Source organism: Pinus tabuliformis, chromosome 3_1, assembly GCF_031772625.1.
Source record: "Pinus tabuliformis cultivar Carrire ecotype Pingquan chromosome 3_1, CPIR1, whole genome shotgun sequence".
Lineage (NCBI taxonomy): Eukaryota > Viridiplantae > Streptophyta > Pinopsida > Pinales > Pinaceae > Pinus > Pinus tabuliformis.
In genome coordinates, this window is record NC_142301.1 from 92,918,511 (window position 1) to 92,990,599 (window position 72,089).

At 38.3% G+C, this 72,089-nt stretch overlaps 2 pseudogenes; both read right to left on the bottom strand.

Annotated features, from left to right (window-relative positions):
• Positions 1 to 22,716: 22,716 nt before the first annotated feature.
• LOC149185939 (germin-like protein subfamily 1 member 1 pseudogene) lies at positions 22,717 to 23,397 on the bottom strand (annotated as a pseudogene).
• Positions 23,398 to 59,474: 36,077 nt separating this feature from the next.
• On the bottom strand, positions 59,475 to 60,135 carry LOC149185940 (germin-like protein subfamily 1 member 1 pseudogene; annotated as a pseudogene).
• Positions 60,136 to 72,089: the final 11,954 nt, after the last annotated feature.

Here is a 72,089-nt window from a genome sequence, read left to right on the forward strand (position 1 = left end):
GGGCTTTGATTTTGGGCATGATATAAGTGGCATATGGTTAGAATTCTCTTACAGGCAATCCAGATCTGGGGATTATCTCTTCTCAAGTATAGATTGCAAGCCTCCTTGTAAGCCTTGTTTGCTCTACTGCGATTTGTACATGGTCATTTGCTCTACCAAATTGCTCAGCTGCCTGAAAGGAGGGAAATACACTGCAAGGGATGTCACGGTGATATTATTTTAAGTCACGTGAAAGGAGACTCATTTTTTTAATTGATTTTTTTTAAATTAAAGAGTTTAATTCAATTCTTTAATTATAAAAAAAAATATGGAGGTTATTTAATTAAAAGGAGGGGCTCTGTATTACTTTGAGGGGCGATTATTTAGGAAAAAAAGGGAATTGAAGTAACTTTTTTTTTTGAAGAAAAAAGAGGGGGGCGATTGAAAAAGGGGATCTGGGCTCATTTTTTTGGATCATCCATTTGAGACAGTTTATTTTCAAGAAGATTGGGGTTGTTTTCTTTAATTGTTTGGGTTGAAAGTTTTTTTATTCATTCAACATGAATAATCAATTAGAAGAAGATTACCTCAATGAAAACAATAGGTTGGATGGATCCAATTACTTTGGTTGGAAATTCAAGCTGCAGACCTTGCTTGAGAGACATAATGCATGGACGATTGTGAACAATGATGAGGTGAAGCCCAACCTCGTTATAGGAGGAACAACTACAACGATCCAAGACTAGGACAAGCAAGAGACTAAGGTGAGAATGCTCCTGAAATTGTCAGTTAAAGATTGCATTATTCCCCATATCCGTGATTGCAAAACTGCACAAGAGATCTAGAAGACGCTTAAGATCTCTATGAGGTCAAGAACACCAATCGATTTTTGCTCTTGAAGAGCAATATTCTCTCCATCAAGATGGAGGAGAATGAGACAGTTTTAGCATTCATTTCGCGAATCAAGGAGCTCAAGAACAAGTTGGGTGATATCAGTGAAGTTATATTAGATACAGATTTGGTCATGATTACCATGAATGGTATGAATGATGAGTATCAGATGTTCATCACTGACTTGAATGCGAGAGAAAATCCCTTGTGTTTGAAGAATTGATAGGGATCCTCATGTAGGAGGAGGAAAGGCGACTGACTCATAAACCCCAGAGTTCAGATCTAACCTTAATGGTGAAGAAGAAGCCCTTGAGAGGAAATCCAAATGTAGTGTCGAAGAGTAGTGCAGCCCCACAGAGAAAAATTCCCTCACCTCAAGGTATGTCTTTCAATAGAAATGACTTTGAGACCAAATGTTTTTAATGTGGTAGAACCGACCATATAGCCAGATATTGCCTGAAAAATAAGTTTGATGAAGGTCGTAAGAGACATAAGAAGCATGCAGGTCATTTTGTTGATGAGTAACAAAGTCAGAACATCAGTCTGTTCATGTTTGACTTTGCACTTTCAGCTAAGGAGGATGAAGCTGATACCTGATTTGTCGACTTAGGTGCATCCATCCACATGACATGGAACAAATAGTGGTCTGAAGATTTCAAAGAAACCAGTAGTGGAGCAAACATCTATCTTGGCGATGATAGAGGGTACCAAATCAAAGGTTATGGTAATGTTCCCATTGGTTTGCCTGATGGAAATATTAGACACATCCATAATGTGATGTATGTATTAGGGATAAAAAATAATCTGATCTCTGTTTCTACAGTAACTAATGAGAATCTCAAGGTAGAGTTTTAGAAATCATATTGTGTCATTAAAGACCTATTGGATTGTATGAAGCCTATTACATTAGGTATTCATGTGGGAGGATTGTACAAGATAAATTTCAAAAGCACACCACATCAGGCATTAGCATCATCTGCCATGACTACAGTGGACTTATGGCACTAGAGGTTCGACCATATTAACTTCAATGATTTGCTTCTTTTACAGAAAAGAGGTATGGTCGAAGGTCTTCCTATTTTAAAATATGCTGATATTGATTGTGATGCATGTGCACTGGGAAAGTTTCATAGAGATGAATTTCCTATGAATATTGATAGAAAGAAGAGAGATACACTTGAGCTGGTACACATAGATCTATGCGGGCCTATGCAAACAAGATCATTAGGTGGTGCATACTAATTTTTACTATTTATTGATGACTGTACTAGATTTACTTGGGTTTATTTCCTCAGGAAGAAGAGCAACACTTTTGAATATTTCAAGGAGTTTAGAAGTATGGTTGAAAAGCAGACAGGTAAAAGCATAGGATTCTCCGCTCGGATCAAGGGGGAGAGTATAAGAAAGCTTGTGTACTCAAATACTACAAAGAAATGGGATATAACAACAGTTTACAATATCCCACACTCCTCAACAAAATCAGGTTGTAGAGAGGAAGAACAAAACCCTTGTGGAGTGTGCTCATAGTATGTTAAAAGGTAAGAATATTCCTAACATCTTTTGGGCTGAAGCGATTAATACTGCAGTATATCTAAAGAATAAGAGTCCAACAAGAAGTTTAGATTTCAAAACTCCTTTTGAATTTTTATGGTTATAAGCTTGTAGTTAAGCATTTGAGAGTTTTTGGGAGTAAAGCCTTTGCCCATATCCCAAAGGAAGATAGAAAGAAACTTGATTCAAAGGCCATCATATGTATCTTTGTTGGGTATTATACATAATTTAAGGCTTGCAAACTATTTAATCCCTCTACTCATAAAGTTTTTGTGAGTAGAGATGTAGTGTTTCATGAGCAAGTTAATGATGGAAGCCATGAGAGTGGTAATGAAGATTGGAACATGCCCTTGTTGGTGGAAGAAGGAAGTGATGAATCAGGTGAAAACAATGAGTAGATGCAACAGCAACAACCAGAAGGGAAAGAAGATGATGTAGCTGTCAAGCCAAGTCTAGAGAATGATGATTAGACAAGGTTTTAAGCTACCCCACCACTCAGGAGATCAGGTAGGAAATCTCAGCTACTAGAAAGATATAGGGAAAATGCTTTTATAACTAGTATGATGAATGTTCTTGAACCCTCTAGTTATAAAGAATCCAGTCAATATAGTGAATGGAGGGCTGCTATGTAAGAGGAATATGAGTCAATTCTCAAAAATAAAACTTGGGATATAGCTAAATTACCTAAAGGAAAACAACCCATAGGATCCACATGGTTGCATAAGCCTAAATTTAAAGCAGATGGGAGAATAGATAAGTATAAAGCTAGGCTGTTGCAAAGGGGCATTTGCAGCAAGAAGGCATAGATTATGATGAAACATTTTCCCCTGTAGCTAAACTAAACACAATCAGAATGATAATTGCTTTAGCTACCAAACACCACTGGATGATTCACTAGCTAGATGCTAAATCTGAATTTTTAAATGGGGACTTAAAAGAAGAAGTCTACCTAGTGCAACCTGAGGGGTTTGTCAAATAGGGTGAATAACATTTAGTTTGCAGGTTGAAGAAAGCGATGTATGGAATAAAACAGGCGCCCAGGTCATGATATGACAAAATTGATTCATTTTTCCTACAACATGGTTATAAAAGGAGCAAAAATGACCCTAATATTTATACTATGTTTGATAAAGAGGGGAGGATTGTTAGGGAATGCTAATGATTTCATTAAAGAAATCAAAGAGCAGATGTCACAAGTTTTTTAGATGAAAGACCTTGGAGAGCTACACTACTGGTTGGGTTTGGAAGTCTGGAGGGCTTCTGGACAAACCTTTCTTTCACAAAGTAAGTATGTAAAGAGCTTACTAGAAAAGTTCAGAATGGACCAGTACAAAGCTGTAGCAGTAGCTTTACAAAATAACTTAAAACTTCAGAATGTTGATGGATCTAAGGAGGCGGATGCAACATTGTATAGACAGCTTGTTGGGAGTCTAATCCACTTGACTACAACTAGACCTGATTTGGCTTAAGTAGTTAGTGCATTGAGCCAATTTATGTCAAAGACCCTTGAGAGCCAATGGGTTGCAACTAAAGGTGTTTTAAGGTATCTCCAGGGAACCTTAGATTTTGGTATTGTTTATATTGATTCGTGTGATGTTAGATTGATAGGTTTTTCAGACTCCGATTGGGCTGGAAATGTAGATGACAAACGATCCATAACAGGCTATGCATTCAGCATTGGATCCAGGGTCATTACATGGAGTAGCAAAAAGCAGAACACAGTATCCTTGTCTTTTGCAGAAGCTGAATATCAAGCTATGTGTGCAGCAACATGTGAAGCAGTTTGGTTGAGGAGACTTCTCCTTGATGCTGGAGAAGAACAGAAGGTTGCAACAGTGATTAAATGTGACAACCAGAGCTCCATCAAACTTGCAAATAATCCAGTATTTCATAACACAAAGCATATCGATACACAATTTCATTTTGTCAGGGAGAAAGTTCAATAAAAAGAAATCCATATTGAGTATTGTAATAGTTGTGACAATGCTGCTGATATTTTTACCAAACCTCTTGGTAGAATCAAATTTGAGTTGTTTAGGGAAGTGTTAGGCATATCTGTGAATCCATTTCTCCATTAAGGGGGAGTGTTGAGATTAATGTAGAAACAGTTCAAACCGAACCCTAGATTAGGATTATGTTCCTGTTTTATAGGATTCTGTTCAACTTCCCTAAATGTGTGTTTGTTACATATATATTCCTCATGTAATGAATGAGGTAGAGCGTGTATTGCAGAGGCAGTCTTACAGGTGGTGTTTCACACCTGTAAGATACTCAATTGTTTAATAAAGTTGATTTGTTGTATTCATTGTATTTTTGACATAAATTAAAGATAAAATCAATCATTGGAAAACTATAGGAAATTTGGAATTGTTGGAAAATCTTTAGCCTTCAAATCCAATTTTGGTTTTGAAATGTTGATCCTCTATATTGGAATCTAGAGAGGTTGAAGTTGTCTTCACAAAAGCTGCTAGATTCCCTCTAAAATCTGATTAAGTCTGCAACCTATATCAACTAGCTATCCCTTTGACTGTTATTTCTGAGCCAAAAAATCTGATAGTTGCCCTCTCAAATCTAATTAACTCTGCAACCTATATCAACTAGCTGTCCCTTTGACTGTTATTTTTGAGCCAAAAAATCTGAAAATAATTGCATGTTTGTGATGTTTTCCACCTAGTTGATCAATAAATTATTTGTAGTTTGGAGTTTAATCAAATTTATATGTCCAACCATTTTCCCATAGTCTTTGCCTTCATCATTGTCACAAAATATTTGGAAGAAACTATTTTGAATAATATTTCTAAATGTTTTACTTAAATCTGTAAATGCATTTCATAAAATAAAATTAAAAAAACTTGAATGATTTAATAAACCATCTTCTTGTTTTGAAATCCATGTCTTGTTTTTCCTTCCCATGGATTTAAAAATCATGTCTTGTTTCTCCTTCCCATGGATTTTAAAAACCATGTCCTGTTTTGCCATGGTTGGTAAATTATTTTTACTTTACCCTTTTACTCCTGTAAATTGTTTTGGATAAGTATTTATCCAAATTCTGTTTCCCATGCATTTATCCTCTTTATACCATAGCAAAAAATTTCTTTCTTCTCTGTCAAAATTTCATTTTTACTCACCCTCATTTCACTTTCACATGTAGCCTCATTTACTTTCACCTGTAAGTCTCCTTTCGCCTCCCTCAGTCGCATTTTACTTAGCCTCCTTCATTCGTAACTTATTTCATAACATATAAAATTTTCCTTATTTACTTTCACACTACATTTTTATTTCCACTGTAAAACACGGTGAAGGTGAAACAACTTTTTAGGAGGGGGTAAGGTAGGTTAAATGTCGAATAGGCAACCCCCTCAAAAAATTCATCTATAACCCTTGATTAATAAATCACACATCTCGAGGAATTTTACATTTGGAAAGTTTAATGCATGAAGTGCAGGGTGGGATAATAGATTGTGATTTGACTTTTCAATTTTGACTTGGGACTGATGCATTTAGCATAAAAGAAAATGTGGTTCCTATAGTTTAGAAATTGGATGGCTAAGTTTTTTTTAAATCAATTTTAATAATTCAAATAAATAATTTCACACTCGGCATTTTTCTTTGTTTTGTGGCTTTGAGGAGCAAACTTCAACTTGCTCTATATTTTGATTTGGAAGTTGGTTTGAAGCACCAGATATACCATTGGAAATATGCTTCTTAGCACTTTACTATGAAATCACCTACAACATGATCTGATCTAGATTTTATATGAAAAAAATATCACAAACATTCAGACATGTCTTGACCACAGGACTTTAAGAACTAAATGGCTCCTTGGACAAAGAAACCTTTACGTTATCACACCTGGTGATTTATAGGATAAAATAACCAAAATGAATAACAAGAGGCCAACACCACTGATTCCTATTATAGGACAGTAACATACTACACCAAAAAAACTCCTAACTTTAGACAAATTTCTAGGAACTATCCACTTCATGAGAGGCTCCATCTTTCTAGGGTCCATCTTAAGCTTCCCTCCATTAATCACATACCAAAAATTCACCAAATATTGATGGGAAAACTCACATTTCTTGATGTTTACTAGAAGTTGGTGCTTCTTCAAAGTGTATAGCACCTACATGAAGTGTGAGATGTGCTCCTCCCGTGTAGCATTGTAAACCCATATATCATCCAAATAAACTATAACAAATGAATCTAGATAGAGGCATAATACATCATTTATCAGTCTCGTAAATGTATTTGGTGCATAGCACAAACAAAATTCATACAAACCTTGTCTAGTTTTGAAGAAAGTCTCCTAGGTGTCTTCTTCTTTGACTCAAACTTGATGGTATCTATATTTTAAATCCATCTCAGTGAAGAATTTTATGTACTAAAACTAATATAATAGCTCATTCATCTTGGCTAGAGGGTATCATTTCATGAGCATAATAGTGTTTGATGCCCTATAATTGATGCACATTTACCAAATCCCATACCTTTTCGGTACAATTACGATGGGTGACCTATAAAGTGAGGTGATTGGTCAAATGACACTCTTCTCTAATAGTTGTTGTAATTTCTTCATTACCTCATTTTATTCCATAATCATGAATATTTATATAGCTCAATATTCAATAATGGAGGGTCTAGAAATAATTAGGTTTTTTGTTACACTTCTCGCTTAGGTGGTATCCTTTTTGGATCTTAGAACACTCCCAAGTATTCCTATAGAAACCCTTCCAATTTATGTTTCTATTCTTTAATACACCCTTCTAGGGATACTTTTATTCTTATTGACTCATCATCAATTTTATTTTCTCTTATGAAAAGTAAAATATTTTTCATGGTGGAAGTAATTAACCTCTTGGCTTGGTTGACACTTACCACGAGGGATTCACTCAATGAGCCTTTGACATACCACGTGCATTTGTGGAATACAAAACAATACCCTTAATTTGACTAAATATTGGAAAATACCTCCAAAAATAACATTATTAACCCCCTAAAAATACATGCCCAATACACGTCCCCAATTTAAAAAACCCCTTTCAAAATATATAGTAGGTATCCATTTTTTCATTAACATTTTTTATACCCCTTTCTATTTCTTCATTAACTTTGAGCTCCATTTTTTATACCTGCCAATATAAAAACCCTTACCCCCTATTATATGCTCAATATATTATGTCATTTTTTCCTCAATTTATATCCCCCAATATGAACAAATGTGGTATGGTATTGACCACCTAGTGAATCCCTTTTGGCACTTACTAGTGAAATCTTGGACTTGCCTTTGTGCATGTTGATGATGAATGATCCAGGTGGATCTTGGTGGCCGCCTACCAAGTCCACCTGGACCCTCACCATTGTTCTCTCAACATTTTCAGTTTCCTTAATTGTAGCACAACTTACTATTTTTAGTAGTTTTTCGGGTCCTAAACTTCCGGAGCCATTTTGAGGCCCTAAACGACGTTTTTTTGGAAATCTGAGGGCAACATCGGTCCATGGACCATGTTTCCCTTCCCAAAGTGGTAGTGCTTAGATAGATCTTTTTAATGAGCTATTGTACGCGTCAAACGAAGATCGTATGCCAAAGTTACGACCCCAGGAAGTTGATGTACCAATTTACCCAAACGGGGCCCACAGTTTGGCGTTTCATCTTCTAGGGTTAGGTTTTGGAATGTTAAGGGTTTTCCAGTGTTTCTCAACAATAAATAGGCCCTCGAGCCTCATTGTAACATAGTTCATAGGCATGTAGCCACCACATCTCTTCTCAAAGATATGCTACCATCGCCCTAGCTGGTTTATTTCCATTACTGTTTGTAAGCATATTTCAATATTTTACATTAATAAAATGAAGTATTATTTCCACTGCATATCTGTGTTTATGGTTATCTCTGTAATTTGTTGCATTCCTATTTAAGGCTGGATCAGTGGTATTAGAGCGGTCTGCTTTTTCTCTGTTTTTCTTTGCATGTCCCCAACGAGGTCGGGATATAAGGAGTTAGGGCTTGAACTGGTCGAAGCTTTGCAAGACCAGCCTCGCAAATCCCAATGGCCTCCCATGGCAGACGAGAAGAAAGATGAGGAGGCAGGAGATCCTATCAAAATCTTGCTCGAAGAAGCCCTCGAGCGACAACGAAATGCGATGATGGACAACTTTGCCCAGATCCTTTAGCGGCTACCCAGAAGCGATGCATCAGCAGCAGCTACTCTGGAAACACCACGCCCTTTAAGGTACAAGTTAATTTTGAAATCCCCATATTCAAGGGTCAGATAGACACAGATGCTATAGATAAATGGTTAAATCTACTAGAGGGTTATTTTTCTGTTCATGAATTTTCGAGTCGGGAAAAGATTGTTTTCGCTCTTCTCAAAGCAGCCCCCCATGTCAAGGACTGGTGGGAAACGTACTACGAGCAAAAGGATGAAAGTACTGGCTCACTATTTTCAGCTGCACCCACCTAGAATTCATTCCGGGATGCCATCAAGGAGTAGTACTACCCTGTTAGAAGCTATGAGGATGAATACATAAAGTGGACCACGCTGCGGCACGGAAGGGACCAAGACGTGCCAGAGTTCACCAATCTTTTCCATACCCTTCACACAAAGTTGGGTATCAAGGATTCAGAGCAGCATTTGATACTCAAATACCGCGGCTGCTTGCATAAGTACATCCAGGAAGAAATAGAATTTCTGAACATCTCCTCGCTCAACACAACATACTAATATGCCGTCAAGGTTGAGCAAAACTTTAAACAAAAGAAGCGAGACTTTGGGTCTGTGAATCCAAAGTAAGGGAAAGGTGCCCCTAAACTACAGAACAAAGGACAAAAAAGACAACCCGCCAAAGCTGCAAGCAAAGAACAACGTTGCGAAGTTGAAAAAGGACATGGGAAAATGGTGTGAGTTCCATAAGAGCTCCACTCACAACACAAGTGAGTGTCGGGCCAAGCAGTCACTGGTGGCTGAGCTAAAGGTTTCAGAATCAGATGCATGTTCTAACTCTGAGTCAGAACCCGACAAGGGGAATGAGAAAGGGAAGCAGATCATGATGCGGATCCCAACGCCACTGTTGCTACCGCCAAGATCCAAAAAAATGAACCCGAAGATCCAGAGGAGGAGGAGCATCTCTTCCACTCCTAGATGTGGGTAAAGGGCTCCCCGCTACAGTTCATTGTTGACAGTAGGAGCCAAAAGAACCTCATTTCAGCAGAGGTCGTGAAGCAGTTGGGCTTATTGACCACAACACATCCACAACCGTACACCATCAGGTGGCTTCACCAAGGATGAGATCTTCGCGTGAGCCAGCAGTGTCGCCTTCCATACAACATCAAGCCCTTCACGGATGAGGTATTGTGTGACATTGCTCCCCTTGAAGTTTGTGATGTATTATTAGGAAAACCATACTTGTGGAAGCGACATGCTATGTATGAATCAAGGCCCCGTGCTATTATTATTACATTGGGAAATAAGTTGTACAGAATACCAGAGGTAGCATCGTCGACTGCCATCTCTTTGATTACTGCAAAACAATGCAGTAAGCTCATTTCCAAAACCAGGAAATTTGTTTTCCTGATGATACGTCCTCAAGGAAAGAAGAAGACGGTGGCCATGGCCTTTAGACAGGGCCCCTTTGTGTGACAACTACAGATGGACAAGGTCGTGGAGGAGTACGAGGACATCTTCACCTCCCCCGCAGGGGTTCCTCTGGACTGTCAGGTCAAGCACTCCATCGATCTAACCCTAGGTGCGTCGCTACCCAATGGACCAATTTATCAGCACTCCGTTCTGGAGAACGATGAAATCAAGAGGCAGATTCAGGAGCTCCTGTAGAAAGGTCACATCCTTCCAAGTTCATCGCCTTGTGGGAGCCCGATCGTGTTGGTACAGAAGAAGGATGGGACTTGGAGACTCTATATTGACTATCGGGCACTAAACCAGATCACTGTCCATAATAGGTACCCGATCCCGTGGATTGATGACCTACTAGACCAACTAAAGGGGGCGAAATATTTCAGAAAGATCGATCTGAAGTCAGGATATCACTAGGTACCAATCGAACCCTCTGATGTGTGGAAGACTGCCTTCAATGCCAAGGAGGGCCTTTTCGAATGGTTGGTTATGCCTTTCAGATTGACGAATGCTCTTGCAACATTCATGAGGCTAATGGAAGACATCTTGCGGCCATTCACCAACTCATTTGTAGTGGTATACTTGGATGACATTCTGATTTTTAGCCAGAGTTGGGAAGAGCACCTCCACCACATCCGACAGGTTCTCCAAACACTGTGGCAACACAAGATATGTGCCAATTTGGAGAAATGCACTTTTGGCATGACCCAGGTTCAGTATCTAGGATACATTATTGATGAATAGGGGGTGCATGTGGATCCAGCCAAGATCCAAGTCATTCAGGATTGGCCATCTCCAACCACTCTGACAGAGCTCTGCAGCTTTCTAGGTCTTGCCAACTTCTACCGCAGGTTCGTGTTGGGGTTTTCTCATATCACTTGGCCCTTGAGTCAAGTCACCAAGGGAGAAGCGAAAGAAAAATTATTTTGGTCTGAATCTCAACAGAAGGCATTCATAGAGTTGAAAGATCGCCTCTACATGACACTAGTGCTCGCGTTACCGGATTTACAACAACAATTTGAGGTTAAGAAAGATGCCTCTAACTATGCTATTAGGGTAGTCCTTACTCAACATGGGCATCCAGTGGCATATCACAGTGAAACACTTTCAGACATAGTCTGGAAGTATCCCACTTATGATAAAGAGATGTATTCCATTGTGCAAGCCTGTCGACAATAGAAGCATTACATTTTGGGGAAGGAAACGGTCATCCACACAGATCACTGACCCCTGCAGTTCATACAGACCCAAGGGAAATTGCAGAATGATCGTCGTCAAAATTGGTCTACATACCTGCAACAGTTCCACTTGAATATCAAGTATAAGAAGGGCAACACCAATAATGTTGCAGATTGCCTCAGTCGACCACCAATCATGGCATTAACCACCATGCTCAACTCTTGTGGGCACGAGACTTCTGATTGGACACTTCTCTACAAAAGCGACCTAGAATTCAGCCACACATACCAAACACTCTTGGAGGGTTGGCATGTTCAATATTTTCACCTCCAGGATGCCCTATTATGCCACCTGGGTCACCTTTGTGTTCCTTCAAGCGAGCGTGCCAAGATGATTTTGGAAGCACACTATAGTCGGGCTGCTGGGCATTTCGGGGTCGAGAAAATAGTGGCAGTACTGCAAAAGTATTTCTATTGGCCGAATCTTCGGTAGGATGTTGGGAAGTACATTAGATCATGTACTGCTTGTGCCATTGCCAAACCAACCATCAAGAAGCAAGGCCTCTATGCCCTGCAACCTACCCCTAGTCGATCTTGGGAATCCATCTCCATGGATTACATGTCGGGACTTCCTTCCACTAAGCATGGAAATGACTGTGTTTTTGTGGTCGTTGACAGGTTCTCGAAGATGGCCATTATGGCAGCCTGTAAGAAGAATATCATAGAAGAAGCCACTGCTAAACTCTTCTTTGAATGAGTGTGGGTGCACTTTGGGATCCCACAATCTATCATCTCAGATCAGGACAATCAGTTCCTCAGTACATTTTTGTCCAGTCTCTGGTCAATGATGGACACCAAACTCACTAAGTCCACAGCCTTCCATCCTCAAACTGATGGCCAGACAGAGGTTGTCAATAGGATGATTGTGCACATTCTGCGCATGTACAATTCAAAGCATCCACGCACATGGGACGAGAACCTCCCCTATGTTTAGCACAGTTACAACCGAGCTCTTCACAGCTCGACAGGCCACAACCCTTTTCAGGTGGGCTTGAGATTCTAGCCATTATGCCCCATTGATGTGGCCATGCCACTTGCAGCTACTCACATAGATTCAGCTCATGTCCAGTCCAAAACAGACAAGTCAACCAGCTTCATTGAGCACATCCAACATATTCACCAGTAGGTCCATGAAATTATGGAGAAATCAAATGCCAAGTACAAGTAGCAACATGATCAACATCGGGTGCCACACAAGTTTCAGGTGGGCGACAAAGTCTGGTTGCATTTACAAAAGGAATGCCTTACTAGAGCCTATCGGAAACTGAGACCACTTCGATATGGTCCTTACACCATTACTAAGGCTATGGGAGACAATGCATTTGAGGTCAACATTCCCCCATTCCTTGGCCTGCACCCAGTGTTCAATGTGGATCGCCTTCGGCCATACTTTCCACCATTGCTAGACACATTCGATATTACAGAACAACTTACACCCACATAATTAAATCTAGATTGCATGGAACAAGTGGCAACTGATTGGATCGTGGACACACAGATCAAGAACACTCGCCAACAAAATATCCAACTATATCGAGTTGTCAAAGCAGGCCGACTCCTTCACCAGGGCAAGTGGCTTACCAGGGACCAAGCAAAAGTTTCCTCATCTCATGGAGGAACTCAATGCAATGGGGATCATTACTTCCTAAGGGGGGAGGAATGATCCAGGTGGATCTTGGTGGCCACCTGCCAAGTCCACTTGGACCCCCACCATTGTTCTCTCAACATTTTTAGTTTCCTTAATTGTAGCACAACTTACTATTTTTAGCCGTTTTGAGGCCCTAAACGACGTTTTTTGGGAAATCTGGGGGCAACATCGGTCCATGGACCGATGTTGCCCTTCTCAAAGTGGTAGTTCTCGGATAGATCTTTCTAACGAGCTATTGTACATGTCAAATGGAGATCGTATGCCAAAGTTACAACCCCAGGAAGTTGATGTACCAATTTACCCAAACGGGGCCTAGAGTTTGGTGTTTCATCTTCTAGGGTTAGGTTTTGGAATGTTAAGGGTTTTCCATTGTTTCTCAACAATAAATAGGCCTTCGAGCCTCATTGTAACACAGTTCAGAGGCATGTAACCACCACATCTCTTCTCAGAGATACGCTACCATCACCCTAGCTAGTTTATTTCCATTACTGTTTGTAAGCATATTTCAATATTTTATGTTAATGAAATGAAGTATTATTTCCACTGCATATCTGTGTTTATGGTTATCTCTGTAATTTTTTGCGTTCATGTTTAAGTCCGGATCAATGAAGGATTTTCCAAACTTGATGAGGCGATGCTAGTTTTCTCTCCACATGATGGTTTCATCTCTCATATACATGTAGGGACTCATAAATATAACTCCACATACATCAAATTGTATTACATCCAATTTTATTTCATCAATATAATTAACATTTACAACAAATTTGCCCTGTTTTGTTTCATTCTCTTTGTTGGACACATAATTATTTGGGGGTTTTTATTAATTGCAAACATTATAGATAATTGAAGTGAAGAGTCATAGTGGATAGGAAGAGTCACTTGAAATTAGTATATGAAACTATAGGTTGCATGAATTTGTTTTACCTATTACACCCTAATGAAAATCTAAATGTGGATTTTACCCTTAGATTAACATGAGAATTTTGTAGCATTACTAAGAACATTACAATGTTGTGAATTTATACAGTACTGGTAAGAACATAAAAATGGTGTGGAGGATTTCTATAGTGTTTCTAGGATCATTACATTACCATGGAGAAATTATGTAGTGTTGTTGAGAACATCAAAGACAATATTTCATTTTTGTGAAGATGTTATGAAAACAACTCACAAAAATATAGAAAAGATAGATCAACGACTTAAAAAGCAACCTCTTTGAGGGGGAAACCTCCTTTACATTACACATATGAAAAGTACTTGGATGATACAAATGAAAAGATCTCCTTTCTATATATAGGAGCCTAAGGGGTCCCAATACAATCAGAGCCTACATAAAAATAATATTGTAGGGGCACAACAATAACAATAGTGGGCTTCTATGGGGCATAATAATAACAACATGGGGACTATATGGGATTCTAAGGAAGGTTTTGAAATTGGAATTCATCAAACCTTGAAAGGTAGAAGGTTCATTGGTAAGTCCAAAAGGCATGACCAAAAATTCATAATGAATGCTATTTTTGGAATGTCTCCAGTCTTCATTCTGATTTAATGATATCCTTAACGAAGATCCAACTTGGTGAAGTAAATTGCTTCATTCAATTCATCCAATAATTCATCAATGATAGGAATGGGAAATTTATTGTTAATAGTAAGCTTGTTGAGATCCCTATAAGCTGGACACATGCACCATGCTCCATCCTTATTTTGTACCAATACCACTGGAGTAGAGAAAGAACTTTGACTAGGTTGAATTATACCAACCTCTAGCATTTTTGCAACCATACATTCAATTTCGCTCTTTTGGGCATATGGATATCTATAGGGCCTAATGTTTGGGGGAACACTTCCTGGAATCAATTGAATAGCATGATCATGATTACGGATAGGTGGGAGGCCTTTTGGAGTCTCATATAGCAAGGAATGATTGTCCAAAGCTTTTTGGAGATTTGGAGAAATAGATGATTTTGATGTGGGAACCTCTAATGAACATAATTGTGCAATTACTCCCCGTTGTTCTTATTTTAGAAGATTTGTCATGTTGTTAGAGTCAATTATCTTTCCCGATTTCCCTGTGATACCCCTTAATTCAACTTCCTTTCCTTCCCAAAAATATTTCAACAAAAGTTCTTGAAAATTAAAAGCTATCATACCCAAAGATTGTAGCCATTGGAATCCTATTACAAAAACCGCACCAACCATTGGAATGGAAGGCATTGGACTATTCAAGAAATATTCTCCGATGGATAGCTTGATATTATGGAACTTTCTAGAGTAATTCATAGTTCCTCCATTTGCAACCATTACTTGACACTCTGGTGCTAGATATAGGAAGCAATTCAATTCTTTGGCTATCTTACAATGAATAAAATTAGGGGTACTACTAGAATCAATCAACACTATTACCTTTTTCTTCTTGATATGCCCTTCTATCTTGAGAGTTTGAGGAGTGGTAATTCATGTAAATGCATTACAAGATATAGTTAGATTCATTTCTTCTTCCTCTAGGATTGGTTCCTGGTGTATATCATCTTCTTTTGACGTTTCTTGTTCTTTTTCTTTCTCTTCTTCCCCATCTATGTAAATTAATTTTTTCTCTGCACACTTATGACCTTTATTGTATTTTATATCACAATTGTAGCAAAGCCCTTTTTCTCTTTTTTTTTTTATTCCAATTGTTATGGTGTCAACCTTGTAGGTGTTGAAAGGCTAGGATAAACAACACTTCCATCTTTATAGTTGTGAGTGGTAGGCTTCCTTGTTGCCATAATTTTGCTTTCCATTTTTCTTGCCAACCTGAATGCCTTCTCCAATGAATCAGGTTCCCAAAAGTGAACCTCATGTTGAATGTTATCCTTTAAAGTCCCTATGAAGACATCAATCCTCTGCTTCTTTGGAATATCATTTACCCTTATATTCAATTTTTGGAAGTCCTCAATGTGCTTTTTCATTGAACCCTTTTGTTTGAGATTTATCAATTGGCTAAAGAAGATGTTTCTCTTTGTATCCTCATAATGTGCTGCCATTTCCTCCATGAAAATTGACCAGGTGAAAAGTGGTTTACAAGAAAAAATCCCTTTATACCATAAAAATTAATTCGGTTCTAAATATAAATATGCAATGCGTACCTTTTGTAACAGTTGCACATCATGTAGATCAAAATATTTCTCCATTTGTAGTATCCATGTTATGGGATCCTTGCCATCAAAATTCCTCATATCAATCTTTGGAATATGGTGGATCTTCAATCCAATGTTAGATTCCATAAAATCATGATTAACATTTATTTTTTTCTCATCACAAGTTTCCTCTACTACTTTTTCGACATTAGGAGGCCTTTCTTGTAGCAAATTTGTCCCACCTTCCTTCAAACCTTCCATGTCTTTCTTCAAATATTCCATGCCTTTCTTCAAATATTCCATGCCTTTCTTCAAATATGCTTCCCTATTAGCTTCCATGGCACATATAAAACTATTTATCTTAGCTTCGATTCCTTCAAGTCATCCATCCATTTTTGCTTACTAGATGTTTCTATTTTCATGATTTGAGTCATTCTTTTTCTTGCTTTAAGAAGCTTGATCTTGAATCTGTTGTATATCTGAAATATCAGATCTCCAAAGTTTGAGATGGAAACCCGCATTATCTCTCTGCATCCATTTCCAATGCTACTAGTCCTATCAAAATTGGATTCTCCAAGAAAGAGTTATGCCCAGTACCCCAAGATGACCTGATTATATACTTTTTCAGTAGAGCGAACTTGTATGAAGTGCCATGTTCTATTGTTTCCACCTTCAGACCTAAATCAATACAAAGAAACATACAATCCATCCTCTTTCTGGCACTTCTTATGAAATTTCAATCTGATTCTCAGAGAGAAAGTTATGACGATTTTCCCAAGGTCTTCTGTTTGGGATGTAATTCGGGAGCCTGCAAAAACCCTAAATGTCTTGCACCGTATCTTCGAAAAAATACTGAAAAAAGATCTGAAATTTGGGCCCGAGCTAAAGCATGATTTCTAATTAAATTGATTTTCAATTCAAAGTTTGAACCTTCGTAGAAAAAAATTATATCGAAAATTACAGGATGAGGTGTTTGAGATGGAATTATGGAGCTTGCAAAAATGATAACTTTCTTAGATCATATCTCAAAAAATATAGCGAGACGAGATCGGGAATTCGAACCCAAGGTTCAATGAGATTTTGGCTCAAATGAGTTTTTTTTGAGCTTCTGAAACTTCGTATAGAAAATGTTATAGCGAAAATTCCATGATGACCTGTTTGGAGCAGTGAAACCCTAGAATCCAAAGCTCTAATAGAAAATGTTATGAAATCAACTCACTAAAAGATAGAGAAGATATATCAACGACTTAAAAATCATCCTCTTCGAGGGGAAACCTCCTTTACATTACTCATATGAACAATTCTTGGATGATACAAATGATAATACCTCCTTTGTATATATAGGAGTCTAAAGGGTCCCAATACAATCAAAGCCTACATAACAATAATATTGTAGGGGCACAACGATAACAATAATGGGTTTCTATGGGGCATAATAATAACAAGATAGGGACTATATAGGCACAATAATACAATAAGGGGGTTGCACTAATAACAATAAGGGGTTACACTAGTAGTATAGGGACCTGACAAAAGAAAATAATTTGAGCAATGTGTATGGAATATTTCAACAATGCATAGAAAACAATTTTAGTAATATGTAGGAAAATATTTTAGCAATGTGTAGAGAATAGTTTTAGCAATGTGCAAGGAAATATATCAACAATGTACAAAAAATAATTTCAACAATGTGTAAGAAAATATTTTAGCAATATGTCGAGAATGATTTTAGTGGTTATGTAGGAAAAAATTCAACAATGTGCAGAGAATACTTAACCCATTATATAGGGAATATTTCAGCATTTGTGAAGAGAATGTTTCAACAACTGTGGAGAGGAATAATTTAGCACTGTACAGAGAAATTTTTGAGTAGTGAGTAATGACAAGGAATAACCTAGTAGCGGTTTCCTCTATGCACAAATTGAAAACCATGTGGTTTGTGGTTTGATTATGCATTATAATTTAAATTTTGGAGTGGATAAATATGTGAAAGTAATATTTATCTTACTATTATTCTGATTTAGTTTCTCCAAAATGAAGCCGTTGTTGAACACTCTTAGAGAGAATACAAAAATTTGGTAGTGTGACCATTAGTTGTTGAATAACACAAATGTGCTCTATAGTGTTGGGTTTTTCTCTTGGAAAATCTTTCCCAAGGATATTTTGCTATCAATGGTTTGTTTTTCATTTCATATGTTTGAAACTATATTAATTTAATATTTTTTAACATTCTTCCCTCGTAAATTAGTTTAGGAAGTGTATTCTGCACCTTAGCTACCTTTCAACCATTACTTCATAAAAGTGATGGAAATAGAAATAATATTCCAAAATGTGTCCATTTCTATTTTGTATTATCATACAAGTACCACGTTGTATTAGAATTTTAACATTTAATAAACCATGAACTTCAATATTTCTTTCCATATGCAAATGTTGAAGAGCATGATTAAATTTCAACCTATTCCAAGATAGAATTTAGAATAACACTGTGACATCTTTGTCCATGTGTTACCCATGTGATGACACCCAAAATATTATTTCCTTTTTCATTTTCCAATAACAATACTATTTGTAGTGCCATCAATTTTGCATAGTTAGTTGACCCCTCCCTTGATTCTACCGTAAAATTAGTGCATCTTCAAAAACTAGAATCCCTACACTCCAAATATGAAAAAATTTCCTTGTGATGTTGCTCACGCACCCCCCTCACCCCCACATTGCAAAAAAGAATGGAAAAAAGAAGAAAGAAAGAAAGAAGCTCTTATCAATTTGTTCTATATCCACTACCCTCACTTAATTTTCTTCCTTACCATGTGGAAATGACTGAATATGCTAAATCCATCGACTGCACATTTTTTTTTCTAAAGAAAATTACTTATATATTCATTGGGAGATTATATACATTGTTGGCTATATTACTAGTGACTTCCATATTGGGTCCAATAACAAAAATTTCAAAAATTTCAAGGCTTGTGGGCTATTGTTCAACATCCTCACCTTATTTACAATTCACATATTCTTGTAATAAGAAGTGATCCACATCATGCATATATACATTCAAAAAAAGAATAATTTCAAAAAGAAAGAGATAAACGAAGAGATTTAATATGGAATTCCATATTTCCTTCTCATCGCTCAATTCATAAATTTCTGTGTCCAGGGGGGGTAGTTGAAGAGATTCTTTTGATAGAGCATCAACCTCCTCATTGAACTCTCTCAATATATGGTTGTGGGTGATCCATTCAAAGGAGGAATCAAGCCACTAGATTTCTTGAAGGAACAGCTCCAAACCAATTTTTTGTCATATTTTTTTCATTACCATGGTCAATAACCAATTTTGGGTCCCCAAGGACTTGGATTCCAGAGATGTTCTTCATTTTTGCAATCTGTAGGAGAAGGTAGAGTCTTGTGAATTCAACTTTTGTGTTAGTTCCTCTAGTAAGAGAACGTGTACTAGAAAGAAAATATGTTTGGTTAAAATATATAATCACACCAACCCCATAGTGAGGTGGATGACCTTGGTAGGCACTATCTAGAAATACCCAAATGAGGTCGTAGTCTAGTTTAGGCATGTAGGGTATTCACTAAGGGGATGATTTCTTCTTAGATAGGGACTCTTTTGCCAAATCAATGATGTTTGATGCACAAGAGAAAAGGGACACCAACTTATCTTGAAAAACTTTGGAGCTATGAGCTTGCCATATGTTATCAATTAAAATGCAAGGAAGGCCTGAGTAAGAACTAACATATTTTTCAAAGAGCCATCACTTGACTGAGACCTCTAGCGAGTTTGAGCGTGGATGGGATTTTGGACAAAGAGCAGGCTATATGTGTGAATATACTTGGGAGTATTGAAATGTGTAGCTTGGGAGGTACTCCCACAACCCATGGGGTATTGAGTTTGTGAGGAGTTAACCCATGAAAAATGTGTTTTATGGGCAATGTACCCAAGAAGTGGTTTTTGTAGCCAAGGTCGTGGGCGAAAGACCGAAGGAAAAATTGATTATTCATTCATTGGATTCATGAGGGAAACCCTTGATGGACTAAGGGGCACCTAGGGCTTCATTGGTGTGTGAAAAGATAAATGAAAGAGATTTTATCTCATGATTTATTAGTGTTTAAGCATGATTTTCTTAGGTTAGCTTGGGCATAAGTGGTGACCCTTGGTGGTTAATAAACTCCACCAAAAACAATATAAAAGGATACAAGTTTAAGTTCATTTGAGGCATCCAAGCAAGCATCTTTCTCATGAATATCTGCCAAAGGTAAGAGCGAGTTACCTCAGTGAGCCATAGATCCAAAAGAGGGACGAACTTGGAGCTTGTCTGGTCTTCCTTGAGTCTAAATGAAGGTCGCGTTTCCTAGGTTAGAGGAGGTTAATCTCTGTGATTTTTGGCCCTTAAGAAGGTCTATTTTGTGTAGGTTAAGGATGTTGAGTTGTGCCCTACTTAGGGCTTCTTCCGCACATGTACAATCACCCTAAGATCTTCCCTAAAAGACTGATTATGTGACATAGTTGCTGTTCATAAAGAAGAGGGTTGAGACTCTAAAGAAGAGGAAATGTATTTCTAATCTATCTCTATGATAGCGAAGCATTCCTTAGGAGCATTGTGCAGGGGATTATTGTGGATAAAATGAACCTAAAGAAGGTTAAAGCCTATCTTAGATTGCAAAAGAAATAGTGTGAGGTTGAGATAGAGAGTAGGGTTGTCTTCAAGTGAAGGAAAGAGGGAAAATTTGCCAGAATAAAATGTTTAAGGTTATGAGTGTAGGTATGTCTATTAAGGTGTGTTGGAAAAAGGTTAAAAACAACCCTACCTATTGTGATTTGGGTGACAAATCACTATTGTGTGTAGTGTCCAAGTGTTCCCTAAGTATAGAAATCTTGGAGCAATGAAAAGATTGTTAGAAGGCTATTTGTAGAAGCCTATGATTAGGCATTTTGGAGGAGAAAGAGGTTGGTAAGATGACATCGAATTGAAGCCTAAGTACAATGCTAATTGAATTTTTCAATCACTGTTAGAAGGTAGTTTCAAGAAGGCCTAAGTTCAGTGACATTAGAGAAGCAGTGCCATTGATAGAAGGCAATTTGAGATGCTGATCATGCAAGCAAGTCTGAAGTTTCATAGGACCTTGTGAGCAATAGAGGCAGAGGTGTTGAAGTTGTAAGATATTTGCGTGTATAGGTGGAAAAGAACTTGCTAGGTGTTCAAGGTACGTGGATTGAAAGGGTTGTGGTCAAGTGCTTCTTCAGCAAGTCAAGTTTGTGTTGTTCAAAAGAAGATTGATGACCATGTGTTGTTGACATCAAGCCCTAGTCTTTTCCTTGTATTAAGGCTAATTGAAAGGGCCATGATCCCTAGTATGGGAGCCCTATGTTTCTTGTATTAAAGTTGTAATATAACAAGTTTTGGGTTGCATAAATTCTTGTGTACTTCATTGATTAGATGTTGTACATTTTCTGTTGTGTAAAGTGCTTAGTGTTGTGGCATTTTAGTGCTTTTGTGATCATGTTTTAAATATAGACCTGATTTTGAAGTGCTAAGCAAAAATCAACACGGAAACAAAAGGGCATTTCCTGTTGGTTTCATTGTATATCATTATTGATTTTTGGGCATTGATAATCATAACTATAGACTTGCATGAGTCTAGAATAGATTTTATGGCCCTAATAGTGTGCATATGCTTTGTATGCATATCAGAAAGCAGAACATCGTCCACGAATAAGAAATGTAAAATATGATCAGAATCAGAAAAGAAAATACCCTTGAAGTTATCGAAAGATCTGTATGATGCCAATAGCTCATTGAAGGCTTTAGTAACCAATAAAAGAAGTAAAAGGAAAGGAGGGCATCCTTGCAGAGCCCTCTCTTGAAGCATCGAAAAATCTAGAACGAGCCCCATTTATAAGGGCAGCAAAGGTTTTATAATGCTTGCTTCGGCGTACATTTCATAGCTTTTATTCCATAGAAGCCGCATTCTCTGCAATGCTAGATATTTTTGTTCGCCTTTCTAAAATTGCTCCAACATCAATCTTTCATTTTTCAACCTACGTAATAGCACGCCAGCACGACTCCACTTTTAGAACCTTTCACAATTTGATTTTTCTTTTTCACAAGTCACTGTTTTCCTGGTTATTACACTTCGTATTTCTCTGGTCGTAGCAAATTTCGACACAAATTCATATCAGTAAACATATCATGCGTTCATTTAACCGTAATATTACTTATATATACACCATTTATATTTTTTGATGAAATTCGTACAAAAACCCCTAAACTTCATAGGTTAAGATAACAGGAATAATTTATCTTAAAATTATAATTTAGTTGATCTTCTTTAAATATAAGATATTCTTAGACAATAATTTAATTACTAATAGATATATTTATTCCTAATTTAAAAACTGTGAACTTTTACCCGCAAACACATATTTTAATTCCATTGAAGTAAGTTAACTGCTAAAAGAAAATAATAACAAAATCAAGATAACTTTGAAACACCATTTTGAATAATGACAAAGATAATGGGAATCCTGATCCATTGCTCGACGACTATTCGCAGAATCACAGAAGGTTCCGTGGAGACATGGTCACACAAATGCTTTATAAGAGCTACTGAGGAGAAAAATATCTTATTATTCTGCAAACCAGCCGTGCTAATTGCCACCGAGACTCTTTCGGATTTGGCTCACTTCCTGCACGCTGATGGCGAATGCCTTGCTCAGCACTTCGTAGGGAATGGCAGGAGTTGAAGCGAAAGTAGCCATAGAGACGATCACAGTACCCGGATTTTGACTGTTGAAGGCGCTTACTATAAACGCAGTTATCTTTCCAGTGTTCTGGAGGTAATGCACGGTCCCCTTGGGGAAAACGAACACATCGCCAGCCACGAGCTTATGAGAGAAGAGTCTGTTGCTGGTATCTACGAATCCCACGTTCAATGCCCCTCTCACTACGAAGATCGTTTCACTGCCTCGGGGATGAATATGGGGAGGTATCGCAGACCCCGCGGCCATATCTATGCGACCCATCGATAATCCGAGGGTGTTAAGGCCCGGCATGTTAGCTGGGGTCGTAACAATGACACTGAACCCCAAGGGATTGGCTGATAAGTTCCCTGGCTTGCGCAGAGCCGACGTCATGAAGTGCTCAGGAGAAGCTTCCATGGGATTCAGACATGGCATCCCGTTCATGAAAATAGAAGACTTTGTGTCCGCCACACAGAAGTCCTGCAACGCCTCCGGATTTGCAAGGACACTATTCATTACCATCAGAGAAACAAGGAGGATGCCCACAAAAGCCCTGCAACATGTGGCCATGATGATCAACGTATTGAGGGTTATTGCAACGAGGCTAACTGCATTCGAAATGGAATGACTTCTGCCTCTGTATATATAGAGCAGATAATCATACCAGATCTTGGATTTCTACTAAGTTTTAGTGACTGGGTCTGCTGATTTCCATGCCCTTTCAGGCTCCGTGTCGTTCACGAAATCTAGATCACAGTAACATGCAGTCAAGGCCTCCATTAATATTCTTAGTTTTGTGTTATCCTTAAAATCTGCGTTGGAGATATCCATGGGCTTTCAAAGAAATATTTCCCTATGTGACCATTTTCAGTGTTGGAAGTGTAAGTTGGCGCACAAAGTTTGTGCCAGCTTAAATCTTTTTTATGGCCTCTCAAAGGAAGGTGTGTTTTGCATACGTAGAAGTTAGAAAGAATGACATATACGAAGTCAAATCTCTGATCTCGATTTAGAGTTTAATTGATGTTTGAATGATCTATTCTTGAATAGGCAAAACCCTAAATCAGTTTGAGTTGAAAATTGTTATTAATTTGAATTTATTTTGATGGTAGATTTAGTAAATATTTTAAATTTGATTGAGAAACGTAAAGTTGATTGTTTGGCTAGGTTTATTAATTTAGAGTTAAATTGATTTTTGATTTTTGGAAAAAATTAATTTAGAGTTAAAATGATTTTTGATTTTTGGAAAAAATCTAATTTAAGGTAATATTTTGATTAACTTGAATTTAGTTTGAGTGTAAGTTTTAGTAAATAAAACTTGAATTTATTTTGATTGTAAGTTTAATAGATATTTTAAAATGTAATAGACAAAAACAAAATCTATTATTTGGTTAGGATTTTTTTTTTATTTAAAGCTTAATTGATTGTTGGATTATTTTATTTGGGATTAGGAAAATCTCAAATTTAGGTTTTTAATTAGGTAAAATTTTAAATTAAATTAATATTGTGATTAATATAAATTTAATTTGATTTATCAATATTCTAGAATTTTATGGAGAAAAAGAAAGTTGATTGTTGTTTTGTCTTTGATTTAGAGTTTAATTGAGTTTTGGATGATCTTACTTGAATAAAAATAAAGCAAACCCCTAATTATGTTAGCATTGTGATTAGAAAAAACCTTGAATTTAGGGTTTTTAATTTGAAAAAAATTTAGGGTTTTTAATTCGAAAAAAAAGTTAGAGTAGGTCACATTGTCATTAACTTGGATTTAATTTGATTGTATATTTAGTAAATATTCTCAAACTTTATGAAGAAAACGGTACTTGGTTGTTTTACTAGGATTTTGTTTGTTTTTTTAATTTAGAATTTAATTGAGTTTTGGATGATTCTAAGTTGAATAAAAAGAAGAGAAAACCCCAAATTAGATCAACATTGTGATTAGTTTGAATTTAATTTGATTGTAGATTTCTTAAATAATCTAGAATTCAATAATAAAAGTGAAGCTGATTGATTGACCCAACTTTCTCTTCTAGATTTAGAGTTTAATTAAGTTTTGAATGATTTAAGTTAAATAAGAATTAGACAAAATGCCAAATTAAATTAACAATGTAATTAACTTAAATTTAAAGTAATTGTAAATTAAGTAAATATTCTAAAATTTTATGGAAAAAGAGAAATTGATTATTTGACTAGGTTTTACTAAAATCTCTACATTCTCAATAATGATGCATTGCCATAATCTCTCTCTCTATAGTCAAATTTACAAGTGGAATCACAAGTTTGAAGTGTGAACTCTCCACAATCTAAGTACCCCATAAAATTTTTGATGGTGCTGAATTCATATATATAATAATTAAAAATCACTTTAGACATCAAAAATAAAAGGTTGGCCACAATCTTTTGGCCAGATGTTTGACAAAAACTCCAAAACGCCTAGTTAGGAAACACCCATACTCATAACAATATAATCAAACTTGAGTACTGAGAATGGTGCCTATGTTAACACTTCTAAACGATAACCTTTCCATGGACATTAAATTAGCATGTGGAATAGATTGTGAGATGAGGCTATTGGCATGGGATTATGGAGCTTTAACCACTATGGTGGTTTCTCGAGGTTGAAAAGAGGTTCAAATTCCAAATTTGTGCAAAAGCCAAGTGTCAACACAACCCTAGAAACACAGGGGAATATTATATTATGTGATGAAGAAGTCTTTTGTTCCCAAAGGCCTCGATGATTCTCTCTCTCTTTTGCAGTCAAGAACATTCTCAAATCTTCTGTAGCCACTGCCTCCATGAAAATGAAAACAATACATATATGACGTCAATTCTTTCAATAATCCATCTTTCGTGATATTAACGTGTTGGATTGTGAGTTTCCTGCAAAATTACTCTGTTTCTGAAGTGTATACACTTCCTCAACATAGGGAAGGATGCCACCATCATTTTCCAAGCATTTGAGCCCTTGGTGGATTTATTGGGAAGTATGATCCAATTAGAGAAGGATTGGCCATTTAGATATTTCCTGTAACACACCCTCCTCCCAGGTCAACCCAAGCAACCGAGCAGCGAGGGTAAACATTTGACGAGAGAGGTCACTATAATGGATTCATCTTCCTTGGTGACCTTAAGGAAATGGAGTCGACATAACATATTAAACAAACCCATCCACATCAGTAACAACACCCTCAAGAGACATGTCAGCCACTTAGACATCTTGTCCCTAAGTCCCATTGATGTTTTAAGTCTGTTTACCCCTGCCCGCTCTCATGCTATAGGCATGTGTTGGGACAGGGTCCCCTAAGGTCAGGTTTGGGGCAAAAAGCCCAAGTTTTGTTGTATAGAATGTAAAGTCTTCACAAGTTGTGGTCGTGGAGCGTGTAGATAGTAAAGTGTCATAAAGGGTTTTACCCTTCTTTTATGTAAGTTGAGTTGGCTTTTGAAGATCTAACCATGGTCCGTAGACCATGGGATTGTATAAAAAGGTGTGTCTCAGGATGTCTAAAGTATTATCAATGGTGAAGATGAATCCAATGGGTCAGTAGAGAAAATAGTGAAGAAGTCTTAGAGTAGAAGAGAGGCTCTGCAACTGTGCGCGTAGAGGCCTAGAGTAGAGTCCGCAACTGAGTGTGTGGATCCCTACTGCTGAGTGCGCAAGGAAGTCTTGGGTCTGTAAGCAGAATTGAAGTATTAATAAAGAGATTATTCTAGAGATTCCTGTGTTTTGTCCATTTACTTCTATTATGAATGAATGTGATTTTATGTTGTAATGAATGATGGGTTATGAAGTAATATTGTATTGATGCACGACTTTACATAATTGATGTTGTTATATGAACACACTTAATATTAACTGTTTACGCTAAGCATATCTTATTGCATGTTAAAGTTCTCAACGCTTAGGCCAGTCTAGGTAAACACAAGATTAGGAGGAATCATAGAGACACGTAAGTGGTTGATTCACCTGTTGAGGGTCCGAGATAGATAGTCGTGAAAGTTTGCAAAGGTATAGGAACTGATAAGGGTAGTTATATTGATAAGCCCTAAGGGATTATTGATTTACACGAAGGCATGTTTAGGGAATAAACTGACATTACACTAATCTCTGGGTGCAGAAACTTGGTTCTAGCATCCCCCCATACTGCTTCCTGTGAGACTTCAGTCTGCTCTCTACGGATTGATGTCGAAAGGGCTAGTAGTGTAGGGATTTGTTTGGAAAAAATAACTCTGAACCTAGGTCAGGACCCACTAAGCCAACAACATGATAGCGTACAGAACCCAAAGTCTCTCTCACAGGCCTATGTGCTAGTGTCCCTAGACTCCTTTCAGCAGACCTGTGCCAATGTCCTCAAGATTTGGGCCACTTTTGTAGCCCAGAATCCCCACCTCTGCCCATAACTTGTTACAACCTCCAAAATCCATCAAGAACATGATGAAAATATAGACAAATCAAAAATAAACCTCAGGACTAGGCCTGAGCATCCCCAACAAGGACTAACATTATGTCAAACACTTGGCATCAATGCAACCTACAGGTCTAGGATACAAGATATAACATGAATGAATGAAAATAGTTATGAAACATAACAAGAAGGATCACCACCTTCTCCATTGAACTATTATATAATCAATTAGGTCTTGCATCCATCCATTTAACAATTACAAATAAATTCTTGAAATAACCATGCCATGGACCAGTCATATAACCAAGCTTATAACCATCATAAAACCATATAAATATCAAACATATGAAAACCCATTAAATCCACATATAAACAAGTGAAAAATTAAGAGGAATTAACTTTTATTAATCATAGGAAAATCCGACTAGGTTCAGGACTTCCATGTACCACCCGACCATAGACATGGATGAACCAAATCTCACTTTTAGCCAGTCGCCCCCGTGCCATATTCCAAGCATAATTCAGGGAGGATACCTTATCTGCAATATCATCAAATCAACGTGATACATGTATAACATAAACATATATACATATATCGAATAAGTGTATCAATCCATAAACATCATTCTAGTTAGGGTCCAATCATCAATGCAAGGCCATACCAACAATGCATGTTATGACCTAATGCACGACAACAACCATTACTCCATTTTACACATTGCCACATTCAACTATCAACATGCATAATCAATGCCTAATCAACTACACATACGCATGAACGCATGTAGTCGAGCATAAGCGATCAATTCTTGTAACCAACCTACAAGACTGATACATGTAAGAAAACAAACAAGAAGGCAACCTAACATACAAGGATATAATCAAGCTACATATAATCATGTAACCAACCATATACTCTGACGATGCATTCTACAAAATCAACATCAAGTTCCTCATGTCATCCTTACTACAATCATGATTAGTCATTATGTAATGCAACAAGCACATGGAGTTTAAGTCTAAGAGACACACATGCAACTGAAATGCATGCAAGACCAACACATTCACCCAAGGAGAGCACAACCACACTTTGATACCAATCTATAACACCTGCTCCTCCCAGGTCACTATAAGGGATTCAACTTCCTTAGTTACCTTCAGGAAATGGAATCAATGGAACATATCAAACAAACCCATCCATATTAGCAACAACACCTTCAAGGGACATGTCAACCACTTAGACATTCTGTTCCTGAGTCCCACTAATGTTTTAATTCTTTTAACCCCCGGTCGCTCTCATACTATAGGTATGACAACGTCCAAAACCCAAATTCACTCTCACAGGCCTATGTGCTAGCGTCCTTAGACTCTTTTCAGCGAGCCTGTGCCAATGCCCCAGAGATTTGAGCCACTTTTCTATCCTAGAATCCCGACCTTTGCCCATAACTAGTTACAACCTCTAGAATCCATAAAACACATGATGAAAATATAAACAAATCAAAAAAATATCCTCAAGACGAGGCCTGAGCATCCCCAACCGAGACTGACATTTTGTTAAACACTTGGCATCAATGCAACCTACAGATCTAGGATACAAGACATATACTGAATGACTGAAGATACTTATGAAACATAATAACAAGTATCACCAACTTATTTATTGAACTATTATATAATCAATTAGGTCTTGCATCCATCCATTTAACAATTACAAGTAAATACATGAAATAACCATGACATGAACCAGTCATATAACCATGTTTATAACCAACAAAAAACCATATAAATATTAGAAATATGACAACCATTAAATCCACATATAAACAAGTGAATAATTAAGAGAACTTAACTTTTATTAATCATAGGAAAATCTGACCCAAGTTCGAGATTTCCACATACCACCCGACCATAGACATGGATGAACCAAATCTCTCTTTCTGCCAGTCACCCCCGTGCCATATTCCAAGCATGAATTTGGGATCTCATAGAAAAAACAATCCAAGAACAAGCAAGGGAATCCAGAGGTTAAACCACCTCCACCCTTATCAAACCTTGATCACACCAAAATAGTGCTCCGATCACAACTGAACCGAACTTGGAATGCTATCCAGAATCCATCACTATCCTTGAGGAATTTTTTGTCTCCTTATCTCTCAGGCTTTACCGTAATCCAATCCCAGATCACTAGGCCCTAGACTGAGACCTGTCTCTTAGGATTTACCACAATCAAAACTAGGATCATTAGGCCCTAAACCAAGACTTGTCCCTCAGGATTTACCATGTATCTCGCGAAAACAAGTTAATGGATTCCTAGGCCTTTGGGAATGAACCCTGAGACCACCTTCAACTTGGATTCTGAAATCCATCCGACAAACTAAAGCACAAAATTAAGATAAACATCCCAACATACCATGGCATCTAGGAAAAGGCAAGGTTAGGCTGAAAACCACTGTCATAACCCGACAAAACCATGCCACCGATAACAAGAGAACCATACACCAACATGAAAAGCCATGCGTGCCAAACCATCTAGGAAATCACACATGTAGAAGGTTACTTGCAAGTATTCCTGACGATGCTGCTTGATCTTGCTTTTCCTTCCTTGATCCTTGCTTTCGTTCCTTTCCTTTCCTTGCTTTTCCTTCCTTAATCCAAAGCTAGAGTGCTCCAAGAAAAATTTAAGTGACTAAGAGCGAGAGAGAGAGAGAATAATGAGATAGCTCCAAACTTGAATTGACAAAAGGTTACCAAATGATCCTCTGAAGCCATTTTATTAGTGAGGCCTCTAATTTCTTCATTTTCCATTATTTTCCTTCATTTTCCTCCTCACATGCAACCTGTGACCTTTCACCTTACTTTTCTCCCAATTTCCTTTATTTTCATAAATAAATGTGCCAAAAATACATTTTTTCCTTTTAATGCCATGCCTTAGCCAAGACACGCATCTAGTGATGCCCACTAGGATATATTTACCCAACATTCAACTTGGAAAAAGTGTCCCTTAACCGTGGTCTTATTTTGCCTTTATTAACTTTTATTACATGATTATTCATGAGGGTTGTTAGATTTACACTTTGTGACTCTGGTCTAGAGAGAGCCTCCTATGATCAATCTCCATAGATTTCTGCCTATGGAGCTTTAGCAAAGAGATATAGGTTTTTGAAGTCCTAGACCCTAAATTCCTTCAAAGTGGTGAGCTTTTTCCACCTAACCAAAGTAACGTGAGGAGTTGTTCTTGCTATAGTCCATAAAAAACTATAACTGAGTCCGTGAGTATAGTTGATGATACCTTTTGGGATCATTGCAATAGAAAAATAGTATATTGGTATGCTTTCTAATAGAAATTTCATAATAATGAGACAACATCCTTATGGCAAGATGGAATGGGTTTAGACAACAATGAGAGATTCTTTCTTCTTGACAAGCCAAGCCCAATCCACCTTATTGTATTTATTAGGTTTCAAACAGTACCCCGGGTATTTTAGGCCATCTTCTTGGGGCTTTGTAGGATAAGGGAAAGTTTCTAATGCCAGAGAAAGAGCTTGAGTTGTGGTTTCATTGCATATCAAGATTTATTTCTGGGCATTGATAATCATACTTGTGGACTTGTAGGAGTCCATAATAGATTTCATAGCCCTAATAATATTGCATATGCCTTGTATGGTAACAAAACATGATCCACAAATAAAAGAGGTAAAATCTGTTCAATCAGAAAAGAACATACCCTTGAAATTATTGAATGATATGTATGATTGCAATGGCTTATTGAAAGCTTTAGTAACCAATAAAAAATAGTAAATGGAAAAGAGGGTATCCTTGGCATAGCCCTCTTGAAGCCTTGAAAAATATAGAATAATCCCAATTTATTAGGACAACAAAGGTTTTGATATGCTCGTTTCAACGTACATTTCATAGCTTTTATTCCATAGAAGCCGCATTCTCTGAAATGTCAGATATTTTTGTTCGCGTTTCTAAAACTGCTCTGACATCATTCTTTCATTTTTCTCAAAATGGTAGAAAACTCCACATTAACATCTAATTTTGCCAAGAATATGTTTCTTACATACCTAATAGCACACTAGGGCATCTTCGCTTTTAGAACCTTCACAAATTGATTTTTATTTTTTAAATTGTACCCAAAAGTCACTGTTTTCCTTCATTTTTCACAAATTGGTCATAGCAAATTTCGACACAAATTCTTATGAGTAATATATCATACATTCATTTAAACGTAACCAATATAGAGCCATCTTATGTACGGATCTAACATGAGTCGAGAGAGATCAAATTTTCTCACGTGTAAACTTGTTTAGAGTACAAAATACAATGTGTTATTTTTCATTATTAAAATTGTATTTTTGAATGCTAAATAGAGTATATATAGGACCAAATAAAAATTTTAACCATAAAAACGTAATTTGTTTTCTATATATATATATATATATATATATATATATATATATATATATATATATATATATGAAGTTGATATCGACATAAATTAGTTAACATAAATCTTCAAATAGTTTATTTAAATCTCTTGTTGAAATATTTTTGAAAAGTATAAGATTTAAACATCTGATTCACACATTTTTTAACTTCTAATTACTTTAGAGAATATTCATTTTTTTTAATTATAGCCGACATTAATTTTCTATGTAGAACATATTTTTTAATTTTTAATTTTCTTTTAAAGGGACAAAGAAGGACGGACAAACTTACACATCCCCTCGTACTGGGTTGTAGAATGAGCCTCTCAGCTCAATGAGCCCTAGGATTTTCCTTATATTAGGGCTAATTCTAAGGGCCATGATCCCTAGTATGGGAGCCCTATATTCTGTGTATTAAAGTTATAATATAATAACTTTTCGGTTGTGTAAATTCTTGTGTACTTTATTGATTCAATGTTGTACTTTTTCTAATGTGTAAAGTGCTTGGTGTTGTGGCATTTTAGTGTGTTTGTGATCGTATTTTAGACATAGACCGAATTCTAAAGTGCTAAGGAAAAATCAACAAGGAGACAAAAGGGAATTTTGTGAATAGGTGTGTTGTGGATTCTTCTTACTAAAGGCATAAATACATATACTAGGACCATATTAGCCTCAAGCAATGAGTGCCTCCCGTGTGAGGAGCTTGTTGATGAGGACAAACCAAGAGGAAATTTTCACTTTGAGCGAGTCATTGGTTTTCCAAGGTAAGAGTGAGTTACCTCAGTAAGCCATAGATCTAAAAGAGGGACGAATTTGGAGCTTGTATGGTGTTCCTTGAGTATAAAATGAAGGTCGAGTTTTCCTAGGTTAGAGGAGGTTTATCTCTGTTATTTTCAACCCTTAAGAAGGTCTATTTTGTGCAAGTTGAGGATGTTGAGTTTGATGAGCCCCATAAATGGGTGATTATATGGGCTCACTTTTGCCTCCTAACATAGTTTAATCAACCATTCTCTTAGCTTATTGCATGTTTTTTGATTATATTTATGCTTATGGAGTGAGTTGGGTTGGTTATGTTGCCATGGAGTCTAATATGTGTTTAATGTAGATTTTTGTTGAATTTTGAAGACAAAGTCAAAGATTTAATGGACAATTGGCAGCAATAATTTGAAGTGGACAAAGGAGAGGATTTATAGGAGGGTATCCCCCTCATTTATGACTCCCCACTTCGAATTCTCCTTCATGTAGCTCGGAGCACAAACAACGAAATCAATGCACTAGGAGGCAGCCGAGCAAGTGGAGGATAACTTATGTTTATCTCAAGTTTTGGGAGCCAAGTCTTCCTGATTTTAAGGAAGCTGTTGGGAGCTTTAGTTGTATAAGTAGAAAGGCCTAGGGCCTCATTAGGAAGTTAGTCAAATTTTTGAATTTTTGTTGCAACATTGCTCTGCTCAACTTCGAGCTTACTTTTGTTGACAGTTTCATGTAATTCTATTATTATTTTGATAATAAATATGAGATCCTTTTTAAGCTAGCACTGAGTTACCTCAGAGGGCTAAAGATCTTGGGTTAGGGCCTAATCCAAGTAGCCAAGCTCCTCTTGTTTTTATTTATATGCTTTGTTTCAGTTTATGGATTAGTTGCTGTTAGATAAATTTCTTTCTTGGTTAATAATAGGTTGCTTTTGGTAATTTAGAAGGTTGTTTCCATTTGAGTTTTCTATAGCAGGTTGAACAGTGATAGAAAGAATATACAAAAAGGCCATCAATAGAGCGTTGACCTCCTTTCCTCCCTTTGGGACCATGAACTTAGGCCAAGACCCTCTTGCTATCACAAAAAACATAGATTTGCCTTCACCATAGGATTTCTAGCGTTGCAGTTTGTTAGAAGGTTAATGCTTTGCTTTAGATCTCTTTCACCATGCTCATTTCTGTCTTGCAATAAGTTTCCTTCCATGCTTTCTCTCACTATAGCATTTTTCAACATTTCTTTTCAGAGCTTATAATTTAGATTAGCTTGATGCAAAATTTTGTTTTTTGATGTACTTAGTTTCCTTGCTTGCTTGATCTCCTTGTTTGATTTTCAGGTCCTTTTGCAGAAAATCTCTTCTCACAGCAAGTTAGCCTACTAGCCATCACATTATCTCCCTGATCTATGCCCTACATGTTGCCCAAAGTTCACCTCAAATCTGCCTTAGTTTTCTGCGTTTTTCCATAGGATTTCTTCCTCTCTCCCAACCATATTTTCCTCTTGTAGCAATTCTTGGTGACCCTTAGGCACCTTAACACATCATCCCAGCCTTCAGCTACCCTTTCCACCCACTCTCACACCTTCAAAACCTTCAAAACTGCTCTCGACATCCTCCTATAGACCTTTTGTAGATCCCCTGTAGCCTCCTGTAGATTTTCCTGTAGGCTTCTTTTTGAAGTCCGATTGTGGGAAAAGCCTCCAGAAGGCTACCTGAGACCTCTTAGGACCCATCCACACCATACTACATCTTCTCAAGTCCCAAAACCGCCCTCCATCACCACCTAAGCACTGTCACATTCATAATCAAATAAATTACATGCATGACAATTTCACATAAAAATACATAAAAATCCAAAAAGATGTTTTTTGCTCATTTACTTCTAGAAATAGCTTGAGTAGATGTTGTTTACTTCCTGAGTAGGTGATGACATTCATTTCATGGTTCTTCATCTCTCTTTATGCAAAAGTAGGATTAGTTGGTTAAGTAGGGTTTGTTAGGTTTACTTTACATTTTAGTCTTATTTTCCTTTCTACAAGTAGAGTAGCCTCTGTAGAGTAAGCTTTCCTTTCTTTCATCACATATAGAGATTCTTCTGGAATCCATAGAAGTTGGCTTGAGCTCCTAGTGATCTTGTGCCAGCTGACCAAGTGATAGCTTGCAGTAAGAACTAGTACTTGTGCATACAACATCATCGCTTCCAAGTTTGTTACGAACTACCAGGTTGATAAAAGTAAAGTAGGAAGCCCAGGAGTTGCAGCATTATTGCTGCAATACTGGTGCTCACCACTTTTTTGGCACCGATGCTGGGGAAGTGTCAGAGTATTTTGTGATTACTGCTTTCTTTTATTTTCTATCACAACATTTTGCTAAGTAGTTTATTTCAGCAAAAGTAGTGTAGTTGTTTCTTTCAGTTTCTGCATTTCCCTGCTTTCATTTTCAATTCTAAAAATTTTGTTTCAGAAAAAATAGAATAGTTATTTCTTTCAGTTTCTGCATTTCCTTGCTTTCCTTTTCAATTCTGCAATTTCCATTTCAGCAAAAGTAGATTAGTCATTTCCTTGCTTTCGGTTCTGCATTTCATTGGCTTTCCTTTACGGTTCTGCAATTTCATTTAAACAAGTTCATTTTAGTTAGTTTCAATTTGTTTGTTCAATCAATTTTAGTTTTCCAGGTACAAGCAGTGAAAAATAACAAAAACCAACAAAAAAGATTTCCTTTCATGCCTCGTAGGAACAGAGATAATTCAAGAACCTTTAGGTGAACATCCAGGGATATTTGAAGAACCTATAGGGGAAGAATAAGAAGAAAACATCCCTCCTGAGACAATGGTTAAGAACAGAAATGCTAGGGGGAATGGAGAAAGAATAGAGGGTACCTTTCCCATCTGGGATACCAATGGGGAGACCAAAATGAAGAATATAAATCCCTCAGCCCTACCTCACTTCCATGGTTTGACCACAGAAGATCCTGACACCTTCTTGTTTGAGTTTGTTGTCATCTGTCAAACCTATGACTATGCAGAAGATGAGAAAAAGTTGAAACTATTTCCTTCTACTCTCAAGGATGCAGCATTGCGCTGGTTCATGGGGTTACCTGGTAATAGCATCACAACTTGGGCTCAGATGCAATAGGATTTTAATAACAAATACCGAGACTATTGTAGGTCAAAAGATACCAAGGAAGAAATCTTCCGAATGACCATGGGAAGTGATGAATCCTTGGAAGATTATGAAGAGAGGTTCCAGCTCAGTTACAAAAGGGCTAGGTGCACACCTGACTCTGAATCTCTAAAGTTGGTCCTACTCAGGGAAATTATGGAAGACCTTCTAGACACCCTCCATTTACTGGCTGGGGGAGACATATACCAACTACCTTATGAGGACATAAAGACTGTCTTTAGAAACCATTCTAGAGCAGCCGGAAAGAGAGGTGGGGGGAGTCAACCCATAACCAGTACCTACTCATCCAATTCATCCATCAAAGGTGAACTTGGAAACATGCTGGAAGACTTCAAGAGTGAGATGCTACAGACTCTTGCCATGCAAATGGATACCTTGCATATCAAAAGGAAACAAGAGGAAGCAAAGAGGGCTTTGGCCATTTTTTGTCCTAGGTGCACCAGGAGGCATCCTAGGAACAAATGCCCATTGCACTCTATAGAGGTTTGTTTAGTCTGTGAAAAAGATCATTCTACAGACAAGTGCCCTTCCTTGCCTGGACTTAAAGCTGTATACCAAGGGGCTGAAGGAGCCACTGAACCACTCTATTTCATGAACCAAAGGAGACTGCATGGACCTAGACCGTACCAGCAGGCGATGCAAGGGACATCTCAGGCATATTACAACCCCAACCATGTCACTTCCACACCTTCTTGGGGCCCCCCTGCTCATCCTTCTTGGTCCACACGTCTTCCTTGGTCCTTTCCATCTCAATACCATGCCCAACCAGCTGCTCATTCATTTCAAACCTATGCTCAGCCACAACCTCAATGGAATGCATCTCCTCAGGGGTGGAGGCCCCAGTAAAACTCTCTTCTTGCTCTTTTGCCTCCACCACCTGCTCAACCACAACCATTGCCTCCTACTCCACCAAGGCAACCCCAAATGCCTACCCAGCCAAACCCGAACTCAAACAACAGACAGGCTCAACAAATATATAGTGGGGAATCATCAAGCGTAACATATGCTATGGAGATTCATTAGATTAACCTGCAATCTGGGAAGGTTCTCCCAGATAACCAACCTCCACCTAGGGAGGTTGAGGAAGATAAAGAGGAAAGTGAACCTAAAGCAATCCCACCCTTTCCTAAGAGACTATCCGGGACAACATAGCCCACCCCAGAAGAGACTGAACTTCTGGGAGAATTGAAACAGTTATGTGTGAAGATACCACTTCTCCAAGCCATAAAAGATGTGCCTATATACAATAGGATGATCAAAGAGAAGTGCTTTAGGCATCTAGGCAGGCGCAAGAGAGATGCCCCAACCATCAATGTCATAGGACAACTGTCCGACCTGATGTTGGGGCAGGTAATCTGTCTGAAATATCTGGACCCTGGAAGCCCAGTAGTTGATGTCCACATTAATGGAACCATGATCCCACATACCTTGATTGATCTGGGAGTTTCCATTAATGTGATGAAAAAGGACACCATGCTCAAACTTAACCTTCAGGGCTCCCTGAGGAAGACCACGACAGTACTGCAGTTATCAGACCGCTCCACCGTGACCCTTGAAGGGATTGTGGAAGATGTGATAGTCTCCATTGATTCTTGGGAGTACCCTGCTGATTTCTTAGTTCTCTAGCTGAAAGCAAAGCTCACTGGGTATCCTCTCATGTTGGGAAGACCCTGGTTGGCTACTGTCGATGCATATATCAGCTGTCGAGCTGGGAACATGACCATTAAGAACGGGCATATGTCCAAGTAGTTAGTCTTATACCCTCTTGCCAAACCCTTGCTAGAACATGATCTACCTATATGGTTGGAGGAGGAGGATGAGGATGAAGTCTATTCTGCACCACTTTGTGCATTAGAAACCGCCATGGGTGGGAAACCGCAAGATGAGGATGATATCATTGAAAATTTAATTCAGAATCCACCCCCCAGTACCTTGCCATTAGAAGATATAGTGAAAGAAACCCAAGACAATCTCTTAACTAATCTTTGTGTGGCCGACGCAACCTCTCTCCATGTTAAGAATATAGAGTTCGGCCTAGAAGGAACCTTGAAAGTCAATCCATCCCTATCCACTTCCTATGAGAAGGAGCTTTGCAGCTTATTGAGAAAACACTTAGATGCCTTCACCTGGAGTTATAAGGAGATGAAGGGAGTGCACCCTTCAGTATGTACTCATCATATATACATTAAGGAAGATTTCAAACCAGTCAGGCAACCTCAAAGGAGGATGAATCCAACCCTTAAAGACATTATTAAAGAAGAATTGCAAAAATTACTTGATGCAAGATTTATCTACCCCATCTTTGACAGTGAATGGGTCTCTCCTTTGGTGCTAGTGCCAAATAAAAATGGTAAGTGGAGAATCTGTGTCGATTATCAGGAATTGAACAAAGCCACTAAAAAGGACCATTTTCCATTGCCTTTCATAGATCAAGTGTTAGATGGTCTGGCGAGGAAAAAGTTTTTCTCCTTCCTAGATGGGTTTAGCGGGTACAACCAGATTCAAATCAGTCTGGAAGACCAAGATAAGACCACTTTCACTTGTCCTTGGGGTACCTTTACATATCGAGTCCTTCCTTTTGGTTTGTGTAACGCTCTAGCCACTTTCCAGAGAGCAGTATTGAGTATATTTTCTTAACTGGTTCATGATGCAGTGGAGATATATATGGATGATTTCACTCCTTATGGTTCTAACTTTCAAGAAGCTTTATCTAACCTAGGAAAAGTCTTAGACGAGTGTATTGAAATGAACCTGTCTCTCAGTCCGGAAAAATGTGAATTTTTGATGACTAAAGGGACCATGCTAGGTCATGCAATATCTCAACAAGGACTGCATGTGGACCCCAACAAAGTTGCCATCATCTAAAGGGTCCCACCTCCTCAAAAGGTGAGAGATGTAAAAAATTTCCTAGGCTTAGCTGGATATTACAGAAGATTCATTAAAGATTTCAGTAAGTTAGCCTATCCATTGTTTGGTCTTTTAGGAAAAGATGTTGAGTTCATATGGTCTAAAAACTGTCAAGAAGCCCTAGATACCTTGAAAAACAACTTGTGACTGCCCCAATTTTGAGAGGCCCAAACTGGGCCCTACTGTTATAGACATATTTGGGCATTGCAACCCCAAACTCATATGTCCATAAACTAAGGGGTCTTTAGTCCCTAAAAGTGTTGTTTCATACCCTAAAGGATCATGGTTAACTAATTACATCATTTCCGAGAAGTTCGACCTGAAAAACTACTCAGAACTGGCCAAAACTGGACCATACGGATTGCTCCATGATTAAGGTGTGATGAATATTGGCTGCCACACTAGCCAGGTGCGATGCATATTGAAATGGCCTTCTGTGGGGTGCGATGAGCAAGAATAGACAAATGGAAAAGACAGTTTGCTAAGTGGATGATCGTGGAATCTTCCAGAAACTTCTCTTGTGACACTTGCCTCTCTGAATTCGCCCAAGGATGAGTAAGAAATCAATGAAATCTCCAATGGAACCAATAACTATCAATGGAATGACACTAATAAAAAACCTAGACCTGATTCACACCCTTGCAGGACATCTATAAATGGATCCCTCATCTGAGAGATCTAGAGGCTGGAATTTTGCATTTTGTAAGGAAGTGTTGTTGGTTTATCTGTGAGAAAAGACATTGCATTGTTGGGTGATTTGCTTATTCATGAGGTGAAGAGGGCTTCTACACTGGGAGGATGATGTTGGATTAGACATCTTGATTGTAATCCTCTCTTTCACTATTAATAAAGTTCTTTGAGTTTTCCTCCATATAGCCGTGTGTTTATGAATCTTATTGTTTATGAATGCAATTGTATGGTCAATGTGTTTCTGATTCCGCATTGTTTATGATGTTTTAGATGGAGATGCTTTGATGGTTTTCTGTTACTTTGACTCTACAGGTACTCTTTGAAGTGGGAAAAGTAGGAGAAGAGTGGCAAATTCTATCAAGGGAGAAAGAAATCAAGCAAGGATCAGAGCGAGAGATCCAGGTTTGTCCTCTTTTCTTCCCTCTAATCTATCACACTGAAAGGAATTCTCGAAAGGCTTTGATTGTTTGTTTCTAAGATAGCTACCCATCTTAGTGGGACTAGCAGTTCGAATCGACACTAGTTTTCCCTGAAAAAATGGCAACTCCACTGGGGATCGAATAGTTTGTTTTGTTTGTTTATTGTTTGCTTTATAAAATATAGATGGAGCCTGAAGTTAGCCATCTAGCCTTCGAAACGCGTTTGCTATGCAATTGCGAAGTAGATGAATGCTGCTTCAGTCAATCTCTGGGTTGGTTTATGAACTGAACATCTGACTTACAAGCATTCTAAGTGCCCTTGTGGTAGCTCATAACCTCATAATATCTTACCCCTATACTTTGATTTACTGTCCATCATAATTCAGCCTAAATCACTGGACTTAACTGCAAATTTTGAGCAAAAACTGTTATAGCTCCAAATCTCACTCTTATGGTTTGTGATGCTGCACTCATGGCCTAGGGCAACCCCTCCTTCCAGACCTGGTCCTAAAATTTAAAAAACAGTGTTTTATCCCTTATACGTGACATTGCCCTGAGTTAAACGCATGTACACGCGAGTCTGTGTATACCCAACCCGCGTGTATGTATTAAAACAGTTAAAAAAATAAATAATTCCTTATTTTTGGGCGGAGATCGCGGGTTTTACCTGCTGATCACCTGTTAGTGCCCGTGGCCCAACTGTTCCCAACCAACTCCTAACTAAAAAACTACTTTGGAGATGGTATAAAAAGATTTCAAAGGGAAGGCCTAAAAGAGGAGGGAGAGAAAAGAGAGCAAGATTATTATGCTGAGATTTTCCCCTTAGACCAGGTTTGAAGTCCTTGGTGCCTTCTGCACTTCCCCCATTTTGCATAGGAAACCCTTGTTTCCATGTGTATTGGTGATCATTCATTCTTTACATCACCATTGAGTAAGACTTGGAAGGAGCTCTTGTTGGAGGCTTGAGGCTGGAACGAATCCGGGAGGAAGCTTTGCTTGGAGCCTGCTGAAGGTGTTTCAGGTGAAATCTTTCTGTTATATGTACTTTACTTGCCTTTATATAAAGAAACACGTCTTGGTTCCCGAACCAATCTTTATTTGTGCTTATGAGGTTCATATTTTGAATTCTTATGCAAGTAGTTACTTAAAGATTTTTATAACTAACTTTATAGCATGAAGATGGTTTATGTATAAGTATTTGTCCATGTACTGTTGTGTTCTTTGATTGGTTTGTTTTACAGGTCAAAGGAGAAGAAGGGAACTCCAAGAAGGGTTTGGACCCTAAAGGCCTTCTCGAACGTAGGACCTTAGGTACATACCCTAAACATTAGAATTTGCTTACAGTAAAGATAATGGCTGTGTGTGTGTTTCTTTGAATAAGCAATTTTCAGTCTGGTAGAGTCTTAACCCAAAGGACCCTAGGGGTACTTTCCCCTCAACCAAAAACCAAGCTCAGTTTTGCTCCTTGGTCCATTGCACTGTCTGTAACTGTGCAACCTATATGCATTGCACCTCCCATGTGTTGTGAGTGGGATGCATCCCTATTTCCCTGTGTTGCAGGTGCGATGATTGAGTGATACTGTTTTTCTCTCCGAAATTGGTTTTTTCTCCTTGTTTTCAGCTCTATTCAGTGATTTTGTTGTTCATGATCAGTATCTTCTTGCTGAAACTTTCTTCCTTCACATATTTCACCCTCCATTAGTTAGGAATTGTAAATGTTTTTGTGTATCTATGAATCATTTACAGTCTTCCTTTGTCAAAAGTAGCTTAATTGAACTATCGTTTTGATGCAAGTGTCGTAATTGTCATTTTGAATCAAAAGAAGAGTGTCGTAAAGTCTTCCTTTTCTAGATAGTTGATTGTACTTTTGATTTATTAATATTTGAGTTATTAGTATTTGAAGTGTCAAAAATAGTTTCAAAATCGAAAAGTGTCGTCTTAGTCTTCCTTTCGTTTTGAAAAGAAATTGTTAGAAATGCCACTTTAAAAGAAAATAGTTCAGATATGTACTTAGCTTTCCTTTTGGGCATTCACACATTAAGGAAGCGGAAAACAAATACATGGATGTGCATTTGCATTTTGACTACATGCAAAATTTGATTTAGGAAAGTGCATCTAGTGTGTGCTCTATGCTCTTTGCTGAAAGAAAAATCATAATCTTCTTTCCTTTGTAGCTAGGATTTTCATTGCTAAAAGAAAATAAATGATTGTTTATCATTTTAGATTGCATATTTAAGAATTTTACATCTACATCACGCGGTGAACCTTGAAAGACAAACTTCTAAGCAAGGTCAACTCTAAAATAAATTTCAATGAACATAAAAATGCTTTGGAACCTAACGCAACACATCTAGAAGTCTAGGCTAGAGACATGTTCCGGTGTCGTAAAACCTGGTAACTATCGTTTTCATCGAAGGTTGGGTGATTCCTCCTCTTTGGTACGACAAGTGCCAATATGAACTTGTGCTCCCCGTACCGTCGAGTATATATTGGGAGACCACAATAGGCTGATATCCTTTATCCTTAGGAATCTGTGTCTACCACCCTATCGATCGCACTTCACTGAACACAACATTCGGGAAGATTGACTGCCATACATAAGTCCTTGGTAATTTCTCTATCATTTATCACCAAGGTGTTTTTTTTAGTTTTTCGATTGGTTTGGTAATCCCTCTGTCTAGATTTCTAGAGTAGTCACTTTCGTTCCTTTTTGACTCCTTAAAAGAAAAGGTCCATCTGAGCACTTGTCACTTCAGGCTCGTTAAAAATCGAAGGCGACTAGAGTCACCTTTAGCTTCTTCTTGGCTCTTAAAAATTGAAAAATCAAGTTGCGTCAAAGCATCTTTAAAATTTATTTAAATCAGAATAACATCCATGTCCCTACGTTGATCTGAGGTTGAGATAATGTAGTCCACCAATCAAGGAATCCATCTTGGAGAGAATCCTAGTCCTTTCTCCTCTTGGGGAGATATTGGTTCTCCATATATGGCTACATTGTCCCTTCCAGGAATCACAATCGGCTTGCTAGTATGGCTTTTCTCGACCTCTGTCGTTAAAAACATCGTAATTCCTCAACAATATAATCAGCAACCAGATGATACTGAAGTTACTCCTTCACCTTCTACTTCATTTGTTTCTCCTTCCCCTTCTTCCTCTTCACTTGGTGAAACTAGTGACACTAAAAACCAAGCAGTTGAGAAGAAAAAGAAAGGGAAGGAAAAGAAGAAGAAGCCAGCTAAACAAGGGAACAACCATGCATGATCCGGTGAAAATCCGCACACTAGACTTTCCAAACCAAAATCTCCATGTGCAATTTGCAAGGGAGACCACTACCATCAAGATTGCCCTTGCATTTTGCGGATGTTGAGAGAATGGTCTCCCCGTTTGCACCATTCGGTGTCATCAACCTCTAACAGTCAGGTTGACAACACACCATCAACTAGTGAAAACGAAGTCAATAGACAAAAAGGGAAAGTCAGATTTCCATGTAGGTTATGTGAAGGTAATCATACTCTTCACCGTTTTCCTTTTTTGGATGAAGCCAAAAGCATTTTGGATAACCATCCTGCTTCACCGTAGCGACTTCCACCTGGATACAGGAAACTCTTGCCAAGTCCTTCGCTAGTTGAAAACCCAATTGACATAACTCAATTGTCAATTGAATCACCTATCATTGAAAGTGAACCTTCTGAGTCCATACCGGACCAAAGTCAGCTAGTCGAGATGGCAGTCGATCCAGTCTTACCTTCAGAAGGACCACCTTCAGATGATACTATCACCAAAGAGAATGAGAACGACACTGTTCAAATTCTTTTTGTCGAAACAGAGTCTAATGAACTTGGGGGAAATCCACCCATTCCTTTACAACAGGAAGAGACCCCCCCAGTTCATGAGATTTATCCGGCCATTTATCCGGTACCTCCTCCGAGCAGTCTAGTTGTTTTCTTTGATTGGAATCAACTAGAAAAACCCCGCCTTCCATCTAATGTACCATTCCGAATCATAGTACAAGTTTACAAAATGATCGTGTCTGGCACTATCATAGATGAAGGGGCTTTAGTGAGTATCCTTTCCTCAACTGCTTGGAAAGTGCTTGGTTCACCATCACTTTTTCCTGAAAAACAAAATTTGTCAGGCTTCAATAAAGGAACCAGTCAACCATTAGGGATCCTTCCAAAGTTACCAATAACTTTGAGAAAGAAAACTGTTCATTTGAACGTGATGGTGGTCCAAGGGCCACTATATTACAATCTACTCCTTGGATGTGACTACATATATAGCATGGAAGCTATTATTTCCACATTCTTTCGAGTGATGTGTTTTCCACATGAAGGCCAACTGGTGCAGCTTGTCGACCAGCTTTCATTTCCTGGTTCAAACACAGCTATGAATCAACCATCATCCCTAAATGGTCTCTTCGCGTCAACAATGTCTCTTCAACCTTCATTCCATCCACCTAATTACTGTGAGTAGTTCGGTGAATGTAACAAAGTTTGGGGGCATGCACCCTGGTCTGCTTCGGCAGGTGAACCCAGAGTAAAAGAGAGACTTTCTTGAAAGGTCATAATGATTGGACTAAAGAAACATTCCCGTGTAGGTTATGTGATCAGTCTGAAACAAATATTTCCTTGTACGTTATGTGATTGGAAGCTCACACCACTCACCTTTGTCTATTTCGATGGACAAAGTGAAGGAAGAGTTTTTGTCTGCCGATAGAAGCAATCCTGCCTAACTGCAGGGGCTTCCATTTGGTAACCGGGAAACTCTCCTTTTCTGAAACACCTGGGGGCATGCAAATCTTTATATGTAAGCGAAAAACGACCTTTGATTTTTTTAGTTTGTAGGTTCTCAACCCTTTAACCTCGTAGCTTGGTCGTTTCTAACCTACATAAAAAGGCAATGAGCACATGTTATAGTAGTGTTCAAGCTCATTAAAAAATAAATCTACCAAGAGACATTTTCAAAAGACTGGTAAGAGCAATGTTCCCATAAGGTTCAAGCTCGTTAAAAAATAAACCTGCTACTGAGCATAGTTTCTCCTGGTTCAAGCTCATTAAAAAATGAAACCACCTTTGGTAAATAACCTTTGTGATCGCCTTGCTATTAGCCCTTTTGAACCTTGGTTGTGTTCCTACTGTCACCTCCATTCATTTGGCCAACCATATGCTTCCACTTGATTGTTTACCCTTTTGAGGAACAACTGCGACGAGTGATTCTGATTGCCACCCTCTTCACACTGCCATGTTTTGAGAAGTTCGAAACTTACCTGGAACTGGTTGCTACCCAAAAACATCACTTGTTCCTAAAAAACGAGTCCCTTTTAAACTCTTTTTAGACTCATTAAATATAAAAATATTGTTGAGCCATTGGCCTTTCAATCTCGTTAAAGTAAAGGGAATGCTATCCCTCCCATATATTTTAATCTTTTTGGACCTGAGGGATTATTAAACAAAAAGATCGAGCGCTTGTCTTTTTCGGCTCGTTAAAATGATAAAAAAGTCATCCCTTTTGTATTATTTTATACTTTTTTCGGACTTAAGGGATTATGCCACAAAAAAGGACTATTGGGGTTTCCTTTTCATTCCTTTTCAAACTCTCTAAACATGAAAAAGACCGAGTTATCTTTGTCGTTAAACTCGTTAAAACAATAGAGACAAACTTGTCCACCTAGACAAGAACGAGTCTCACTAACACTAGGCTCGCTAAAAACAGAGTGACAGGTTTGCCTAAAGGGAAAATTATAGACCAAGCATATGTTATACTCCTCAAGCTTGATAAAAATAAAGAGGTACTGGTCAACAATGACCGGGGAAAAAGGGAAGAAAACTTGAAGAATTTTATTGGTAGCAGGTCACTCTTGAACATGACACTTTCACTCCATCACCATGATTGAGTTGGGTTGGGTTTTTCTGTTCACTATCAACATTGGTCCTCTGTACCATCCATGGGGTTAACACTACCAGTCCATATCAGTGTCGCCGACATGTTCAAGAGAAGTCATTTAGAGAATTCACCATCCAACAAACGCCTCATCCACTGCAATACCTCCACCCTTCATTTTTCATGACCACCATTCCTGAACCTTATATCATCAGATCGCTTTCACCTCCAGAAAAATCATTTGCTTTGTTTCATTTCGTAGATGTGGGATACATCAAGGATCTCCTACGATAGGTCACTTCTTGTCGACATCAGCTCATTATCCAAGAAGTTGACTTAGAAACAACCCTTTCAGTACTTTGAAGCTTGCATGCCTCAATGGCAAGTTTCTCACTTCCGGCGACAGGTTTACATCAATGACCTTCGACCGAAAGATTTTGCATGGTGTTCAACATCGGCTCATATATTCACACCACGTGAATTGTACTGTAGTACCTTGAGGGTCATCATCATTATTGGTGACTCCTCTCACGTTTGTTAACAGCTTACATTATTGGCTGGTAATCAGGCGATGTCTTTCCATGTTCGACTTTAGAACATCTTTTCACATGGATCAACTTGTACATCGGGCGAAGATTGAATGAGTTTTAAAGACCCAGGATCTAGTTTCATCCATCCAGGTTGTGATATATTTAGGAACATAAAGAAATCAAATGTGCATAGAATCTACATAGATAGTCATCTAGGAAAAAGAAGATGACTCTTCATATGAAGAATCACTCTGTCCTATGTACATGAAAATGAATTTATGAAGTTGAGCATGGGAATGCCTGCCTTAGCTAGATCATGAAAATAATATGATGATGATGTATTGTATTGTATCTTATACAGGTTGCCTTCTAGTTCGAATACCTCGGATCCTCATGATAAAGTATTTCACCTGACATCAGAAGATTTACGACCTCATGCTTTAGGGGGCAGCTGTTATAGACATTTGGGCACTGCAACCCCAAACTCATATGTCCATAAACTAAGGGCTCTTTAGTACCTAAAATTGTTGTTTCATACCTTAAAGGATCATGGTCAACTGATTACATCATTTCCCAGAAGTTCCACCTGAAAAACTACTCAGAACTGGTCAAAACTGGACCATATTGACTGCTCCATGGTCAAGGTGTGATGCATACTAGCTGCCACACTAGCCAGGTGCGATACATACTGAAATGGCCTTCTGTGGGGTGTGATAAGTGAGAATAGACAAATGGCAGAGGCAGTTTGCTAAGTGGATGATCATGGAATCTTCCAGAAACTTCTCCTGTGACACTTGCCTCTCTGAATTCACCCAGGGATGAGTAAGAAATCAATGAAATCTCCAAGTGGAACCAAGAAATATCAGTGGAATGATAGTAATCAAAAACCCAGAGCTGACTCACACCCTTGCAAGACATCTATAAATGAATCCTTCATCTGAGAGATCTAGAGGCTGGAATTTTGCATTTTGTAAGGAAGTGCTGTTGGTTTATCTGTGAGAAGAGACATTGCATTGTTAGGTGATTTGTTTATTCATGAGGTGAAGAGGGCTTCTACACTGGGAGGATGATGCTGGATCAGACAACTAGGTTGTAATCCTCTCTTTCGCTATTAATAAATTTCTTTGAGTTTTCCTCCATATAATCATGTGTTTATGAATCTTATTGTTTATGAATGCAATTGTATGGTAAATGTGTTTCTGATTCCGCATTGTTTATGATGTTTTAGATGGAGATGATTTGATGGTTTTATGTTACTTTGACTCTACAGGTACTCTTTGAAGTGGGACAAGTAGGAGAAGAGTGGAAAATTCTATCAAGGGAGAAAGAAATCAAGCAAGGATCTGAGTGAGAGATCCAAGTTGGACCTCTTTTCTTCCCTCTAATCTATCACACTTAAAGGAACTCTCAAAAGGCTTTGATTGTTTGTTTCTAAGATAGCTACCCATCTTAGTGGGCCTAGCAGTTTGAATCGACACTAGTTTTCCCTGAAGCACCTGCCTTTCGACATTCACATGGATGCCTCGAACAAAGAAATAGGAGCGGACTTAGGACAAATTGATGAAAAGTTACCTTATGCCATATACTTTATAAGCAAAAATTTGTCGAAGGCAGAGTTAAACTACACGGTAACCGAGAAGGAACTCCTAGATATAGTGCATTCCTTAAACAAATTTAGACATTATATCACAGGCTATCAAACCTTTGTGCACACTTATCATGCTGCAATTAGATATTTAATGAACAAATCAGATGTAAATGCTCGGATTATTAGATGGTTGCTTTTACTACAGTAGTTTGATTTGACCATTGTTGATAAGCCTGGTAAAGAAAATGTTGTTGCCGACTTTTTGTCTAGAGTAAATTTTCTTGCGATGAAGAAGGAATGGTGGATGATGAAATGCCAGATGAACACCTGTTTGCTATCTTAGTACTCTCTCCATGGTTCGCTGATATAGCAAACTACTGGTTTCAGCACAGTTTCCACCACACCTGTCCTCAAAGGAGAAGAGCAAGATTGTGAGGAAAAGCGCCCCTTTCACCTGGATTGGGGGAAATCTTTTCAAACTTGGACCAGATCAGATATTGAGAAGATGTGTCAAGGAGGAGGAAGTTTTTGACATTCTCCTGACTTGTCATGACGGGCCTTGTGGAGGCCATTTTGTAGCAAAGAGAACTGCCTTCAAAATATTGCAAGCAGGCTACTATTGGCCCACTCTTCATCAAGATGTGAGGAGATACACCAGTCAATGTGATCGGTGTCAAAGAATGGGGAAACCTACTCCAAAGGATGAGATTCCCATGCAACCTCAAGTGACGTTTGAGCCATTTGAGAAGTGGGGCATGGACTTTGTGGGTCCTATCAACCCTCCTTCAAAACAGAAGCAATACATCATTGTGTGCACCGATTATCTGACAAAATGGGCAGAAACAAAAGTAATCAAAGAAGCAACAGAGGAAAAAGTAGTTGAGCTTTTGAGAGAAAACATATTCTATAAGTTCGGGTATCCAAGAGAATTGGTCACAGATCAAGGCAGTCAATTCACTTCCAATTTGATTGAAGACCTGCTCACACATCATAACATCAACCACAGGACTTCCACCCCTTACCATCGACAAGCCAATGGGCAGGTGGAAGTCACTAACAGAGCTTTCGAAGGAATTCTGACCAAGGTAGTGAGCAACAATAGAAAGGGTTGGGCAGATTGATTAGTTGAGGCCACCTGGGCCTACAACACAACATGGAAGACCACCACAGGGTTCACACCCTATGAACTGGTCTATGGGAAGAAGGCTTTGCTGTCAATAGAATTTGAATAAAATACACTAAAGATGGCGGCTCAGCTGGACCTAGACCTCAGCCATGCATAGAAGGAAAGACTACTTCAGCTCAATGGATTGGATGAATAAACATTGCAGGCCCTCCTCCACACAGAGGTAGTTCAGCTTCAGAGGAAGATATGGCATGATAAAAATATCAAGGAGAAGTAATTCCAAGAGGGAGATTGGGCACTGCTCTATGATTCAAGGTATAAAGACTTCAAGGGCAAGTTGAGGACAAGATGGCTGGGACCTTACACTGTGGAAAAATGCAATGACAATGGTTCAGTTCTGATCAAAACCATTGATGAGGAAGCCATCCCCATGCTTGTCAATGGACATAGGTTGAAAATTTACAAGAAGCTCCTCTCCAAGCGAGAGTTCATTGAAGATATAAATAAAACAGTGATGGTAGTGGGGCATTTTTCATCCCCCCACACACTGAAGAAACAAAGAAAAAATAAAAAATAATAAGGACTCAAGTGAAAACCTCCATGAAGCACTTGAGTCCCATTATTGGGTTGAAAACCTCTTCTGAGGCAGCCCAGTAATGCAAAAAAAAGAAAGGAGAAAAGAAAAGAGAATAAGATCCTTGGGTGAAAACCTCCCTTCGAGGCACCTAGGGCAGGAAATCTAGGTGAAACCCTCCTTGAGGCGCCCTAGTTTTCTTTCAAAAAAAAAAAAAAAAACAGAGAAAAGAAGAAAAAGAAAATTGAATTTTGATGTGCATTGCAGGTTGCAGGAGGGCCACAGGGAGCAAGGGAAGATGCCACAAAGCCTATTTGATCTCCTCCACACTCTTCTCCATCATTTTTGACCTTTCTTCCACCCCACTGTGTTCTTTTCTTGGGAACTGTGTGTTCTATAGGAGGCCCTATGTTTTCTACAGGAGGCTATTGTAGAAATGAAAGAGAGCTAGAAATGGTTATAGTAAGCAGTTTGAGGGGCTGGGAAGTTTCATGAAGAGATGTAGACCCTCCTACAGCTATCCACCCTCCTTTCCATCCATCCCACACTTGCACCACCTCATCATCATCATTTTTTTCCCTTCCTGTCGAAAAAACACAGAAACCAATTTTTAGAAAAAAAACAAAAAATAAAGGGAGTAGCACCTCAGATCTCACCTGCAGCTTACCAAGTACTTCTCCATCTCCATCAGCATCTCTGGCATCATCCTCATCGCTCCCAGCACAAAGATCAGCTAAAATTTAAACGAAGAAGCAGCTACAGGGGCTCCTGTAGGAATTCCTGTAGTAGCTGATCCCATTAAAATCAAGCCACAACAGCAAAAGAAGTGCAACCATGGGATTGAAGGAGACATCTGAAGCTAGATCCAGTTAGAGGATACCTGCACAAAACAACCAGCCACACATCAGAAAGCAGAAAGCATGCAACAAAGGAAATACAGGCATGCAACAAAGGAAATACAAGCATGCAACAACAAAAGGAGCCAAAATGCCTCACAACACATACATTCGACTCACAGGTAAGTGACTAACCCGCTCCTCTGTTGCATTGGTGTAATTGAAAAATATGCATAAGAAAATGAGATGGTTAGGGTTGAATGAGAAAAGGTGGCCAGTTAACTGGCCACCCTCATCCAGTTGACTACGCTCATTTGGAGTTGGCACCACACGTGCATGTAGTCAAACTTAGAGAAAAATCCCAAGGAAAGGTAGTGGAGGGTTTGCAAAATCCGATGCAATGATGGGAGGTGATTGCAGGAAGAAAGCATGATGACAAGGCGAGTGGGGACCAACAGTCCAAATATGGCAATGTACATTTTTTTCTACCTCACCCCATCATCGGAAATATCTAAAAGAAGAAATAAGTACTCCTCCTTGAAACTCCTTCACCACCTTTTCTTCCTTTTCATCTTCATCCACTTAGCTGTAGCAAACTATTTGTAACCCCCATAGCCTCGAAACCATCGTTCTCCATCTCTTTCATCCATCCTCTTGCTATCGGCATTCTACAGGAGCACTTACAGGTTCTACAAGAGCACCTACAAGCAGTTCTATAGGAGGGGCAGTACGCTGTTTTTAAAGAGAAAACACAGGGTTTTTGCTCGATTTCTGGCTTGAGGAGGTAGGTTTTGTGCATACCCACCTTGATTATCCATATGTGCAAGGAATGATATAATTTTAAGGAGGAATTGAGTCCATAGAAGAAAAGGAATTACATAAAAATTTTCTACCTGTTTTCTTGAAAAAAAACACAGTTTTTCTCTGTTTTCCTGTTTTCTACAGAATTCTTGTCTCCATCATTTGGTGTTTAAAAGGGGTATTAAAAAAATGACAGGGGGATTCATGAGGAAGGAGCCCACAAATTCAACCAGGCTCCAAGAACATCTCCAAGTAGTAGCCATATTCACCAGAGAAAATTGGATGCCATTTTTTGAGAAATTCTGAGGGTTTGATGAAGAAGTTGCTCAGGAATTTTCCCTTTCTTTAGTCCCTCACTCAAGGACCCATGCCACTGTTACTTTTATAGGTCTCTCCATGGAAACCACCCCAGAATTTATCAGCAGGGTTACCACCCTTTCTCTTGGATTACCTTGGAGCAAAGATGAAAAGCCAATTGGACAGTTTGCCAAGAAAAACTTCTTCCAAAACAATGAACATCCTATAGAAGACAAAAATGGCATTAGAAGGACAAGAATACCCTACCCTTGGGATGAGGTCAGTTACCAAATCATCAAATATATTTCCTGTGAAGGGAGGTATATCATAGTCTATGGCTACCATTTTAGACTTCTCCATGAGTTGAGATATGGCATGGACACTCCAACACCCCAAAAACTCAACATCCCCTATTTTCTCCTGCAGTCCCTCATAGACTCCAGCATTAAGTTGAAGGCAGGAGGTCCAGATCAGCTGGCTCACCATGGGTTAATTAAAATGTTAGTGAAAGAAGCCCTCCATACCTTCACAATCCCCATAGCATGGGATATTTTCCGAAACATGACAGCAGAAGATGACATAAAGGTCCTGACATATGATATCAGTCCTTTTGATAGTGGGGAGAAGGACTAGCAAGGGGGAGAAGGGGAAGAAACTGAGGAACGAGAAGGGGAAGAAACTGAGGAACAAGAAGGGGAAGAAACTGAGGAACGAGAAGGGGAATAAACTGAGGAACAAGAAGGGGAGAAGGAAGAAACCAAAACAGAGAAGGAAGAAACCAAAACAGAAGAAATCAAAATAGAACAGGAGGAAACAAAATCAACAGAGATAGAGAAAAAGACAGAACGAGGAGAAAAAGGGGCAGAAAAGACTGAGGTGTCTATTGAGACCCTAGAAAGAGAGGCAGCAATTGCTCTCATTGCCCTCAACACCCCAATTAAACCAAAAAAAGAGAGGAAGAGGCAGACCTCAATGTATTTCAGGGCTAAGAAGAGCACAAGGATCAAACAAGGGAACTTCTAAAGTGCACATTGTTATTGAAGATTCACCCTCTACCCAAGGGAAGGAATCCCCTTCGAAGACACCTATCACTTATGAAAGGGGGACTCCTTGACCTCCCACATGGAAGGAAAAAGTAGAACTACAGGACTCAAAAACAGTCCTACAGGAGGGACAAACTGTTCTATAGGAGATTCTGCCAAGACTACAGGAGACCAAAAAACTTGAAAAAGTACTAGAAGGACAGTCACAGGGGAAGGAGGAAGCAACAAAGGCTCAAGAAATTGACCCCCAGCCTAGTTTTGGCTCTTACTACAACTTCTTGAGGGGGTAAGAATCATTCCACAGAAATTTGCAATCCCACTTTTCTTTGAGTTGGAGAAAGAAAGAATAAGAAGCCATAGGTGGATGCAAATTGCCAAATCCAAGGGGTTGAGGATATTGGCCATATGAATAATAAACTCAGAGAAATGGGCAGAGAACTAAGTGTTGTCAGACATAGAGAAGCAATCACAAGAACTCACCTTCAAACAGAAAATGAATTGCTAAAAAGATAGCTGCAAGAAAAAGAGACACAATTGGCATGCATGGCCAGCTGGTCCATGGAAGTACTGCAATGTAGAACACCAGTAAAATCATATGGATTATACCTTAAGGACCAATGGCTGCAGTTTTAGATAAAAACTTTGGCACAGAGAGGCACAATGCCTTTCCAAGATTACATAAAATTTATGGACCTATGTGACCAAAGTTCATCAAAAGACAAAGCAAAAATAGCAGAATTCTATTTGCATAACATGGCCCTCATAGACATGAATGTGTGGGACCCCAATACTAGGCTAGGGGACCTGCAACTAATGGCCATGGCATCATGGATGAATCATGAGGAGTGAAGGGCAGCGGAAATAAGAAAGTTGATGATAAAGGAGCAGAATGAGCCCCTAATGATTAGTGCTGAGCCATCAGATCCCATGCCTCTCATCAGCACACACTAGCTGCTTACAAATAATCCCCAAATTGCCCCTAAGTATATCAATGATCAAGCTCAAGCCATTGCACATTTTGAGGATATGGAAAGATTACTTGGGGATGACTGTATTCATGCTTGTATGAGGAGATGGAACACCTTACCACACAGTTTGCAGATTAGGGAGTATCACTCCCCAACAAAGATGAAAGAAGCATTAAGGAGAGTGCCACTGTACAAGCGCTCTCTGTAGAATTTGAAGGTCAATTGGATTGGCCTCAAATTGAGTCCCCCACTGCTGCTAGGCATGTTAGAAGGTATAAAAGAGGAAGAAGAGCAACAACAGTGGGAAAAGGTGGACATAAAGGCAGGATTCCATGACAGAGAAGAGGAGCTCACATCAGAACCATGGGATGTCAGGGAGGCCATCAGGGCCATCAAAGATGAGGAGATGGACTAAGTTGCTCAGAGGATGAGCAACACATTCAGTAGGGGGTGATGATGAGCCTCATAAATGGGTAATTATATGGGCTCATTTTGCCTCCTAACATAGTTTAATCAACCATTCTCTTAGCTTATTGCATTTTTTTTTATTATATTTATGCTTATGGAGTGAGTTGGGTTGGTTATGTTGCCATGGAGTCTAATATGTGTTTAGTGCAGATTTTTGTTGAAATTTGAAGACAAAGTCAAAGATTTCATGGACAATTGGCAGCAATAATTTGAAGTGGACAAAGGAGAGGATTTATAGTAGGGTATCCTCCTCATTTATGACTCCCCACTTCGAATTTTTCTTCATGCAGTTTAGAGCAAAAATAGCCAAATCAATGCACTAGGAGGCAGCTGAGCAAGTGGAGGATAACTTATGTTTATCTCGAGTTTTGGGAGCCAAGCCTCCTTGATTTTAAGGAAGTTGTTGGGAGCTTCAGTTGTATAAGTAGAAAGGCCTAGAGTCCCATTATAAAGTTAGTGAAATTTTTGACTTTTTGTTGCAGCATTGCTTTGCTCAACTTCGAGCTTACTTTTGCTGACAGTTTCATGTAATCCTATTATTATTTTGATAATAAAGATGAGATGTTTTTTGAGCTAGCACTGAATTATCTCAGAGGGCTAAAGCTCTTGGGTTAGGGCCCAATCCAAGCAGCCAAGCTTCTCTTGTTTGTATTTATATGCTTTGTTTCAGTTTATGGATTAGTTACTATTAGATAAATTTCTTTCTTGGTTAAGAATAGGTTGCTTTTGGTAATTTAGAAGGTTGTTTCCATTTGAGTTTTCTATAGCAGGTTGAATAGTGATAGAAAGAAGATACAAAATGGCCATCAACAGAGCCTTGGCCTCATTTCCTCCCTTTGGGACCATGAACTGAGGCCAAGACCTTCTTGTTGCCACAAAAAACACAGATTTGCTTTCTCCATAGGATTTCTAGTTTTGCAGTTTGTTAGAAGGTTAATGCTTTGCTTTAGATCTCTTTCACCATGCTCATTTCTATCTTGCAATAAGTTTCCTTCCATGCTTTCTCTCATTATAGCATTTTTTAGCATTTCTTTTCATAGCTTATAATTTAGATTAGCTTGATGCAAAATTCTGTTTTTTGATGTACTTAGTTTCCTTAGTTGCTTGATCTCCTTGTTTGATTTTTAGGTCCTTTTGCAGCAAATCTCTTCTCACAGCAAGTCAGTCTACCAGCCATCACATTCTCTTCCTGATCTATGCCCTACAGGTCGCGCAAAGTTCACCTCAAATCTGCCTTAGTTTTTTGCGTTTTTCCATAGGATTTCGTCTTCTCTCCCGACCATCTTTTCCTCTCCTAGTAATCCTTGGTGACCCCTAGGCGCCTTAACGCATCATCCCAGCCTTCATCTACCCTTTCCACCCATTCTCACACCTTCAAAACCTTCAAAACTTCTCTCAGCATCTTCTTGTAGACCTCTTATAGATCCCCCGCAGCCTCTTGTAGATTTTCTTGTAGGCTTCTTTTTGAAGTCTGATTGCGGGAAAAACCTCCAAAAGGCCACCTGGGACCTCCTAGGACCCATCCACACCATCCTACATCTTCTCAAGTCCCAAAACCGCCCTGCATTGCCACCTAATCACTGTCACATTCACAATCAAATAAATTACATGCATGACAATTTCACATAAAAATACATAAAAATCCAAAAAGATGTTTTTTGCTCATTTACTTCTAGAAATAGCTTGAATAGATGTTTTTTACTTCCTGAGTAGGTAATGGAATTCATTTCATGGTTTTTCATCTCTCTTTATGCAAAAGTAGGATTAGTTGGTTAAGTAAGGTTTGCTAGGTTTACTTTACATTTCAGTCTTCTTTTAATTTCTTTAAGTAGAGTAGCCTCTGTAGAGTAAGATTTCCTTTCTTTCATCACATATAGAGCCTCTTCTGGAATCCATAGAAGTTGGCTTGAGCTCTTAGTGATCTTGCGCTAACTGACCAAGTGACAGCCTGTAGTAAGAAGTAGTACTTGTGCATACAGCACCGTCGCTTCCAAGTTTGTTACGAACTACCAGGGTGATAAAGGTAAAGTAGGAAGCCTAGGAGTTGCAACATTATTGCTGCAACACTGGTGCTCACCAGAGTTGTGCCCTGGTTAGGGCTTCTTCTGTAGATTTGCCTAAAATACTTATTATTCGGCCTAGCTTTTGTGCATAAAGAAGAGGACATGTAGTTCTAATCTGTCTCTATGGTAGGGTTTCATCCCTCAGAGGTATTGTGCAGGGGATTATTGCGGATAAACTGAACCTGAAGAAGGCTAAAACCTATCTTAGATTGCAAAATAAATAGTGTGAGGTTGGGGTATAGAGTACAGTTGTCTTCAAGTGAAGGAAAGAGGGAAGATTCGTTACAGTAAAGAGTTTAAGGTGATGTGTGTAGGTACGTCCACTAAAGTGTGTTGGACAAAGAAGCAACCCTAGGTACTGTGATTTTGGTGAAAAATCACTATTGTGTGGATTGTCCAAGTGTGCCCAAAGTATAGGAATATTGGAGCAATGAAAACATTGGTAAAAGGCTATTTGCAGAGGCCTATGATTAGACATTTTTGGAGGATAAAGAGGTATATAAGATGGAATCATATTGGAGCCTAAGTACAATGCTAATTAATGTTTTCAATCATTGTTAGAAGGTAGTTTCAAGAAGGCCTAAGTTCAGTGATATTGGAGAAGCGGTGATATTGATAAAAGGCAGTTTGAGAAGCTGATATTGCAAGAAAATTTGAAGTTGCAGAGGACCTTGTGAGTAGTAGAGGCAGATGTATTGGAGATGTAATATCATTGCATGTATAGGTGGAAAAGAACCTGCTAAGTGTTGAAGGTATATGGACTGAAAGGGCTGTGGTCAAGTGATTCTTCAGCAAGTCAAGTGTGTCTTGTTCAAGGGAATATTGATGATAGTCTTTTCCTTATATTAGGGCTAATTGTAAGGGCCATGATCCCTAGTATGGAATCCCTATCTTTCTTGCATTAAAGTTGTAATATAACAAGTTAGTGGATGTATAAATTCTTGTGTACTTCATTGATTCAATGTTGTACATTTTATGCTGTGTAAAGTGCTTGGTGTTGTGGCATTTTAGTGTGGTTGTGATCGTCTTTTAGACATAGACCAAAAAGGGAATTTTGCGAATAGGTGTGTTGTGGATTCTTCTTACTGAAAGCATAAATACATCTACTGGGGCCATAATAGCCTCAAACAATGAGTACCTCCCATGTGAGCAGCTTGTTGCAGGGAAAAACTAACAGGAGATTTTCACTTTGTGCGAGGTATTGGTTTTCCACAAGCTCTTCCAACACCAAAGTTTCTTCCTTTCGAAGTGATCTTCTACCCAAGGTTTGTAGCCTAGGTTTTCTATGAAAGCTCTTGTTCTTAGCATTTTTTGATTAGCAAAGTGTGTCATATGTCTTGGGCTTAAGAGCGATGAGGTTGTGTAATAAGAGCGATATGTATCACTTCCATTCCCTAGCCAATTCCCCATCTAGGCCAATAGTTTGTGCCGGCTTCCATGCTTCTCTACATTTGGACATCAGTGTCCTAGACGATGCATTAGATAGAATAAAAATATTTGCAACTTCGTGGCACTGTAACAATACATGAGTGAGCACATAATCGTCACCTTCCCCATACCACAAATCCCTTCCAATACAAACTTTTGATTCATCTCCAACTTTTCATGCAATCCACTTCCCCAACAGAGGGAAGGATGCCGCCATCGTTTTCCAAACAATTGAGTCCTTGGTGGATTTATTGGGAAGTATGATCCAATTAGTTAAGCATTAGCCATTTAGATATTTTCACTTTGTGACTCTAGTTCAAAGAGAATCTCCTATGATGAGTCTCCATCGATGTCTTCCTGTAGAGCTTTACCAAAGAGATATAGGTTCTTGAGGTCCTAGACCCTGAATTCTTTCGAAGTGGCCAGCGTTGTCCACCTAACAAAAGTAACATGAGGATTTGGTCTTGCTCTAGTCGATAAAAGACTATAATTGAGTCTGAGTATAGTTGATGATACCTTTTGGGATCATTGCAATAGAAAACTAGTATATTGATATGCTTTCTAATATAAATTTCATGATAACGAGACAACCTCGTCATGGCAAGATGTAATGGGTTTAGACAACAATCTGAGCTTCTTCCTTCTTGATAGGCCAAGCCCAATCCACCTTATTGTATTTATTAGGTTTCAAACAATACGTATTTGAGGCCATCCTCTAAGGGCTTTGTAGGATAAGGGAAAGTTTCTAATGCCAAAGAATAAGCTTGAGCTGTGGTTTCATTGCGTACCCAAATTGATTTCTCGGCATTGATAATCAAACCTACGAACTTGCAAGAGTCGAGAATAGATTTCATGGCCCTAATAATCTTGCATATGCCTTGTATGCATAACAAAACATTATCCACAAAGAAAAGATGTAAAATCTGTTCAGAATCAAAAAAAAAATAACCTTGAAATTATCGAAAGATATGTATGATTCCAGTAGCTTATTAAAAGCTTTAGTAACCAATAAAAACTAGTAAAAAGAAAAGAGGACATCCCTCTTGAAGCATGGAAAAATCTAGAATAAGCCCTGTTTATAAGGGCAGCAAAGGTACATTTCATGGCTTTTATTCCATAGAAGCCGCATTCTCCGCGTGTTGATGATGAAGGATTTTCCAAACTTGATGAGGCAATGCTAGTTTTCTCTCCACATGATGGTTTCATCTCTCATATACATGTAGGGACTCCTAAATATGACTCCACATACATGAAATGGTATTACATCCAATTTTATTTCATCAATATAATTAACCGTTACAACAAACTTGCCCGGTTTTGTTTCTTTATCTCTTTGTTGGACACATAATTATTTGGGATTTTTTTATTAATTGTCGAAAGATATGTATGATTCCAATAGCTTATTGAAAGCTTTAGTAACTAATAAAAAATAGTAAAGAAAAAGAGGGTATCCTTGGCATAGCCCTCCTGAAGCCTTGAAAAATATAGAATAAGCCCTGTTTATTAGGACAACAAAGGTTTTGATATGCTCGTTTCAACGTACATTTCATAGCTTTTATTGCATAGATGCCGCATTCTCTGCAATGCTAGATATTTTTGCTCGACTTTCTAAAATTGTTCCGACATCATTCTTTCATTTTTCTTACATATCTAATAGCACGTCAGGGCGTCTTCACTTTCAGAACCTTTCACAAATTTTATTTTTTCTTTTTAAAATTGTACCCACAAGTCACTGTTTTCCTGGTTATTACACAGTTTACACTTCGTATATCTCTGATCGTAGCAAATTTCGACACAAATTCATATCAGTAACATATCATGCGTTCATTTAACCGTAATAATTACTTATATATGCACCATTTATATTTTTTAATGAGATTCGTAACAAAAACTCCAAAACTTAATAAGTTAAGATAACACCAATAATTAGTCTTAAAATTATAATTGAGTTGATCTTTTTCTTAAATATAAGATATTCTTAAACAATAATTTAATTACTAATAGATATATTTATTCCTAATTTAAAAACTGTGAAATTTTACCAGCAAATACACATTTTTAAACATTATGCCCACTTAGTTATGTGTCAATTCCATTGAAGTAAGTTAACTGCTAAAAGAAAATAATAACAAAATTAAGATTAACTTTGAAACACCATTTTGAATAATGACAAAGATAATGTGAATCCTCCATTGCTCTTCTCGATGATACTTCGCAGAATCACATAAGGTTCCGCGGAAGAAGGGCTACTTAGACGGAAAACATTTTATTCTTCTGCAAACTGGAAGTGCTAAGTACTACCGAGACTCTTTCGGGTTTGGCTCACTTCCTGAACGCTGATGGCGAATGCCTTGCTCAGCACTTCGTAGGGAATGGCAGGAGTTGAAGCGAAAGTAGTCAGAGAGACGATCACAGTACCCGGATTTTGACTGTTGAAGGAGCTTACTATAAACGCAGTTATCTTTCCGATGTTTTGGAGGTAATGCACGGTCCCCTTGGGGAAAAAGAACACATCGCCAGCCGCGAGCTTATGAGTGAAGAGCCCGTTGCTGGTATCTACAAACCCGACGTTCAATGCTCCTCTCACTACGAAGATCGTTTCACTGCCTCGGGGATGAATGTGGGCAGGTATTGCAGACCCCGGGGCCATATCTATGGGACCCATCGATAATCCGAGCGTGTTAAGGCCCGGCATGTTAGCTGGGGTCGTAACAATGACACTGAACCCCAAGGGATTGGCTGATAAGTTCCCTGGCTTGCTCAGAGCCGACGTCACGAAGTGCTCAGGAGAAGCTTCCAGGGGATTCAGACATGGCCTCCCGTTCATGAAAATAGAAGACTGTGTCCGCCACACAGAAGTCCTGCAACGCCTCCGGATCTGCATGGACACTATTCATTACCATCAGAGAAACAAGGAGGATGCCCACAAAAGCCCTGCAACATGTGGCCATGATGATGGAATGACTTCTGCCTCTGTATATATAGAGCAGATAATCATACCAGATTTTGGATTGGAGTCGACTAACGAGGTGGAGGAATGGTCTGGACGGCGAAAAGTGGTTGGAATCTGGGTCAAAAAAATTCAAAAAATATTGTAGAGGCAATGTTTGAATCATATTTTTGATGGTGGAAATGGATTCAGTACCATCTAAAATATTTAGGACACCTAAAATTTTAAAGTTTAACAACTATAACTTGGATTTACAAAAATCTTTGCCAAATTTTCTCTAAATATAACCAGAATTTCCATAACTTTTGGGACAACTCCCCTGCTCGTTAGACTATGCATTTTGGATTTCTACTGAGTTTTAGTGACTGGGTCTGCTGATTTCCATGCCCTTTCAGGCTCCGTGTCGTTCACGAAATCTAGATCACATTAACATGCAGTCAAGGCCTCCATTAATATTCTTAGTTTTGTGTTATCCTTAAAATCTGCGTTGGAGATATCCATGGGCTTTCAAAGTCATATTTCTCTATGGTCGTGGGATTCATGGCCAGTGGGCAATGTGCCCATTTTCATTGTTGGAAGTGTAAGTTGGCGCACAAAATTTGTGCCAGCTTAAATCTTTTTTATTGCTTCTCAAAGGAAGATGTGTTTTGGATACGTAGAAGTTAGAAAAAATGACATATATGAAGTCAAATCTCGATTTAGAGTTTAATTGATTTTTGAATGATCTATTATCGAATAGGCAAAACCCTAAATCAGTTTGAGTTGAAAATGGTTATTAATTTGAATTTAATTTGATTGTAGATTTAGTAAATATTTTAAAATTTGATAGACAAAAGTAAAGTTGATTGTTTGGTAGGCTTATTAATTTAGAGTTAAATTGATTTCTTATTTTTGGAAAAAATCTAATTTAAGTTAATATTTTGATTAACTTGAATTTAATTGGATGGTAAGTTTAGTAAATATTATAAAACTTGAATTTAATTTGATGGTAGGTTTAATAAATATTTTTAAATTTGATTGACAAAAACTAAGCCTATTATTTGACTAGGATTTTCTTTTTGATTTAAAGCTTAATTGATTTTTGGATAATGGTATTTGGGAAACCTCAAATTTAGGTTTTTAATTAGCCAAAACCCTAAATTAGGTCAATATTGTGATTAATATAAATTTAATTTTATTGAAGATTTAGTAATTATTTTAGAATTTTATGGACAAAAGGAAAGTTGATTGTTTGAATTTGGTTTTGTCTTTGATTTAGAGTTTAATTGACTTTTGAATGATTTGAGTTGAATTAAAATAAAGCAAACCCCAAATTAGGTTAGCATTGTGATTAGAGAAAACCTTGAATTTAGGGTTTTTTTAATAGGAAAAAAATGTTAAAGTAGGTCACATTATGATTAACTTGGATTTAATTTGGTTGTGTATTTAGTAAATATTCTCAAATTTTATGAACAAAAGGGTAGTTGATTGTTTGACTAGGCTTATGTTTGTTTTTATTTAGAATTTAATTGAGTTTTGTATGATTCTAAGTTGAATAAAAAGAAGAGTAAACCCCAAATTAGATCAATGTTGTGATTAGCTTGAATTTAATTTGATTGTAGATTTCTTAAATATTCTAGAATTCAATAACAAAAGCGAAGTTGATTGATTGACCCAACTTCTCTTCTAAATTTAGAGTTTAATTAAGTTTTGAATGATTTAAGTTAAATAAGAATTAGACAAAACCCCAAATTAACAATGTAATTAACTTAAATTTAATTTAATTGTAAATTAAGTAAATATTCTAAAATTTTATGGAAAAAAGAGAAATTGATTATTTGACTGGGATTTACTAAAATCTCTACGTTCTCAATAAAGATGCATTGCCATAATCTCTCTATAGTCAAATTTACAAGTGGGAATCACAAGTTTGAAGTGTGAACTCTCCACAATCTAAGTACCCCATAAAATTTTTAATGGTGCTTAATTCATATATATAATGAAAAAAACCAGTTTAGACGTCAAAAATAAAAGTTTGACCAAAATATTTTGGCTAGATGTTTGACAAAAACTCCAAAACGTCTAGTTAGGAAACACCCATACTCATAACAAAATAATCAAACTTGAGTATTGAGAATGGCACCTATGTTAGCATTAACACCCATACTCATAACAACATAATCAAACTTGAGTATTGAGAATGACACCTATGTTAGCATTTCAAATCGATAACGTTTCCATGGACATTAAATTCACATGTGGAATAAACTGTGAGATGACGCTACTGACATGGGATTGTGGAGCTTTAACCACTATGGTGGTTTCTCGAGGTTGAAATGAGGTTCAAATTCCAACTTTGTACAAAAGATAAGTGCTAGCAAAACCTTAGAAACCCAGAGGAGTATTATATTACGTGACGACGAGGTATTTTGTTCCCAAAGGCCCCAATGATTCTCTCTCTCTTTTGCAGTCACGATCATTCTCAAATTTGATGTAGCCACTGGCTCCATGAAAATGAAAACAATACATATATGACTTCAATTCTTTTAATAATATAGCTTTCATGATATTGAAGTGTTGGATTGTGAGTTTCTTGCAAAATTATTTTGTTTTTGAAGTGTCTACACTTCCTCAACAGAGGGAAGGATGCCACCATTGTTTTCAAAAAATTTGAGCCCTTGGTGTATTTATTGGTAAGTATGATCCAATTAGTGAGGGATTGGCCATTTAGATATTTGCTATAACAACCCCAACTCCCAGGTCCACCCAAGCAACCGACCAGCCAGGGAAAACATGCGACGAGAGAGGTCACTATAAGAGATTCAACTTCCTTGGTGACCTTAAGGAAATGGAATCGACAGAACATATCAAAAAAACCCATCCACATTAGCAACAACACCCTCAGGAGACGTGTCAGCCAGTTAGACATCTTGTCCCTGAGTCCCACTGATGTTTTAAGTCTTTTAACTCTTGGCCGCTCTCATGCTATAGGCATGATAGCGTCCAGAACCCAAAGTCGCTCTCATAGGCCTATGTGCCAGTGTCCTTGGATTTTTTTCAGTAGACTTGTGCCAATGTCCTCAAGATTTGAGCCACTTTTATAGCCAAGAATCCTGACCTCTACCCAGAACTTTTTACAACCTCCAAAATCCATGAAAGACATGATGAAATATAAACAAATCAAAATCAACTTTAGGACTAGGGATGAGCATCGCCAACCGGGACTAACATTCTGTCAAACACTTGGCATCAATGCAACCTACAGGTCTAGGATACAAGACATAACATGAATGACTAAATACTTATGCATTCTCCATTGAACTATTATATAATCAATTAGGTCTTGCATCCATCCATTTAATAATTACAAGTAAATTCTTGAAATAAGCATGACATGAACCAGTCATATAACCAAGCTTATAACCAACATAAAACCATATAAATATCAAAGATATGAAAACCATTAAATCCACATATAAACAAGTGAAAAAGTAAGAGAACTTAGCTTTTATTAATCATAGGAAAATCCGACCAGGTTCGACACTTCCATGTAGCACTCGACCATAGACATGGATGAACCAAATCTCTCTTTTAGCCAGTCGCCCTGTGCCATATTCCAACCATGAATGTGGGATCTCATAGAACAACCAATCCAAGAACAAACAAGGGAATAATGAGATTAAACCACCTCCACCCTCAACAAACTGTGATCACACCAAAACTAGTGTTCCGATTACAATCAAACCGAACTTGGAATGCCATATGAAATCTATCACTATCCTCGAGGAATTTTCCGTCTCCTTGTCTCTTAGGCTTTACTGCAATCCAATCCCATACCATTAGGCCCTAAACCAAGACTCATCTCTCAGGATAATTTCAATCAAAACCCATATAACTAGGCCCTAAACCGAGACTTCTCCATCAAGCTTTACCGTGTATCTCGCCAAAACTAGTGAAGGTATTCCTAAGCCTTTGGGAATGAAACTTGAGACCACCTCCACCTCGGGTTCCTAAATGCATCTGGCAAACCAAAGTTTAAAATACAGATAAACATCCCAACATACCATGGCATCAGGAAAAAGACAAGGCTAGGCTAAAAACCATTGTTATAACCTAGAAAAACCATGCCACCAACAACATGAGAACCATACACCAACATGCAAATCCATGACTACCCAAACCAGCTAGGAAATCACACATGCAAAAGGTTAGTTGCAAGTACTCTTGCTGAAGCTTCTCGATCCTGGTTTTCCTTCCTTGATCCTTGCTTTCCTTCCTTTCCTTTCCTTGTGTTTCCTTCCTTGATCCAAAGCTAGAGTGCTCCAAGAAAACTCTAAGTGACCAAGAGTGAGAGAGAGAGTGAATAGTGAGAGAGCTCCAAACGTGAACTAAAAAAAGGTTACCAACTAATCCTCAAAAGCCTTTTTATTAATGAGGCCTCTAATTTCTTCATTTTCCATTATTTTCCTCCTCATATGAAACCTGTGACCTTTCACCTTAATTTTCTCCTAATTTCCTTTATTTTCATAAATAAATGTGCCAAAAATGCCTTTTTTTCCTTTGCTAATTTTCCTTAACTAAAACACACATCCAGTGATGCCCACTAGGATATCTTTGTCCAACATTCATCTTGGAATAAGTGTCCCTTAACTATGACCTTATTTTTCCTTTATTAACTTTTATTACATGAATTTTCACCAGGGTTGTTACAGAACCCCCCCTTGAGGAACACCGTCCTTAGTGTTAAACAACTCCATGACCTCAGAAAAACTGCTGAAAAGAAAACATAATGCCCATGGAGCTTTATAACTTAGCTCGTTGCAGTATTTACAATGAAAGACCTGCTCAAAGAAGATCATCATGAAAACATGACATTATAACAACCATAATAACATGACACCCATACCACTTATTGGAGCTTTATAACTTATCTCATGGTAGTATTTACATCCATATACATATACATACATATACCAACACATTAGCGAAACATATGCCAAACATAGACCAACATCAAACCAAAATTTCTTTGCCTCCACTGACAAATAATGACAGATACATGGCTCATATTCGATCGACCTTCTCCCATGTAGCTTCTTCAGGCCGAAAGTGCTTCCACTGCACTTTAACTTCGAAGCACTTTAACTTGCTCTATGGCTTTGTTCCTGAGCATGAGACATTTCCACTGCAATATGCACTGAGGCTCTAGTTGGAACTCTCCTTCTTGCTCCACCTGCAATACAAACCAATCAATAACATGATAAACATCCTTTATATACTTCTTAAGTAATGAAATATGGAAAATATAATGGACTTTCACTATTGGAGACAGTGCAAGTCGATATTCCATTGGTCCAATCCTCTCAAGGATCTCGAAAGCCCCGCAATACCGTGGTGCCAACTTGGCACATGAACCAATCCTCAAAGAGATTTTCTTGGTTTTGATGTGCAAATACACATGCTCCCTAACTGGAAACTCCTTCAACACCCTGTGTTGATCTGCATAACTCTTCTGTCTATCTTATGATGCCTTTAGATTGTTCTTTATAACCTGCATTTCCTGATCCATGTCTGGTCCAATAAGTACCATGTTCACTGGATCACTCTAGCTGATGGGAGTGTTACAATTCCATCCATACAATGGCTCAAAAGGACTCATCCTCAATGACTCCTAATAACCATTGGTGTATGCGAACTTAACCAATGGAAGATACTCCTCCCATTTCCTTTGCTGGTGCATCACGTACATCCTCAACATATCCTTCAAGATCCTATTGACCCTCTCTATCTGTGGATGATAAGTTGTACTGAAGGCCAACTCTATACCCAAGGCTGCAAATAGCTCCTTCCAAAACTTGGAAGTGAACATTGGATTCCTGTCCGACACAATATTCTTTGGAACACTGTGTCATCTCACTATCTCTCTAATGAACATCTATTCTACCTCATTGGATGCATATGTAGTCTTTACTAGAATGAATTGAGCTACGTTACTCAACCTATTAGCCATGACTATAATAGAGTCATGTTACCTCACTGTCCTTGGGAGACTTGTAATGAAATCCATGGAAATGACCTCCCATTTCCATTCCAGAAGTTTTGTTTGCTATAGTAACCCACCTGGATGCTTACATTCCGTCTTTACCTGCTGATAATCTAAAAATCTAGCTACAAACTCTACCACTTCCTTCTTCAGATTCGGCCACTAATAGAACTTCTTCACCGCTGTCAACGTCTTTTGATATCCTGGATGACCCGAGTATGGCTTAGTGTGAAGCTCCCTCAAGATTATCTTATTGAGCTCACTACAATTTGGCACTTAGATCCTGTCTCAACCTCACCAAACCATCTGTCGTAAGATGATAGTCTGCATCCCGATCACGTGTACCTGTACGTGCACCTATACCTGTGCTTTTTGTAACCTGTGCATAATGTCCATGTATTTTTCACCCCACTGTCCTACTTGCAAGATCTTATCCTGTAACTCTGTCCCATAAGAGGTCATAACTGCTATATGATTTACCTGCACCTTCCTTCTAAGAGTATCTGCAACCCAGTTCTCCTTCCCTTTGATGTATATGATCTCGACGTCAAACTCACTAAGGGTAGACAACCATATAGCTTGCCTGGCATTTAGATGTGGCTGGTCAAACAAATACCTCAACCCACTGTGATCACTCATCAATGTAAACCTCCTGCCCAGAAGATAGTGCCTCCACATCTTCAATGCATTTATAATCACTGCTAGCTCAAGATCATGCGTCAGATAGTTCTTCTCGTGCTCATTCAGTTTCCGTGACTCATAGCACACTATCTGTCCTTCTTGCATGAGAACTCCACCAAGTCCTCTCTTGCAAGCATCTGTACACACTACAAACTCCTTGTCTGGATCCACAATCTTTAGCACTAATGCATGTGTCAACAACTGCTTAAGCTGCTCAAAACTAGCCTCACATTCTTTTGTCCATTTGAACTTCTTACCTTTCCTCTGTAATGATGTGATAGCATATGTAATGCACGCAAAGTTCCTGATGAACCTCCTCTAGTAACCTGCCAATCCCATGAATTATCTCACTTCATCCACATTCTTAGGAGCTTCCCACTGCATGATAGCCCTTATCTTTTTTGGATCTACTGCTATGCCATCCTTGGAGACAACATGCCCCAAGTAATGTACCTTAGTTTGAAAGAAGCTACACTTTATAATTTTAGCATATAATTGGTGCTCTCTTAACAATTTCAACACTGTTGCTAAATGCTCGACATGTTCTTCCCCATTCTTAGAATATACCAGCATGTCATCAATGAACACAATAACAAACTTGTCCAGATAAGGATGCGACACACTATTCATCAAACACATAATTGTAGCTAGAGCATTAGTCAAACCGAATGGAACAACAACAAACTCATAATGCCCATACCTGGTCCTGAACGCAGTCTTGAAGATATCCTCTTCCTTGATGCGTACCTAATGGTATCACGATCTCAATCCAATCTTAGAGAACACTGTTACTCCCTTCAATTGATTAAATAAATCATCAATCCTCAACAATGGGTACATGTTCTTGATTGGTACCTTGTTCAACTTCCTATCATCAATGCACAATATGAGAGCTCCATCTTTATTCTTCACAAACAATACCAGTGCATCCCAAGGTGATACACTTGGCCTAATGTATCCCTTGTCCAACATTTCCTTCAACTGCAACTTTAACTTAGGCAACTCAGGTGTGCACCAACTCAATAGAAAATTCTACCTCCGTGTGAAGTGGCAACTCTATAATGTCCTCACGGAATACATCCTGAAACTGCTGCAAAATTGGGTACCTGCTTAACACATATGCATCCTCAACTTCCTTACCCTTGTCACTAGAAATGTGTACTCCAAACATCACACGACCTTTTCTACAACTACGCTTAGTTTGCATAGAGGTAACCATCCTCACCAATGTAGGCTTCTTCTTCCCTTGCAAGGTCCTCTTTTCCCCACTATCATCCACACACTCAATGGCCTTGTCGAAGAAATCCACATTGGTCCTGTGAAGGTATATCCAATACATACCCAAAAGCATACTATATGATCCTAATGGAAATACATTCAAATGCGTTGTTGTAGGCATACTTTTTAACTCAAATGTGCAAGCTCTTACCCAATGGTGAACTCGCTTCTTTGTACCTATAGCCAACTGTACCAACCAAGATTCTGCATGCAGTTCTTTTCTTAAACCACACTTATCCACTATGTCGATAGTAATATAACTATAGTTAGATCCAAGACCAATTAAAATAGAAACAACTTGATCACAAAGCTTACCGTCCATCTCAATGATCGATGCCCGATGATTTGCCTGCTTATTGTCCATAGTTGCATAGATTCGAGGAATGCTATGACCAACATCACCAATTGTATGCGTCTCCTGAGCACAGTAGATCTGGGGTCTACTACCACTCTGATACTATGGAAAATCCCTTTTGAGATGATCCTTAAACCACATATCCAACACTGCAATGGTCCTCTACCACTGCCTCTAGCTTGCTGCTCTCCACATCCCTTCTTAGATGTATTGAATCTCTTGTACAAAACTACATTTTCTTTCTCACTTGCATCTTGAGGTCTTCCTCTCTTTGGTGGCCATTTTCCTTTAGCTTTCTCATTTCTTTTCAATTTGTCCTTAGGCTCAACTTTACGCTTTGACTGCTCATAACAATGTGTCAACTTTCAGATGGCCTCCTCCAACAATCTAGGCTCATCAAACTCAATCCGCTCTACGTATGCAACCAATCGTCCACTAATGAATCTCTGAACCTTGGCCTTCTCCTCCTTGAGGTAAGGCACATATATCAACAACTCCAAAAACTTGCTAGTATACTCATCATATGTCATAGAACCCATCCGTAACTCATAAAATCCTTAGCTCTGTCATCATAGTACCTCTTTGAAAAGTACTTCTTCTTGAAGAGCCTTTCAAATGCATTCCAAGTCAAATCCTTGTCATATATACCTTTGACATTATTCACTTCTTCCCACCAAATATCCTCTCTACCTTTAAGACTGAAAGTCACTATCTTTGCTTTCATGTTTTTTGAATATTCATTCAATCAAAAGAATTTTTTCATACCAAGCAACCATGCTCTACCTCCTGCGATTTCTTCATCTCTCCATCAAAGGTAGGTGGCTTTGTGTTTTTAAACTCATCTGGGAAGTATCCCTTACCACTCCTCCTGTAAAGATGATAACAATGATGATCATGATGCCTATCAGATCCAGAACTGAAATAGTACTTGTGTCTATCACCTCTCCTATTCGGAGTGTCCAACAGCCTGCCATCTCTGATCGTGTCATATCTATCTGACTTATGTCTACTAGGAGACCTACTTTCGTATGCCCCATTAGTTTTTTCCTCATGTCCATGGATGACCTGAAGTGGCCCCTATCACTACAATTATGACAAACTCTGAAGTAGTATCACATTCACATCTTCTTGTTTCTCTTGTGCCTACATAATTTTGTCATTATCTGCTTTGCAACTCCTTATTTCTTCCTTCATTCTTCTCAATGTGTCTGCCAAGTCAGAAGAGTGCCACCCACCACGCTACTCATGTGATGCATAAGGAGATTCTATGTAGTCTACCACCTTTCTAGTCATCTGATCTCTTTCTTGCAAATCATACTATGTCAACTAAACCAAGTCACAATAAACCAACGTACCTTAGCATAATTCAGGGCAGATACCTTGTCTGCAAGATCATCAAATCAGTGTGATACATGTATAACATAAACATAATAACATATAGACATATATCAAATAAGTGCATCTATGTATAAATATCATTCTAGTTAGGGTCCAGTCATTAATGCAAGGCCATATCAATAATGCATGCTATGACCTCATGCATGACAACAACCATTACTCGATTGTACACATTTCCACTTGAAATTATCAACATGCATAAGCAATTCCTAATCAACTACACATATGCATGAACATATGTAGTCAAGCATAAGCGATCAATTCTTGTAACCAACCTACAAGACTAATACATGTAAGCATACAACCAAGAAGACAACCTAATATACAAGGATGTAATCAACCTGCATATAATCATGTAACCAACCATATACTCTGATGATGCATTGCACAAAATCAACATCAAGTTCCTCATGATAGACTTACAACAATCATGATCAGTCATTATATAATGCAACACGCACATGGAATTCAAGTGTAAGTGACATAAATTCAACTGACATGCACGCATGACCAATGCACTCACACAAGAAGAGTGTAACCATGCTCTGATACCAATTTGTAACACCCCCTCCTCCTAGGTCCACCCAAGAAACTGACCAGCTGGGGTAAACATGTGGCGAGAGAGGTCAATATAAGGGATTCAACTTCCTTATTGACCTTAAGGAAATGGAATCGATGGAACATATCAAACAAACCCATCCACATTAGCAACTACATCCTTAGGAGACATGTCAACCACTCAGACATCTTGTCCTTGAGTCCCACTGATGTTTTAAGTCCTTAAACCCCTCGTCGCTCTCATTCTATAGGCATGACAATGTCTAGTACCCAAATTCGCTCTCATAGGTCTATGTGCCAGCATCCTTGGACTCTTTTCAGCAAGTCTGTGCCAGAATCCCCCAGATTTGAGCCACTTTTCTAGCCTAGAATCTCGACCTCTACCCATAACTTGTTACAACCTCCAGAATCCATTAAAGACACGATGAAAATATAAAAAAATAAAAAATTAACCTCAGGAATAGGCTTGAGCATCCCCAACTGGGACTGACATTCTGTTAATCATTTGGCATCAATTCAACCTACAGGTCTAGGATACAAGACAGAGCATGAATGACTGAAAATACTTATGAAACATAACAAGAAGGATCACCACCTTCTCCATTGAACTATTATATAATCAATTAGGTCTTTCATCCATCCATTTAACAAGTAAAATTAAATATCTGAAATAACCATACCATGAACCAGTCATATAACCATGCTTATAACAAACATAAAACCATATAAATATCAGATATATGACAACCATTAAATCCACATATAAACAAGTGAAAAAGTAAGAAAACTTAGCTTTTATTAATCATAGGAAAATCTGACCAGGTTTGGGACTTCCACATACCACCCGACCATAGACATGGCTAAACCAAATCTCTCTTTTAGTCAGTCACCCCCATTCCATATTCCAAGCATGAATGTGGGATCTCATAGAACAACCAATCCAAGAACAATCAAGGGAATCCAGAGGTTAAACCACCTCCACCCTCATCAAACCGTGATCATACCGAAACTGGTGCTCTGATCACTACTCAACCAAACTTGGAATGCCATCCGAAATCCATCACTATCCTTGAGGAATTTTCCATCTTCTTGTCTCTCAGGATTTAACGCAATCCAATCCCAAATCGCTAGGCCCTAAACCAAGACCCGCCTCTCAGGCTTTACCGCAATCCAAACCCATATCATTAGGTCCTAAACAGAGACTTATCCCTTAGGATTTACCTTGTATCCCGCCAAAACTAGTCAAGGGATTCCTAGCCCTTTGGGAATGAACCTTGACACCACATATGTCCCAAATTTTGAAATCCATCTGGCAAACAAAACCCAAAACCAAGATAAACATACCATGACATCCTTAAAAATGCAAGGCTAGGATGAAAACCATTGTCATAACCCGACAAAACCATGCCATGGTCAACAACAAAACCATACACCAACATGAAAAGTCATGCATGCCCAAACTAGCTAGGAAATCACACATGCAAAAGGTTACCTGCAAGTATTCCTATTGAAGCTGCTTGATCTTGCTTTTCCTTCCTCGATCCTTGATTTCCTTGATTTTCTTTCCTTGCTTTTGCTTGCTTGATCCAAAGCTAGAGTACTCCAAGAAAAATCTAAGTGACCAAGAGTGAGAGAGAGAGGGAATAATGAGAGAGCTCCAAAC